The sequence below is a fragment of the Nuphar pumila genome, chromosome 6 (assembly GCF_984573655.1).
Source record: "Nuphar pumila chromosome 6, dmNupPumi1.hap1.1, whole genome shotgun sequence".
NCBI lineage: Eukaryota > Viridiplantae > Streptophyta > Magnoliopsida > Nymphaeales > Nymphaeaceae > Nuphar > Nuphar pumila.
This window is the reverse complement of record NC_143254.1, coordinates 36,783,847-36,855,935: the sequence shown is the minus strand read 5'-3', so window position 1 is coordinate 36,855,935 and position 72,089 is coordinate 36,783,847. Positions and strand designations below refer to the sequence as shown.

The 72,089-nt window shown below is 37.2% G+C and overlaps 1 protein-coding gene, 2 long non-coding RNA genes and 1 pseudogene across 4 annotated transcripts; all 4 read left to right on the top strand.

Annotated features, from left to right (window-relative positions):
* The first annotated feature begins 15,035 nt into the window (after positions 1-15,035).
* LOC149834647 (protein STRUBBELIG-RECEPTOR FAMILY 3-like) lies at positions 15,036-33,533 on the top strand. Its single transcript, XM_090010230.1, has 17 exons — positions 15,036-15,145; positions 15,300-15,447; positions 15,579-15,708; positions 15,793-15,864; positions 16,121-16,186; positions 16,292-16,363; positions 16,449-16,520; positions 16,924-16,995; positions 17,077-17,142; positions 17,293-17,361; positions 17,483-17,856; positions 17,948-18,309; positions 24,444-24,715; positions 24,885-25,023; positions 25,099-25,238; positions 27,820-27,976; positions 33,093-33,533. Exons 2-17 carry the CDS (start codon positions 15,333-15,335, stop codon positions 33,189-33,191), a joined length of 2,277 nt encoding a protein of 758 aa, XP_089866356.1. The 5' UTR covers positions 15,036-15,145; positions 15,300-15,332; the 3' UTR covers positions 33,192-33,533.
* A 9,683-nt stretch (positions 33,534-43,216) lies between these two features.
* LOC149834646 ((R,S)-reticuline 7-O-methyltransferase-like) lies at positions 43,217-47,652 on the top strand (annotated as a pseudogene). The gene is made up of 2 exons (XR_016432555.1): positions 43,217-46,058; positions 47,375-47,652. The product of XR_016432555.1 is annotated as a (R,S)-reticuline 7-O-methyltransferase-like (transcript).
* An 11,846-nt stretch (positions 47,653-59,498) lies between these two features.
* LOC149834645 (uncharacterized) lies at positions 59,499-60,044 on the top strand. Its single transcript, XR_016432701.1, has 3 exons — positions 59,499-59,618; positions 59,698-59,827; positions 59,912-60,044. It is a non-coding gene; the product is annotated as an uncharacterized LOC149834645 (long non-coding RNA).
* Positions 60,045-60,661: 617 nt separating this feature from the next.
* LOC149834644 (uncharacterized) lies at positions 60,662-61,894 on the top strand. Its single transcript, XR_016432554.1, has 2 exons — positions 60,662-60,877; positions 61,700-61,894. It is a non-coding gene; the product is annotated as an uncharacterized LOC149834644 (long non-coding RNA).
* Positions 61,895-72,089: the final 10,195 nt, after the last annotated feature.

Below are 72,089 nucleotides of genomic sequence, written 5' to 3'. Positions count from 1 at the left end.
ATCTTGGTGATGATTAGAGAATTGTGTTGAAGAAGTTCTATTTTTTTTTTTGAAATTGTAATTGTTAAATTGTAAATAATTAAACTTCTTATTTTTAAGGTGGAACGATTAATTGTTGTAGATTCCTTTTATATTAAATTTTATGTGTACTTTGTTTTTTATTTACAGGAAATATAAATTGTACATGAAATATAAATTGTATTATTCTCGATATTTAATTTTCAAATAAATTTTTTTATTTTTTTGTGTGTTTGCGACGGATTAGCGAGGGATTTTTCCGTCGCTATGCATATAAATCTAGCGATGGATATAAATTTGTCGCCAGTCCGAGGTCACCGTTTAGTACCGACGGATTGGCGAAGGAATACGTCGTTCGTTATTCTGTCGCAATTAGCGACGGAACTGGCGACAGATTTATTCTGTCGCCAGTTAGCGTCAAAAAATTCACGACGTAAGCTTTCCGTCGCCTCATCGTCGCTAATCCGTCGCTAAGCCGGTTAGCGACGGAATGTGGTCGTTGCTAATCCACTGCTTTGTTGTGGTGTAGAAACGAGAAATTGTCTTCCATTATTTCAAGTCTAGTGAGTTTTATTTACTACAAAGGGTGAAACAAACATATTTACGAGAAATATATAATTGGACTTTTATAATAAATCAAGTCATTTTTCCTGTGAAAATGGGTTCAGACCTCTCCTTAGGGAAATACTTTCCCTTCAAAGGAGTGTATCTATCCTTGGAAATCAGAAAACATGTTTATGAGGAATATATAGTGGGTGTAACTAACGCCCATAGAAAATAAATTTGTTGAAAAGAAAATGTAGCAAGAGCCATGTGGGCTGGTGGAAGCTAAGGTGGATCCTTAGAAATTAGAACTGTTTGGATTATGTTGTGTGGAAATGCCTTGGGGCATAGTGTCGCCAGATTTATGAAAATTTCGCGATAATGTCTGAAAGTTTAAAACAACAATTTCTGGTGAGATTTTCAAAATATTGCAAGATTTAAAAAAAAACATAAATACCTCAATTTAAACACAATATTTATGTTTTACAAAGCTATTTATCATGAAAAAACCATGTGTTCTTGTTTTTAAATAATTTTTATTAATATTTTCTTACAAAAATTAATTTTTATATTTTTTAATTTACTTTTTTATTGCCAAGATTTTGCCAAAAATGCGAGATTTACTAAAAAAATTCAAATTCTCACGAGTTTTTGAAAAATTATATTTTTGCCTTTTTTAACTTTTGTCACTATGCTTGGGACCTGTGCCATTTCTGTAGGATCCACTGTTGTTGTACCCACATTTCAACAAAGGTGAGGAAAGGGGCATTCCTTAGGTAATACATTGTCCAGAAATTCACCAGGTGAACTCCCCATTGAATGTGCTCTTTCATTCATATGCACTATTATGTAATAGTTTTTCACTTTTGAGAACCGTTTCAAATGCCAATATGGGTCTAGATATGATTTCCACTCTAAATAACCAAATAGTCTTGTTCTGACCCCGGCCGATCCACATGCCCTGTGGTTGTAAGTTGTAACACACCTGGGTGTGACCCGGATCCAAACATATCCACAAGCCACAATGGGTCAGCTAGCTTCTGACCTCCAAACCAGACTCCTGAAAGGTTCGGTCGGTCTTTTTTTTCGCATGTAAAATCATGCACGTGGGTCTTAGATTATACAAAAAAACTTCATATTTTTACAAATTTTCAAAGGTTAATTTGATTCAGGAATTATGAGGACTATTTGCAATTTAGACCTGTGCATCACCACCACATCAAACTCAAGTTTCAATCTAAATGTGGGTTCACATTGCAATTAACCAAGCCATTACTTTGTTGTACACCCTGTTTGATTGTGGGGGCCAAGTCATCTCCTGAGAAAAATTTATCTGAGGGAAAAAGTTTCAGGGGTATCCCACTACAAGAAAATAGGTTGTTAGCGACGAAATTTCGCGACAGAATACTTTTGTCGCTAGTTCGCGATGACTTAACGAGCGAAAAACATTTGTCGCTATAATCAATGAAATTTACGAAAATAGCAACGGAAGATATCCCATCGCAAAATTCGTCGCTACTTAGCGACGAATTTTGCGACGTAATATTTTGTCGTAACGGACGCAACATTTAGTGACGTCGTTTGCGACACAATATTTTTCGTCGCTAATTAGCGACGGAATTGGCGACGAAATATATTATGTCGCTATGTTCGTAAATTTGATTTATGGCGGCTTAGCGACGGAATTAATCTGTCGCTAAGCCGTCGCGAATTATCGCATAAACCTAATCCTAGACCTCTTTTCCTTTTCTTCTTTCGCTACTCCCGCTCCTGCCGTTCGTCGTTCATCGGCCCCACCATCCGCCATCCGCAGGCCCCACCAAACTTGGCAAAATATATCACTCTTTTTTCAAGAAAACAATGTTTATTTGCCGCTATGATTACAATATTCATCTCAATAAGATTGCCTTACCCAAAAGACAAAACGTAAGGATGGCACCAATTTTCATAAGAGAAGAAAGATCTCACCAGGTTGGAATAATCATTAATTATCGTTGAGGTTTTGTTTCAAAATTATTGGGTTAGAACCTAGCATAGCTTACTCTTCTCCCTTCTTTTACCTATGTTTGGGTTTTCATTTCTTTCTAAAAGTTTATTCCCACATTGAATAGTTGATAACTTTTCTTGAGTTTACATAAGATAGAGTTGCTCTTTTGGGCAAAGCCTCTTGGGGATTGTCAACTGAACTTCAAATTTTGTCTTTGAATTTGAATTTAGGTTTTGGTCTAGCTAGATTTAGCTTGGTTTGGTTTGGTTTGGTCTTAATTAATTTTTGGCCATTCTTTTTTGTGCTTAGGATGATTTTATACCCCATGACCTTTGATCGTACTTCTTATGGGTCCTGACTGATCGATTTTGACCTTGACTTAGTCAACCCTTCCATTGGAGTGCCCTTGACCTGGTCCAACGTCCTTGAATATAACCATTTATGGTCAAACAGTCTTACAACCACCCTCTTTAATCCCTGGTCGTTTGCCTCCCCCTTTGACTTTGATGGACACCTTGTTTTTTAGACTTTTTGTATCTAGTAGGGTTATTTTTGACCCATTGACTGCCCTTTTTATCCGTTGACCATGCCCACCTGTAACTCTTCCTTTATTAGCCATTTGGATGCACTTGATGACTTTTATGAGCCTTTATTGCTTGCCGTTTATACCTCTTTATGTTTTTATGTTTTTGTTGTGTATGTGGCTATATATACCCAAACTTACTATTATTTTCATCATCACTTAGAGTTCTCTTATCTTCTCTTCCTATCTCACACCTGCTTCCTCTCTCGTTCTCTCATTCTAATAAACTTAATCTCTCTTTTTCTTTTTTTACTGAGTTTAGGTTTTGACTTAGCCAAATTCTGCATATCTTAAGCCTAGGGTCTACTTAATTGAATCAAGAGGCTATTCAAGGTGGTTTATATTGAGTTGCTTGGTCTCACCTAGTGCAGGGCATATGTTAACCTGCACGATTTGGTGAAAGTTCGATTGCATCCTGAGAGCGAAGTTGTATAAGTACTCATTATACCAAGGACTAGTTCTTAAGTGGGGCAACCATTGCTTTAAAGATAATGCATCTAGCATGTGCCTCTATGCATACTTGATTTGAGCTCAATTGCCATGCATACCCATTATGATAATTTACCAACAACTAATACATATTCATTTACTTAATGACTTTCATACATGGGTTGCTTAAACCTAAATCTTGACCTAGTTTAATCAAATTGAAAGATGAATTAGTTAAAGGTTTATTGATCTGTCAAGGGCCAAAATATATAATTGGTGTTGAGTCTGGATCCGTATTCATTTGGTGCTAACTTGGTCAGACTCCTTAGACTTGATGAACTATGAGAAATACTTATTATTTTCACCAAGCATATAGTAACATGAGGTCAACCCCAGGAAGCTAATGACAAGCCCATAAATCACCAAAAGGCTTGATCTTTGATGGAAGAGTTGGACACGTGAAAAGTGGGGTTAGTAAACGGGTCGAACTAATTGAACATGAGGTATCCAAGCTTGGCTCCTTCTTGTGGCAAGTTAAGCTGAGCTCGTGCTAAAAGAGTAAAGTTTGAGTTGGATCATTTGAAACACAAAGAAAAAAATCAAAGCTGAAAGTAATAAGATTTGAACTCAATACCTACTAAGTGAAGCTTAGGTTAACTTGTCTATAAAAAAATGCATTCCCTCAATGTTGGAAGCAATTCAATCCAACACTTTGACTATTTATTTTGCACTATATTATATGATAATATATTTAAAATATATTTATTGCAACTTAATAAATCTATACTAAGCTGAAATACTTCTTATTCGCGGTTAGCTCGCTGCTATTTTGATAAGTTTGAACGAGCTCATTACAAGCCGAGCACAAACCGAACCACAAGCAGCTCATCTCATTTAAGGTGACCAAGGTAAAACTCAGAGATCAAACCTTAAGCATTTGATGATGTCAGCTATACAAAATTTAAACTACTTCCGAAAATAAAACATGAGGTTAAATTAAAAGAGGGGAAAAAAAAAGAGAGAGAACTTAATTTCATGTGATGACAGGAAACTTCAAGGCTTGCTTTTCAAACCAACCAATGGGTGACGGTCGCAATACTCAATATTTTTATGTTCTCATTTATTTTTAAAGGTTAACGTCACCACCAATACATAGGATAACTATGGATATGGGTTGGCTCAAGATTGCTTACAAATATCAAGACTTTGTTATGTTATTATCATTTGGTTGGGCAAACCTGACGTGTTTTTGTCCAAAACGGTTGTACAAAACCAATGCAAGTAATGTGTGACTTAAGAACTAGAACAAACAATACTTTTTATTATCCCATATATATCTGTTGGTATTTGTCCTATACTCAAAGAATTTCTAGGAATTTATTTTGTTTTCTTTTGCCAAAATGTAATGTAGAATTTTCCTTTTGTTGTTATCTTTAAAAGGACAGATCATAATCACGATTGATTTCTTCATATTAGGTGCAGTTGCTCAAATTTGGTGAAATTTATATATCATATACACAAGTGATTCAATAGACTTCATCTATGTTGTTTAGACAAATTCAAATTTTTTGGATGCGTATGTCAAGAGTTCCACTCACCAGCATGTTGCACCAAATTACTTGTTTGCTATATTTGATGTGATCCAAAGGCCAAGCATATTGAGCTAGCTAACCAGAAAAGTGATATCTCTCGTTGCATAAAATAAAATCATAGTAACAAATATTGACGATATTTTGAAAATATTGAAGCTATTTTCGGAACTCGATATAATTGTGAAAGAGTCATGGATATTTTTAGAATATCGTTTGTTTTGAAAATATCCTCATATTGTTGGATTAGCATCACAATATTAATTATTTTTAATATTTTCATCCTATTTTTTAATATTGCATTAGAATATAGTTTGTTTCATTCCCACCAATAAGAAAAGGTTTCATGGGAAAGGCACACCATAATTGGAAGGTCATTCCATATGTGAAAAATTGGATACGTAAATCCATTCACAGGGTGGTGGTATGTATGGATTTACATACTAAAAGCACGGTAAAGTAAAAAGAAGCCCATGATAACTGCAGGTCCCATGGAAAATGGAGTTGGCATGTTTTTTTGCATTATGAAAATGAAGTGTTTCATATGTAAACCTCCATTTTCTTGTGTAAATTGGGTGAAACAAACAACCCCTTACGGTGAAATCCAAAGAGTGGACTGGCTCTACACGGCTGCTTCATACCTATCACAAGCTTCATTCAAAAGGAATCTAATGCCTATGTGCGTTCCAATGCTTACATGGTGCGATCATTTTATAAAAGTTTTCTTTTTTTATTTACAGGGAGAAACCCAGAGCCTGGTAGCAAGTATCATAGATTGACCTCTCTGGAGAGAAACTCTCTAACTAGGACCCTCGCTTCGAGGGCCTATGTTGGGCCTCGGCTTGTGAAGGGGGTGATGCCTAGGGATGGCAGTGGACCGGGGTGGGGGTGGGGTGGGGGCGGGGGACAAGGTCTCCACCCTGCCCCGTTTCAAAATCCAAACCTCCATCCTGGCACACGGGGATGGATTTTAACCTCGACCCCCACCTCCATCCCCGGTCCAAACGGGGGTGAGGTGGGGCGGGCCCCCGTTTCTTCTTAGTTTATAGTAATCCCTTGAAGGATTGGGGATGGGGCTAGGCGGGGATTGGGATGGGGACGGGGCGGACGGGGAAAAGCGTAAGTCCATCCCTGCCTCCATCCCCGCACGGGGATAGATTTTAACCTTCATCCCCGCCTCCATCCCCGTTTCATGCCTTTCATCCCCTGTCCAAACGGGGCGAGGCTGGGTGGGGCCCCGTTGTCCCCCGGTCCACTGCCATCCCTAGTGATGCCCATATAAATTGAATCTTGCACCCCCCCCCCCCCCCCCCCCCACACACACACCCCACCACTACACACACACACCACAGCTTTTATAAAGCTTGAGAATTTTTCCCGATCAAAAAGATTTTTCCCTTTTCTTTTTTTAAATGTTTTGAATGGTTAAACTCGGCTGTCCCTGTTGAATTGGAATCCAATATCCATTAAGATGGTATGACTCTGACTTGGTCGTTATCATATTGATAAGGAGTGATACTTTTAGGACACAGAGATACCACGTGTGGGGGGGGGGGGGGGGGGGTTGGCACGAACAATTATCCACCCTTCCATGTTGAGAGAATGTCAGGTGTAGGGATCTAATAAAAATTTGTTAATTAACCAAAAGAATTATAAAATTTAGTCAAAGGCAAAGCAAATTTTTCATTTCAATATTGGTGGCAAAAGACAACCATTGTTTTCTCTTGAATTCCCAAAAGTAGAGGATAAAAGTAAACCTACATAATTATAATTCAAAATTACTACAATATAGGTGGTAAACTATAATGCTTGAGAGAGAGAGAGAGAGACCCATGAATACTTTTGATTTTTCTTATACAGTCATGTGAATTCACACACAGTTCACTTTATTGAAATTTTAAAATCCATATTAAACTAATTAATGGTAAATTTATTATGTGGAACCTACCAAGATCAAGTCTAATTGGCCCCACCATGTGGCGGTAAACCCCGCTAATCGGCTCCACAGTGTTGCTCCGTACTAGTGATTCAAACGGTTCGGATCAGGAACAGCTAAATACATAGAGATTCGGATCGAAATCAGATCCAGAGCAACAAAAAATATTAAAACCTTCATCCTGGATCTGACCCATTTGCATCCCTATTCGGCATCTATCACAGGTTTGATCAAGTAAAAAGCCAATCTCTATTACTTGATGTTGACCTTTGTGCAAATCTAAGAATACTCTCATAATTAACAAAACAAATAAGTTAACCTTTTTTTATATTTAGATAGAGAAACCGCCCCCCAGAAACAGAAAACTAGTCGCGCTAGCTCTGCCTGTCATACTTACGGTTACTATCCTGGCAACGTAAAACTCAGTGCAAAAGTTTAGTTAGATTATTGGTGACAAAGTAGGCTGTCAAGGCTTGTCTTTTTCATGCCTACAGCTAAGTAAAGAAATCATTCCTCCTTTGTATCCTACTAATGAACATGTCATGCTCAACTATATGGCATAGCTGAATGCATTTTTAAGTTGAATGAGTTCTTTCATATTGTCCAGTTGGTGGCAGCAAAGGATGCAGATAAGAATCCCCAAAATTTGTGGTTTTAGCAAATCGTTTGATATATGTGAAACGATTCAGGTGAGGATTTACTACTTCCACTTGTGCAGCAGCTGTTTGGAATCCATCTGAAAAGCTAAAATAAAGTTGGAAGGGCATTGGAAATGTCATCTAAGCAGTCACCAGTTTAGGAACTGGTGTAGTCCTTGGTAACTACCACTTCATCCAGGTAGGAAGTGAAAGGTGGAAATGGAGTCATCAAATACCACTCTAGTTCTATTATGTCCTGTAACTGCCATCTAGGGGTGGCAAAACCTGACACGACCCGCCAACCCGACTCTTAGGCGGGTTCGGGTTTGGAAAAAATGAACCTGTTTAATAAACGGGTCGACCCGCCTAACCCGTTTATTAAACGGGTCAGGCGGGTTGGCATACCCCTAACACGAACCCGACCTGTTTAATAAACGGGTTAGGCGGGTGGGTCAACCCGCCAACCTGAGAACCCGTTTACCCGACCCAACCCATTTATTAAATGGGTTGGTGGGTCGTGTCGGGTTACCCATTTATTAAACGGGCCGGGTTCGTGTTTGCCACAGCCGACCCGTTTAATAAACGGGTCGGGTTTGGGTTGAGGTATGCTGACCCGCCAACCCGTCGGGTCGACCCACCAACCCGACACGATTGCCACCCCTACTGCCATCCATCCCAAATGACTTTGGCGTTGAGTATTCCCCACTCTGGCTACTGAGATGGCTAGTTTTTCCAAACAGGGCCATAATCCCATGGATTTTCAATTCCATGAGAGCTTAATTAATGGCTAAAAATGTGGTAAATGTCACCTTCAAGTCTCACCAACTTTCTGGCAAATGAGTCAGGAGTATCTCATCTACCGGATCATTTACACATCCATCTTAGTTAGCGATTCCACGTACAAGTGGTCTACAATTAGAAAGTAATATTCCATGAAACTAGTTTCATCAAATCCAAACAAACCAACAAAATCTATGATATCTACAATTTTTATGATGTATTTAATTGCTTCCTCAATATTTCTATACCTATTTTTCTCTTTTGATTAAGAGAGGATCATAGGCATATGTAGATTTCAAATTGGATGGAGCTCTCACCGAGAAGACGTTTGTTTTGATACCTTTTCTTATAAAAAAAGAGGGTCATTTTCCTAAATAAGAAACGAACGTTTCTGTTAAAATATACGTGGTAAGAGCCAGATAATAAATGTAGAAAAGTCTCTTTCCTCAAAATGAGGTCAGACCTGTGAAAAGATCAGGTGCAATATGATTGCACAAATATTTGTGCATTAAGCACCTGATCACCTTCTATCTTGGGGACAGGGTCTGTCAGGTGTGGGACCCAAGACTTGATGGAGGGCGATTGGGTGCTTAATGTACAAATTTTTGTGCAATCATATTGCACCCGATCCGGACTCGTCAGACCTGCCCATGAGGAAACCCTTTCACCAAGGGCATCCCTTAATAGGAAAGTGGCAACGAATGCCTTTAGAAAAGGAGTTTTCAAGGGTTTTCAAATTCTTGAATTTAAACGGGTTGTTGGGTATATATATATTTTTACCTCTAATCTTGTGGTGCAAATGGACTGGATCCAATTAAACCACTGATCTAAACTTAAAAAAAAAAAAAAACTCTGGGATCTAAATTCAACAAAAATGAATGCTAAAATAAGATCTAAACTTGTACGCTGAGCCGATTCAAATTTATATGATTGGATTTTCTGAGTTTGTATCAGATTTATGTTTGGATCCAGATATAGTCGGATCTGATTGAGCTTTTTACATCTAAAACTCTTGCCTCCCACCTTTTCTCACCAGATTCAACATTGCCTTATAAATTTTGGATACCAATTCAACTTTATTAAGTTGGATCTAGTTCAGATAAAAAAATTCTTAGAATTTGTATTGGATTCAGATAATCCTTTGATTTCTTTACGAAAACCAAAAAAGATGAATAGTTGGCAGCAATGTTTTCCACTCAATTAGTACAAGAAACAAAAGTGAATATAATAAGCAAACACCTTTGTTCATCTTTTTTTTACTTGGAGAAAACGCCCCACTCCGCCGTGCTGGCTCAACCTGCCATACTAACGGCCTCTATCCATATCGGCATAAAACTCCAAGAGCTTACCCCACGACACCAGGGAGTCACCAAGCTTCACCTTATGAGGGGTGATACTCATGGGATTTGAACCTAGACTGCCCGTCAAACGGTCTAGGCCCCAAACCCCTTGGGTCTACCTTTGTGCATCTTTTGTGGCCTTTTCACAATATAGAATCCAAGATAATTTTTTTACAAAGTTTTGTAGCCTTTTCCACAATATAGGGTTTTATGCACCTGGCTAGATCAGTTGGCTTAAGGCATTTAAGTTGAAGGACGTCACGAGTTTAATCCCTGACTTGAAAGGTCAAATCTGATAAGAAACTATCCTGTAAATGGGAAAATCACTCTGTTTAAAGGTGGATAATGAAACATGTCCACGGTCACAGCTTTCAACCCATAATGGGATGTCTGAACCATAATGGTGGTTTCTCCTCATTAGAGAAAAAAAAATATTACAGTTTGCCATATTGTTACTAGAAGCGCCCATGGAAGGGGGGAGTGTGCTTCTTCCAAAACGGGAGGTGTCACTTCTCACTTGTGGGAAGCATATGTTTCCCTCTCACTTCTTCATTCTTTCTCACTCATTTTTCCTTCGCTTCTCACTCGCTTCCTACTTAATTTTTTTATGTTTTTCAATTTTTATTTATTTTTTTCGTTTGCCCCTACTTCTTCCTTGCTTCCCACTCATTTCTCCCTTGTTTCCTTTTTAACTTACAAGCTTCCAAAATGAATCCTGCTTCATGATTCATACTACTTTTTATCACTAGCTAGCTTGCTTCTACTTGACGTGTCACTTTCTCTGTCCATTTCACTTCCTAGTAACTATGTGTGGTTCACAATCATTAGTTGATATAGAAGCCATTTGGAACGTAACAAAGTTCATGAAATTCCATGTCTCTACTACCACTTAAATAGTTGGAGTTCTAAAACAAGGGCATGATTGGGAATTAAGTTTGCATGACCATGCAAGTTCACTAATTAACTTTAACTTTTGCTCCACTTGACTATATATATATATATATATATATATATATATATATATATATATATATATATATATATATATATATATATATATATATATATATATGCATTAAGTTTATGAATTGGGTAGTTTTTCAAGTGGTGCAATTCCACATGAGTTTTATGTTATACCGCAAGATAATGCTTTTCTAGTTAGGAATATAGGTAGCCTTTAGATCACGTTAAATATTCCATACAAGTAGTTTGGTGCAACGTATTGGCGATTGGGACACTTAACATACCCATCCAACAAATTTGAATTTGGATAACCTCATAGATTAAATTATTGAATCACTTGCATATATGGCATAGAGATTTCACCTAATTTTTACCTAATAACATGAGAATTGGACCTCAACCAATTTAGCATTGGTGATCTATCCTTTTAAAAATAACAACAAAAGGAAAATTCTTTAGGATGAGTACTTTTCTTAGAATAAAACAAATAAAATACCTAGAAATTCTTTCAATATAGGAGTAGACCAATGGATGGCATAACAAAAGGTATTGTTTGAAATGTTGTAGTTCTTAAGCCACACATTACTTGCATTGCTTTTATACAACCGTTTTGGACAAAAACATATTTTGCCCAACCAAATTGATAATAGCATAACAAAGTCATCACATTTGCAAGCAATCTTTGGCCGCAACGACATCCATAGTTATCCATGGTGACGTGCTTTTTGTTAATTTCAAAAGCACCTCTTGTTTTTTTTTATAACCTAAAGAAACTGCACCCGGTGCGAAGACCTGGTTGCGTTATCTCAGCCTGTCATACCTAACCCGCGACATACAACTTCAAAACTAGGGTCTCTGCCCCGGGGGGCCTATGTTTGTTGTGGCTTGCATAGAGGGGAGACACCCATCAAAATTGAACTTTGACCACCTGTCTAGCGGCCAAGGTCCCGCCCTACTACCTTTTGTTATGACATCAAACGACCTTTTATCTTACGGTTGCTTGAGGCCCTGATTGTGTACACTTGATAGCATCAAACGACGATTAGGGCTTGATCTAAGAGTTTTAGCTTGGTCACTTCATCACTGACTCCTAAAAAACAAGGATGCTCGGCTTGCAAAGAGCTAACTCGAACTTGTAAAATAGGCACAGCAAATCAAACACAAACAACAGGTGTTCGGCACAGCTCGTCCAGGCTTGTTAAGTTGCAATAAATGTTATATATATATATATATATATATATATATATATATATATATATATATATATATATATATATATATATATATATATATATATATATATATATATATATATAGCGTAAGATAAACAGTCAAAAGTATTTGGCTTACAAGCAACAGGTTTAAAGTTATAAAACTTGTTGCTTCCAGCATTGAAACAATGTAAAAAAAATTTTTTGGTAAACAAGTTAACTTGAGCTTTTTGGCTCAAGGGAAATAAAGTTGTTCAACATTAAAATAATGTATTCTTTTTATAAACAAGTCAGCTCGAACTTATCATGAGCCCGAGCTCAGTAAAATGAGCTAAGCTTGAGTACCAACTAGACTTCAATCAAAGGCTCAAGCTTATCAGTGACTCGTATATTTTCTTTTCTCTTTTGAATAAAAGAGGATGATGGGTATATTTAGATTTTAATTTGGATGGAGCTCTCACTAAGAAGGCATTTGCTTCATGTTCGCTCTTATGACAGAGGGTCTCTTTGGTGAATAAGATAAAACAAATATTTCCATTAAAAATACATGATAAGCTCATATAATAAATGGAAAAAATCCTCTTTCCTCAAAAATGGGGTCAGACCTCGCCACATGTGGAAACACTTTCCCCCCTGAACATTTTTTTTATGGGAAAGTGGTTTCTCTTCAGTGGCGGCCCTCAAAAAAGGGCTTTTCAAGCATTTTTCAAATTCTTGGTTTTAAACCTGTTCATGGGTATATTTTCTTTATTTTTGTTTTTTTTAACCTCTAATTTGGATGTGCAAATGAACTGGATTCAATTAGACCTCTGGTCTAAATTCAAAAAAATGATTTGGTCATTTTTTGAGGTATTTGTGAAACTGGATTCCAATTCCACGGAATCTCTTGAATCCAAACATATCCTATCACCGTCAATCCCTTGAGTCCAAACACACCGTAAGACTTCTTTTAATGTAAAAGTAAACTATTTCTTTGGTCCCATTACATTATCTTAGCAATGTCAACGGTCAGATGTAACTGACATCTGACCTAAATCCAAATCCAATTAGTCAGATTTTTTTTTTTTTTGAAAGGCTAGGCAGACCCAATTTTTTTTTTTTTTTTGGAAGGCAAGCTGGGCTTAGGCAGATATATCTTAAGCCCCATGTGGCAGGGGGATTCGAACCTGGGCTTTCAGCTTGGCACAGGACCCTGCTTACCACATGGGATACCATTTCACTGCAATTAGTCAGATTTGGTAACCAAATTTGGATTCGGGTTTGTTCCTGAATTTTGTATTCAAACCTGAATCCGAATCGGACTAAAACAGAAAAAACTGATTAAGTGTAAATATCATATTTTAAGCTAGCCAAATCTGGATTCAGTTTTATTTGATTTCATCCAACTCTGAATTCGAATCTAAATCCAATTAGGTCATATCTGATTAGGTAAGGTACGATAATGCTTAGATCGGACCCAAGTCTGACCAAGGTAAACGGATGAGGGAAGTTGATCTCGTTCCTTTCCAAGGGTTGACCAATCCAACCTTGGATTGCATGTTTCAACAAAAGCAACATGACTTTCAACCAACAAATTTTTGGCATTTTTAAAACCATTGGTTTATGGATTGCCTGAAAATATTGTTCAAATATGGGGATTCAAATGCCAAATATATATGGGCTAAATAAATAAACTATGGTGATCACACTTATATGGAGTCCGATTTGATAAAAACAACTTGCACCAATGAGATGGGATGATAGGGGAGTCCCGATCGAGTGAAATCACATGACACAAAATTTGTGCATTAAGCACCTGATCGCCCTCCATCAGGCTTTGGGGCTGACCTTTGGAGGATGATGAGGTGCTTAATTCATAAATATTTATGCAATAATATTGCACCTGATCTTTTCTTGGCGACAGGAATGACATAAAGGATGAGTGGAACTGAATCCCCACATTAATCTAGAAAGAAGAAAAAAAAAAGATTTCAATTTTCACGATTTCAGTGGGTTACTAAACAATAAGAGCAAACGAAGATCTGGATAGTCGATTGAAAAGAAAACAGAAATGAAGAAAAATGATTATAAAAAAAAAATAGATAAATAAAGGTTGTCGACACGTAAGCAGCGCCGACCCTCTTTTTGGTTTTGTTTCAGAAAGGGCAACAAAAGGAATTCCTTTTCTCCACGAAAGTGTAGTGGAAAAAACAGGGACCGTGAAATCACCAAAATACCCCTAATATTCACCTAAACTCACAAAACTGCCGTTACTTTCAACCGCACTAATTTTTCCACCCCTCGAGACCGTATAAATAACAATACTGGGAACGCCTTACCCCACGGGGATTAGCCCTCCGGTTGCGTGAGGTAAATGAAGCCGCGCTCGGACCGAGAGCCAATATTTTAATAATTTTTAAAACGAGGGGCGATTTGGTAGTTGGGTCAAAATTTTTGCGCGAAATGGCAATAAACTGTAGAAACGGAAAATTTCGGGAATTTCTAAATTCTGAAATTTGAAAGTATAAAAGGCGCCCCACCTCCCTGTACTGATCCCCGTTCCACTTGGAATCGTCTGATGAGTGAGCACTATTTGGAGACGAAGACCGTCTTCTCTTCTTCTTCTTCCTCAAATAAGTTAGGATTAGGTTTTTTCGTTTCTTTCCTTGCTGGTTGTGTGTTTTCTTTCTTTCTTGCTTCGTTTTTCTTGTTGGTGTTTCTTCCAGGCTAAGGAATCTTTTGTTTTCGTGGGAATTCGTGTGGTTTGGACGAGAAAACTGCGTTTCTCGGCGTGGTTTCGTCGAATTTCTAGGATTTTAGCTCAATGCTGGTCTGCGATGAAGTTCGGGAGTCGAGATGTTCAGTTTCGGCTTTTCTCTTGCTTTTATGTGAGGTTTTGATGGAAGAGTAGTGGTTTTCTTTAGGGTTTGAATGGAGGAAGATCTTGCGTTTGTAGACTTTTGTGGTTTTCTTGGTCTAGTTTGAGTTCGAAACGACGGATGTTGATGTGCTTGTTAAATCTTTACGAAGGGCGGTGTTTCGCGTTTTGATCGCCATGGTTAAACTTCAATTTTGGTTTGTGATGTTTTTTGGAAGAATAGGGATGGTTTGAAGGGTTCGTGAGGTTTTTTATCAGAATATTATAATTTGTGAGTTTATCTTTTGATTTTTTGCTTGAAACATTTTACGACCGTGAGAATTTGCGGTATAATCACTGGTAGCTGTGTTGTTTGTCACCGTTGTATTTATTTGTATTGTTTCTTGATTTTTAGTTCGTTACTTATGCTGGTTTTTTTTATTCAGAAATCTCTGGAAATCTGCGAGTCTGATCTGAGAATGGTGCGTTGGTTGGTGGAGAATGCTTACTTGAAAGCGTTTTGGCCGGTATTTGTCGTCTTGTCGTTTTCTTTGGTGGTACCCATTTCAAGTGGCATCACTGATGCACAGGATGGTGAGTATCAAAGAAAAGAGCTATTCAACGTTCACCATTCAATTTGTCGAGATACTGTTTGCAGCGAACGTTTCCCAAGGTGTTTATTAACAATCTGAACTTTTCTGTTGTTTTGATGTTTCCGTGCTCAGTTTTTGCCATCAATAGTCTACATGTGGCGCTAGGCTCACCTCCGCTTCCTGGATGGGTTCCTTCTGGTGGAGACCCCTGTGGTGAGAATTGGCAGGGCGTTCAATGTGCTGGTCCCAACATGACTGCAATGTATGGTGGACTAGGATGCTTTTCTATCATTCTATGGAATGCAACGTTTAATTGGTGTCTAACTTAAATATTTAAACTTGATAGAATTCTTAATGGTGCGAATTTGGGAGGGCAGCTTGGTGATGCATTAGTGAATTTTACAACATTAATAACAATGTAAGTGTTCCTGCCAATTCTAGATGTTGTTCTTATGATGTTAAATTTTGTTGGTTTGTGTTATAATTTATTTAATTCTTGATTAGGTGCGTGGGCTTCAGTTAGCATTTTGGTTTTTTTTTTCTCTGTTATACTGGAGGAATTGAACCTGATGTTTTGTTGTTGTGATCGTTGTATGTATGAATCACGTAGGTCCTTTTTTGTTTTTCCCATGTGTCCTTTCTGATGATTGCAAAATGGTATGATTATGAGGCAGGGACCTGAGCAACAACCGTATTGGGGGGAGCATTCCAGAGAATCTGCCTCCTCATTTGCAGCGCCTGTATGTTGTGATCACTCTTGAGTTGTTTCTCAATCCCATGGTGTTACCTTTTTGTTATTGATATCACTTGGATTTGCCTGACCTTACGCTTTTCTGTTATTGTAGCTTTCTTTCTGCAAATCTGTTTACTGGAAGCATCCCTGGTACTTTAGGAGAACTAAGCCTTCTAACTGACATGTATGTGGACAGCTAGTTCTCCTTAATTGATGAGTTCTATATCTTAAATATGTTTGAAACTGTTTGCTGTCTTTTTTTACTAAAGGTCACTCAACAACAATCTCCTAACAGGGCAGATACCTGATGCCTTTCAGACCCTTGTTGGTCTAATAAACTTGTGAGTTTATTCTGTCCTCCTAGAGCATAACATGCACAAAAATACATGCAAGCATGCACATGCCCACATATGCACGCTTCTGCCATGTTTCATGGTGAACTGAGTGATGCTAGACCATCCAAATGTGATCTCGCTTTGGATGCCACGTTTTAGGGCCATACAAACTCCAAAGAGATTATCCAGTCAGTTCTGATGTTGCTTTATGATGAAATCTGGGAATCTGGCAAGGAGTGTAAATGGACGCCCCCCCTGATATCAGCATTGTCAATAAAGAATCCCCCTGAAAGAAGGGGGTTGTCAACTATTTTAGAATGCACAAAAGGTTGTGACGTGCAACACCTAGTCCCTTGCACCACACATGCATGCGACATGCACACTTGCTGATACTTGTTATCAATTGCAGGGATCTATCATTCAATAATTTGAGTGGTCAGTTACCAGCCTCTTTTGGGAACTCGTTAGCTTTGACTACACTGTGAGCATACTTTTAGTCATTTGAATCTCATGTACCCACAAACTCAGGAACTTTTCACTAAGTAAATTACTTGGTTTGCAGGCATTTGCAAAATAATCAGTTAACTGGAACCCTCAATGTCTTAGAAGATCTCAAACTGCAAGATTTGTATGTTCGTCTTGACTCCATCTGGATTTCTTGAGTAACTTCTGTCTCCTTTATTGTGGAATCGTAGTTACCCCCACCAAGATATTGCTCCTATAGTAATCCTGAAGAAGTATTCGATATCATGATTGAAAGGTCCTTCTGTTACAACAGGAACATAGAGAACAACCTATTCTCTGGACCTGTGCCTCCACAGATGCTGAGTAATATTCCGAATTTCAGGTTTGCTGCTCCTTTCTTGATCTCTTCAAAATATTACTTCCTGCTTTTTTCAAGTGGCTGGAGCAGGTATATCCTACTCTTGCCTGTGCCATTTTTCTCACCTACTAATATCATCACACAGGAGAGATGGAAACCCATTCAACGTGACTTCTATGGCATCACCACCAGGTCCATCACCCTCTTCCTCTGTACCACCAACATCTCAAATTAGTCCAGGGAATGCAACAAAAGGGCCATCACATAATGTCAACTCCGACAGTTCAAGATCTAGAAAATTCTTCACCACTCGTAGGGCTATTGGCCTGGCTTTTGCAGTACTTTTGGCCATCAGTATAGTAATCTTGGGTATTTGTATGTGTGCCTCATGGTTCAAAGATAGACAAAAAGTGGTAAATACAGTTGATAAAAGAAATGAGGTGGGTGCTTATGGAGTACCTGAAAAGAGACATGAGAAGAATAAGACTATGATACGACCAAGCGGTGATATTGTGAAAGGTAGCCATTGATTTTGTAATTCATGTATGCTGCTTCACAACCCCTTTGGTTTTTGGATCATTTATAATGTTCATATTGACTGTCATGACAGTTTCAAATGAAGCAGTTGCAATGACAAAGATGAACCATGAAATTGATATGGCTGGGGTAGATGTGAATTTAGAGCCTCCTGTTGATGAAGTTGTAGCCCATAGTCTTGGAACAGCAAAACCTCCATGGAGTTCTGAATCAGAAAAACAATTTTTTCCTGTTTCTGCTGTTACTTCTTGCACTGATTTGTGCCCTGCACAACCTATGAAGCCAAAACCACAGAAACCACATCGTCTGGTTCCAGATGTTGCATCTTATACAATTTCAGACCTTCAACAATTTACAAACAGTTTTGGGCTGGAAAATTTAATTGGTGAAGGCTATTTGGGAAGTGTTTATTTGGCAGAGCTCCCTGATGGAAAGGTATGGACCATTTTTTTCTCCTAAATGTCTTTTCTAGTGTGCCTTTTTTTATCTTTTTTCTTTTATGGCGTATTAATATGTAGCTGCCCGGTTGGGTGCATCCCCAGGTACTCCGTGCACTTGGGAGACCCAGTTTCTGGCTTTTTTAGTTGGATGAATCCTTTTCCAGTGGGAGTTTTTTAGGGTCATCTATTTATAAATTGTAAAAATAGATCTCACCAGTTTGGGCTTATCTCTGCAAAGATCTTCTGTTCTATGAATTGAAAACAATGTCAAATTGCTTTTCATTAGGAGTGCACACGTGAAACAGATTTTGTTTTTATGCTCGGAAGTTTTATTCGTTGATTTTTTTATAGTCATTTACACAACAAAACTATTCATAACTCTAGAATAATATATTGATGAATGGAAGCTTGGTAGAAGTTAGAAATTCACCTGAATACAAGATATATGAAATAACAAAAAATTGCTATGGACATGACCACCTAACGGTTCTTCTTTATTCTCTTTCTTTTTATTGGAGGTATAAATCTTGCATTTGTTTGACTTGATGAGGAAGTCTGTATCTAATTTTTTAAGAAAGATAAACAGAAAGAATCTGCAGATGAATCTTCTAATGGCGGTTTGATTATTTGAATAGATATTAGGACGATTTGGTTTCATGCTTATGTCATCACTATAAAATAGAACTGCTTTTTATAGTGCTCTAGATATATACAGATAGATGCTGGATGGTGAACACTCGTTCTTGCATTGAATTTGATTCTCCAAACCGAGCATGAGAGATCATACATGATTTTCATAGCCTGGTAGACTCTAGAGCAATTTAATAGTGTATGACTTCTCATTAAAATGTGAGAGACCATAGTTGTCATGGGTTCTGTTTTTTCTTCCATATTTTTATATAAGGAAATGAAAATTATAAATATGTTAAAGAAATTGAAAGGGAAAATTGTACATTAAGAGGGAGCAAGTTAGACTAAACAACTTGCAAGCTATGTAACACGGACTCTTCTAATAGAGCACCCCACCCGCGTCACACCTGCACCCATGCAGATGCGACACCTGGACAAGGCTTTCTTTGTGTCAGGTGAAGTTTCAAACACACTGAGGTCAATTTCTGTCCAAAAGTAGATTCAATTAACCCTAATCAAGTCCAGTTTTATGTATATTATATATAAATACATAAATGCACACACATATATATATATATATATATATATATATATATATATATATATATATATATATATATATATATTCGCACCTCCGCACCAGTCTGATGCTATTTTTTATTGATGAAGAATAGCAATTGTAGATTGTTAATTTGATTTATTGCATGAATTTATACATGATGAATTGATGATATGATAATTGTTTTTATTTCATTAGTGTTAACTTAAAACTGTTAATATATATACCCTCCCCGCACCCCCGCACCCAAATTTTTTTAAAGTCCTGCATCGCCGCGTACGGGGCATCCGCAACCATACGCACCTATGTGACATAGTTTGCAAGTTGTCACCTACTCATGCATGCAGTTTAATTTGGAGAAGTGGCGATTTGTCAGCATGCAGGTATCTATCAAGTGGAAGCTTTAGCATAAATTGCAGTCACCCTATCTGCGTCCATGAATCAACCAAAAGGCAAATGTTATGTAGAATGCCTCTTGAGAGCCATTAATATCCCAGCCATTTATCAACTTTCATCATATCAACCATGCTGTGAAAAGGTTCTAACTACTAAATTTAGTTTGGTATTTCCCTTGACTTATAGTGGAGATAGGACATGTATCAAGCAATTGTTGTAGCTGATGGAGCCAAGTAGCAGAGCCGGACCTGTCAAGAGGCCAATGAGACTTGGGCCTTAGGGCCCCTGGGCCAAAAAAAAATTTAGGGGCCCATTTTTAATAGGGATTCTATTTTCAATAGGGGCCCCAAAAAATTGGAGGCGCTGCCCTGGAACTCCTACTATTAATAGGGGGCTCAAAAAATTCCGAGGCGCTGCCCCCGAACTCCTACTATTAATAGGGGGCCTATTTTTAGGGAGCCCATTTTTAATAGGGGCTCAAAAAATTTCGAGGCCCTGCCCCCAAACTCCTACTATTAATAGGGGGCCCATTTTTTCCCTCCGCCTCAGGCCCCATAAAACACATGTACAGCCCTGCTAAGTAGGCCTGTATAATAATGAGTAACCACTGGTGTATTGTGAGTTCCATCCATTGTAGAAGCAAGGACATAGAGAATCTTGATTTTTGAGGACAGTAATCTCACATAATTCTGTTGTCATTATTACATGAAATTGTTAGGTTGTTGACTGTTTACAAATGCAGTAATGCTCCTGATGCCACATTTACTGCAAAATATTAAATGATCAATTGCTAAACTAGCCCCTGTATCTGGCCAAAATGTCTCAATTTTCTCCAAATAAGTAAATGTATCATGTCTTGCATAAAAAAAGAGCACATTGATTTTGATCACCGATTCATGTGATACAATATAAAGGAAAAGGACATCCAAACACGAATTGAAGATACCAAGAACCGAGTTGGGCAGATACACAAGAAAGATCCCTATGAGCGGAAGATATTATTCTTTGGCAGAAATGTTGTAGATTTTCCAACATGATGTATTAGGGGGATATTGTGATCAGATTCATAGTAATAAGAAAGTGCTTGTTTCTTGCAAAAGCAATAGGTTATTGTACCCATGCTCAAGAGAAGTGAGGTATTGTATACATTATGTTTCACCAGACCTCCCATGCGTATAGTAGTTTGAGCCACAATTTCTGTTTTCCCATGTTCTGAGAAATAAGAAGGTTACTAAATCATTAGATAACTTCTATAAGTGGGATGCAAGGACTTGTAGTTTATATCACACATGACAAACAATTGTTTTAGTGCTTTCATATAAGATCCATCAGATGCATGCCTGTATTGGGTTTAACTCATAAGCATGTTATCTAGCGAGTAAAAAATCACTTCCATGCATTTAATATTCTTAAACTTCTTTTAGAGGTTTCCTTAAAAAAAGGTTCTTTTAGAAGCCTCCATCATTTGATTCCAATACCTTATTGCATGATTTTAGAATTGTTGATTGTTTGCTATTTACCTAGGCAGAGTACCCCAATAAGCCAAGACCATGACAAACTATTTTAAACACCAGAATTCTGCTTGTCATATCAAAGAATTAATCTCACTCCTTATTTCAATTGAACAATTTGGAACCAATTTCCATTTACAAACCATGTAAACTATGTCGCATGGACACTTCCCATTTACAAGCCTGTGAATTATGTCACATGGACACTTCACTTCACATGTGTATCCTGTGTCGATATGACACAACACTCGAACACTTCATTGATACAATATGACACTTCATGGACAGTCTCAACATTGTGTCATTAACTTTGTCTATCCTTTTTATGATCTTATTTACTTATTTCATATTCACTTTCCTTTTTCTTTTGAAATTTGTCATTTTACATTACATTTCAATTTCAACTTAGTTTCATTATTTGATGGTCCTAATTATAGTAGCTTAGAATTGTTATTTTACACACACACACACACATCTATATGTGTGTACAGTTGTGTCTTCGTGTCCTAATTTTGTCCTAATTTTTGAAATGTTCAAATCATAACCTGCTCCCGCATCTGTATCCATGTGACATAGCTTGTGAAAGGTGAGTTTTGATGGCTTAACATAATGGGGATTTTCTCATCAATGTAGCATTTTCTCTTTTCTAATCTTATTGCTCTATAAAATCTTTGGATATCTTTTTTGGCCGTCTTTTGTCAGGTTGTGGTTTCATCCAAAATTACAATCATGAAGATACAGTTAGTCTCAGAAGTTAGTGAGACATGTACATTGAGGATGTGTTTGATGGTGCATCCAAAATTGGACAGAACAATAGAACATAATAGACAAAACGCATGTTTTGTCTATTCTGTAATAATTGTACTACGTCCAGTGTTTGTTTCAACTTGACAAGAAGTGTTCCTTATGTCTAGCATTTGATTTTTACGTTGTGCGGACAGCTTGGACCAGAGTTACCGGAAGCGCCTAGGTAAAAGGGGAAGCGTGCTTCTGAAGCGCGAAACATCGCGCTTCCAAAGCGTGAGGGGAAGCGTCCCCCTTTTATGGGAAGCGCGCTTCCCCCACGTTTCCCCGTGCTTCCCCCACGCTTCCCCCCTCGCTTCCCCCATTTTTTCATTTTTTTTTCGCTTCCCCCTCGCTTCCGGTTCGCTTCCTAGGTCGTTTCCGGTTCGCTTCTGAGACGGTTCAGAATTTTCTTCTAAGTGGTCCCACGCTTCCCCGCTTCCTAAATTTTTGAAAGTGCCTCGCTTCCTGCTCCCGCTTCCCGTATCGCTTCCCGCTTCCTCGAGTGGTAACTCTGGCTTGGACACATAGATAATGGGTCACATAACTTCGTTTTGGATTGTACGATTCGATTCGCCCAACCATATGAGTGTTTTAATATGTTTATTATGGATCTCAAATTGGATGTAAAAACTAAAAAATGTTTAAAATTTAGGTATTTTGAGAAAAAATAAAAATTGATATTTTTTATATATTTGCTTTAATTAGTGTTATATTAGATCTAATTATGAAAATTTATAAAAAAAATTATGAATTTTAGCCCCAAATATGGATCACAAACTGGATCCAAGTATGAAAAAAATGTTTAAAGTTTGGGTAATTTGAGAAAAAAATAATTCATATTTTCTATATACAAATGCGAAAACCATAAATAAATCATAAAACCCTGAAATGCAAGAAAAAAAATCATAAATAAACCAAAAAAACCCCAAAACTACAAGAAAAAACCATAAACAAACTGTAAAATTAAATATAAAAAGTCCTAATTCAAACCCTAATGAAAGAAAATAAAAAAACAAACCTAATCAAATACAAGAAAAGCCCTAATCAAATTAAGTATAAGAAGCCCTAATTAAAGAAATTTGATTCAAAACCCTAATAAAAAAAATAACAATGAAAAAAAGCTCTAATCAAATTAAATATCTAAAACCCTAATTAAAGATATTTGATTCGAAACCATAATCAAAGAAAATTGAAGAAAAAAACCCTAATCAAATCAAAGAAAAGCACTGGCAAAATTAAATAACAAAAACCTTAATTGAAGATATTTGATTCAAAGCTCTAATCAATGAAAATCAAAGAAAAAAAACCTAATCGATGAAAATCAAAGGAAAAACCCTAATCAATAAAGAAAAAAACCTAATCAATGAAAATCAAAGAAAAAAATCCTAATCAATAAAAATCAAAGAAAAAACCCCTAATCAATGAAAATCATAAAAAGTAATCAATGAAAATAAAAAACCCCTATGTAGAGAGAGAGAGAGAGAGAGAGAGAGAGAGAGGAATGAAGAAGGGGAAGAAAAAAGAAAACTGAGAGAGAGAGAGACAAATGAAGAAGGGGAAGAAAGAAGAAATCGGGGAGAGAGAGAGAGACCCCTCCACCCCATTTTTTTTTAATTGTGTTCCTCCCATCCTGTTCTCAGCTTAACAGGGGGGAGGGTGAAACGGTTTTCACCGTTCCATGGATGTGGTGGACATGCGCTCGCCTTGAGAGCACATTTGCAAGCACCCTCTTGAGAATCATTCTCTTAGGTTTTTGAGAGAATGAATGTTGCAAAGGTTGCAAACTTGATGAATTGGAGCCTGCAAATCCATCTCTCACTTGAGAAAATAGAGACCGTTCTCCCTTAGAAAGGAAGTCACAAATCTGACCTTGTGACTCCCTTTCTCAAGGAGAATGATTCTCAACCACCTAATCTTTATGATGTAATATATTATAGATATAATATATGTATAATAGATCTCTTGCCATCTTTGCAAGCAAAAGAAAGTGAATTACATGCTTGTAATTTGATTCACTGCCCACCTTTGCAAGCATGAGAAAAAGAATCATACAATTCACAGCTTGAAGAACACAACATTCTCAAGTGATTGCAATAGTGTTCCAAGTTTGATTTCTTGTGCTTAAGTATGGCTCATGAAAGAGTGATTGTTATGTTAGTGATTGCAGTTTCCAACCTAGTTCTTTCATCATTTTGTGCTATTCTTTGCAAGCTAGCTTTCATTACATGTTAATTTTTTGTTCTCTAGCTGTTAGCTGTTAAGAAGTTAGACACTTCAAATCCCTTGTTGAATATGGATGAAGAATTTCTAAAGCTGGTTTCAAGTGTCTCTAAATTGCGTCATGCAAATATCACAAAGCTTATTGGATACTCTGTTGAGCACGGCCAACGAATTCTAGTTTATGAGTACTGTAGTAATGGGACCCTATATGATGCCATCCATTCAACAGACACTGACAATAAAATACTGTCATGGATTTCTCGTATAAAGTTGGCTCTCGGTGCTGCACAAGCTCTAGAGTAAGTACCAAAATACCTCTCTGTCTCTCTCTCATACACACACATGGCTGCAAATTATGTCTATCAGTTTATGTTACTTGCTAGCTCTACAGTTGAGAGTTTGTTTGTTTCGTAATAAGTCGCATTTTGTTCCTAGTTATGAATGGCCTTGCTGTTTTTTGTGATGAAGGTATCTTCATGAAGTTTGTCAGCCACAGGTGGTGCATCGGAATTTCAAATCTGCTAATGTTCTTCTTGATGATGATTTTTCTGCATGCCTTTCTGATTGTGGGTTGGATTCCCTATTTTCTTCTACTTGTGCAAGCCAGGTAACAAACTTCACAATATGTGATGTGTCTGATGATGATTTCTGGCAGGAAGCTCAGGTTCTTCATTTGTTACAGGTTTCATCCCACGTGGTAGGATCATTTAGTTATGGAGCACCAGAATACACCATGTCTGGTGCCTATAATGTTCATAGCGATGTTTACAGTTTTGGAGTGGTTATGTTGGAACTCCTCACTGGTCGGAAGCCCTTGGACAGGTTAGTGTTACTGTGCCATATATATGGTGCTATTGAAGGCACGGAACTACTGAGTATAAATTACCTCCTTTCATATGTTTTCTACTTTTTCTGTAGTTTGGACCTTATGGACATGATCTGCAAGGTGTGTGTGTGTGTGTGTGTGTGTGTGTGTATATATATATATATAGTATTTTACGTTAGATGGATTCAACCTTACTAAAATGACTAAAATACCCTTAATGACATTTTTGAAAATGTATGGCTACTTTTTTATGTCAAAAAATAACTTTGATAGATTCATGAAGTTACTTTTTTAGAAATGGTGTGACTTTTCATTTCCCTCCAAGTTCAAAAGACCTATAATGCCCAAAACATGCATTTCCAAAAATGTCATTCCTTTAAGGGTATTTTAGTCATTTTAATACGGTTGAATGTAGCTAATGTTAGACACAACTAGTTTAATGATATATATATATATATAGGTTAATATTTAGCGAGTATAAATCACCTCATTTTCATATGTTTTCGACTTTTTTTGTAGTTTGGACCTTATGGATGTGTTATACAAGGTTTGTTTAGTAGAAAATGAGTTTTGAATCATGTGATTGTGACATATAAGTAGGTTTTTTAAGGGCTTCAAAAATCAACAGCCCACAATACACTAAAATTTGATGGCTCAAAAAATCATATTTTTAAAACTAAATAAAACAAACCAAGGTTTGACCCTTAGCAAACAAAGTATGTTCAACACATCTATGTGGTCAGATTGAATCGATAAATCTTGAACCTATGATTTCTTGCTCAATAGTTTTGTGCCTTCAATAACAACAAATATATATATATATATATATATATATATATATATATATATATATATATATATATATATATATAAAGTAGGTGGTAGCTGCATACCGTGAGCGAATACAAATTTTTTGTTTGTTTTTCGCAAATCTGACCCTGCAGATGTGTTAAGCATGATCAATTTGCTAGGGAACAACACTTGTATCATGTTTTTTAGATAAAACACATAATTCCTTAAGCCTTGAATATTTATGAAAATTTTAGACCAGCGATTTTTAAATATTATAAAAACCTATCTTCGTGTCGGAATCAGGCAATCCAAGAGTCGATTCCTATAAATCATGTAGAACCAGTCACATATATCAGAGATATTTTCAAAATATCGCGATATTATCACTGTAAATTCAGCAAATGATAATATAGGTAAAATATCGTATTATTTGGAAAACATCACCAATTTGATAATATTGCGATATTATCATGAGATTCTTGTGATATTATCAATTAGTTTTACTGTTTTTATTTATTTTTATATTTTAAATATGTTTTTCTTCTTTCTTTTACATTTTTACTTATTTTTTAATTTTTATTATTTATATATTTTGTGTCTAAACATAATATTTTCTTACTTATTTTTGTTATTTTTATATTTTTTAAGCCCCAAAATTTATCACCAAGCCTATAATATCGCGAGAAATAGCCTCGTCGAGATTTGGCTGATACTGATATTTGTGGCCGTGTAGAACACATCTGTATGGTCTTATTTAAGGAAAAACATGAAAACCCCCTTAAAAATCTGATAGGCTATATATATATATATATATATATATATATATATATATATATATATATATATATATATAAGAACTGAGCATATTAGGCCCTCGTTTCTCGTTCTGCCCCGTTAGGCCCCGTAGTTTGAAGTGTTTTATGCTATGTCACATGGGTGCGGGTGCGGGGGTGCGGCACTTTCAAAAAACTTGGGTGAGGGGGTGCAGCAAACATATACAAAATTATATATATATATATATATATATATATATATATATATATATATATATATATATATAAACTCCAAAAGTTGGACATAAATGACTCTGGGTGCATTGACTGCACCCAGGGTCAGGTTGACCACATCGGGTGCGTGCAGCAGCTAGATGGAGAGTCCCTGGGACATAGGTTTTATGATAGATCTGAACCGTTAGATATGTTTATCATGCTCGAATTAGTGGGAATCAACTCTTGGATCATGTTTTTTTCGACAAAAAAATATATGTTTATGAGCTGAGAAAAAATGATGCCTTCATAGCCATTGATTTTGGATAATTGGAAAAACCTGTATACAGTCAGATTCCAGTTATCCAAAAGCTGGTTCCCACTAAACAAAACCTATAGATCACATCTACGGTGTTAGATGTGAGAAAAAATACAAAAAACTACATTTTCTGAAGTGGCCTAACGAGGTAAAACCAGAAAACGGGGGCAGAACGAGCGCATTACTAATATATATGAGAACTGAACATATTAGGCCCTCTTTTCTTGTTCTCCCCAATTAGGCCCCATAGTTTGAAGTGTTTTATGATAGATCTGTACCGTTAGATGTGTTTTGCATGCTCTATTTAGTGGGAATCGACTCTTGGATCATGTGTGCATTACTTTATATATATATATATATATATATATATATATATATATATATATATATATATATATATATATATATATATATATATATGGCATGTAGCAATTCTCATGTGGACTTCTCACTGATTTTTAGCTTTTTTATGATAACTAGGGCACGTCCTCGAGCAGAACAATCTTTGGTAAGATGGGCGATTCCTCAGCTTCATGACATTGATGCACTGTCAAGAATGGTTGATCCTGTTCTGGAAGGAGTTTATTCAGTCAAGTCATTGTCACGGTTTGCAGACATTATCTCATTATGTCTTCAGGTGAGCACCAATTTCTGCAACAAACTATTCCCAGTTTCCAAGCTATTTTCCTTCTTTTCCATAACGATTCAGAATAGGTTAAAAACTTAAGCCCGGCTTGGATGACATTTTTGAAAGAAAAATGTAACTTTAATAATTTTATTTTTGAAAGCATTATTTAAAAGCTATTATTTCAAAATCAAATTTGGAACTGCATACTTGGAACGGATAACAAATTTATGCTGCAATGGCTTAAGTAAAAAAAATATAGTTTCCTTTTATCATCATTTTCATTCACCATCATGATCTTCACCCAGTTCTTTTTATCATCTTGATTGTTCATTGTTTATCTACTTGTGTAATATTTCATTTTTAATTTGTCATTGATTACATTACAAAACTCCGCCTGTGTATAACTGTTTAGTTATACACTGCCGGTCCCAAGCCCGGATAAAGGAGGAGGGTTGCGGTAGGCCTGTGACAGCCAGCATAAAAACTTAGTCATACCCTATGAAAATGAACCAATATGAGAATTTCGTTGGGGCGTTCCCTACTGAGCGACACGCTGTACTCTCTAGGCCCGGATGCAGTGATAAATGGGCAAGGGTTGCTAGGTCGTCGCCCAGAAGCGACGCGTCACACCGGCGCCCGGGTGTGGTGTCAAATAGGCAAGGGTTCCCTCACTTTGTTGGACGGGTGGGGGTAAAGAAGTTAGTCCAAGACCATAAAATTAGGTTAGCCACTTGGAACATAGGGTCTTTAACTGGTAAGTTGGTAGAGTTAGTAGATGTTATGTGTAGGAGAAAGATTGATATTTTATGTCTACAAGAGACCAAATGGGTAGGTGAGAAAGCAAAAGTGATAGAACCTTGGGGATATAAGATTTGATATACAGGAATAAATAGGAATAGGAATGGAGTAGGGATTGTTATGAGTCGTCAGTTTATAGATAATGTAGTTGAGGTCCGTAGGAAGGGTGATAGAATTTTACTTATTAAATTAGTATTAGGTACGGATATTATTAATATTATTAGTGTTTATGCACCTCAAGTAGGTTTAGATGATTCCATTAAGCATCAATTTTGGGAAGATTTAGATGGAGTAGTACAAGGGATATCTTATGGAGAAAAGCTTTTCATCGGCGGTGACCTTAATGGACATGTAGGCATTAGTAGGGATGGATTTGAGAGTATACATGGAGGCTATGGTATAGGAGAAAGAAATGAAAGTGGAGAAAGGATTTTAGATTTTTGTTTGTCCTATGATATGATCTTAGCAAACACTTGGTTTAGGAAGAGGGAGTCTCACCTAGTAACATTTAAAAGTGGGGTTAATATGAGTCAGATAGATTTTTTCCTACTTAGAAAGAGAGATAGGGGTTGTTGCATCGATTGTAAGGTTATACCGGGAGAAAGTGTAGCTACACAACATAGAGTCTTAATTTTAGATCTTAGAATTAGACAATGTCGCAAAAGGGATAGACATAGGATAGATCCTAGAATTAAGTGGTGGGCACTGAAAGGAGCTAAACAAGGAATGTTTGTAGAGCAGGTAGTTAAGGAAGTTGATTGGTGTCGCGAGGAGAATTCAGAATCAATGTGGAATAAGATAGCGGGTGGCATGAAAAAAGTGGCTAAGGAGGTATTGGGTGAGTCTAAAGGCGGTGCACCACTAGGTAAGGATACATCATGGTGGAACGAGGATGTCAAATTAGCTATTAAGGTTAAAAGAGAGTGCTATAGAAATCTAAGAGTCGTGATAATGAGAATTTGGAGAAGTATATGATAGCAAAGAAGGAAGCTAAAAAAGTAGTTCGAAACGCGAGGGCTAAGGTATATAAGGAGGTTTATGACAAGTTGGATACCAAAGAAGGCGAGAAGGATATTTATAGGCTTGCAAAGATGAGAGATAGGAAATCAAGGGATTTGGGTATTGTTAGATGTATCAAAGATGAAACACAAAGGGTTTTAGTCAAAGATGAGGAGATTAAAGAGAGATTGAAAGATTATTTTGATAAGCTATTTAATGATAGTCATGCTCAAGATCTTGGAGACTTCTCCATTCCTTTTCATGAGATAAATCATGACTTCATGCGCAAGATTCAAAAGAAAGAAATTGCAGAGGCTTTAAAGAAAATGAAATCAAGAAGGGCAGTTGGCCCAGATGGTATACCTATCGAGGCTTGAAAATGCTTGGGAGAGAAAGGTTTAGAATGGTTGACAAATCTTTTTAACTTGATTTGGCGAACAAATAAGATGCCTAATGAGTGGAGGAGGAGTACTTTGGTGCCTTTATATAAGAATAAGGGTGATATACAAGATTGCACAAACTATCGTGGTATAAAACTCATGAGTCATACTATGAAACTTTGGGAGAGGGTGATTGAGTCTAGGTTGAGGAAGGTTGTCATGATATCGGAGAATCAATTTGGTTTTATGCCTGGAAGATCAACTATGGAAGCTATACATCTTCTTAGACAACTTATTGAAAGATATAGAGAAAGGAACAAAGATTTGCATATGGTTTTTATTGATTTAGAGAAGGCATACGATAGAGTACCTAGGGACGTTCTCTGGTGGACAATGATGAAGAAAGGTGTTTCTCTCAAGTACATTAGTATAATTAGAGATATGTATGAAGGAGTAGTAACCAATGTCTGCATTTGTGGAGGGGTGACAACCAATTTTCCGATAACGGTTGGGTTACATCAAGGATTTGCTTTAAGCCCTTTCTTATTTGCGATAGTGATGGATGAGCTTACGAGATCAATTCAAGAAAATGTACCGTGGTGTATGTTGTTTGCTGATGATATTGTTTTGATTGATGAGTCTAGAGCTGGGGTTAATGCTAAGTTAGAATTATGGAGACAGACATTGGAAGCTAGAGGTTTTAAGTTGAGTAAGAGTAAGACTGAATATATGGAATGTTGGTTTAGTAAGCAACAAAGTAGTGATGGGAGTGTAGTGAAGCTTGGTGAGCAAGAAATACCGGTGAATGATTATTTCAAATTATTTGGGATCCATCATTCAAAAGTATGGAGAAATTGATGGAGATATAAATCATAGGATAAAGGTTGGGTGGATGAAATGGAAAAGTGCAACTGGAGTGTTGTGCGATCGTAGAATGTCATTGCGGTTGAAGGGAAAGTTTTATAGGACGACTATTAGACCCGCTTTACTATATGGTACGGAATGTTGGGCTGCCAAGAGACATCATATTCAAAAACTGAGTGTAGCTGAGATGCGGATGCTTAGATGGATGTGTGGAAATACAATAAAAGATAAGATTCGGAACGAGGAGATACGTAAGAAGGTAGGTGTTGCACCCATTGAAAATAAGATGCGAGAGAATCGTTTACGGTGGTTTGGACATATTCGGCGAAGGCCTAATGATGCTCCAGTTAGAAGGTTGGAGAAATGAGAAAATATTTTAGTTAAAAGAGGTCGGGGTAGGCCTAGGAAGACTTGGATGGAGATGATAGGAAAGGATATGAATGCTTTGAACCTCACCGAGGACATGGCATTGGATAAAAATGATTGGAGGAAAAGGATTCATGTGGAAGACCCAAAATGAATTTCTTTTTTGGTTCATATCATTGACCCCAATTGTTTTGGGATGAAGGAGTAGTTGTTGTTGTTGTTGTTGTTGTATTGATTACATTACAAGATTGATTTCCAGCTTAGGTTTACTATATTTTGATCATAATGATTTAGGAATGTTATTCAAGAATTTTCTTTAATATAGTATATTCATGCCTTGTTGCTTTATGTGCATAAAAGATACAGTTGCATCCGAGTCCTAGTTTTGCACAACTCTCGTGCTATACCAAGTGTGCCATGTCATATTTTGTACTTGAGTTCGTGCCCTGTCGACATAGAATGGGAAATGGAGGGAGGGATGTGATTGGAAGAGAGACAGTCCTGATAAAACGGCTTATAAAAATGTTTTATTAAAAAAGGTCTCCTTTCAAACATCAATGTCTGCCTCACAGCTAGGGGTGTCAATGGGGCGGGTTTACCCGGACCAAACCCTATAAGGTCCGGGTATGGTGATAAATAAAAAGACCTGATTAGGACCCGGGTCCAGATCTGAAGGTCCGATTAATATATGGATCCGGGTATAGTTTGTGAAATTTTATACCAGACTCAGGCTCGACCTGAGTTCCGATTAAGACCTGCAATTTTTCAATGTAAAAATGATAAAAATTTATTATTTTGCCAGGTATGGTCTGGGTCTGGTTCATGTAGTTCTTATTGGGTCCAGGTATGGTTTCTCTTATAGTGGACCCGATTAGACCTGGCTTTGGACCCAATATCATACCCAAAAATCAGGTCCAAGTCTGGTTCCACCTGGGTCCCAACCAAACCCGACCCGTTGACACCCTCCTCACAGCATCATTTTCAAAAGAGAAATTTACTTACAGGTACTTAACTTTTAAAAAAAATATGTTTACCCACCTACTATTTAAAACTTTTCAGATAGTGGCTATCTTTTCAACAAATTACTCATGACTGCCTTAAGTTACTTTTTCTGTGACTTCACTGTAGTTAACTCTTTATACTGACATTTTTTTCTTTAGATGATTGAATGTCACTTTTTGCAGCCATGGTACAGTTAAGACCAAATAAGTAACTTTAGCTTGAAAAAGTGACTATTATTTGAGCAATTTCTTTAAAAGATAGGCGTCTATCTTAAAAGTTTTAAAACATAGGCTGTTAAAACTTGATTTCGCCATAAGTTAGGTGCCTATATGTAAATTTCCCTTTTCAAAACAATACTTTTGTAGAATTCACAGAAACGCTTAACAACCGTAGCATTGTTTTCAAAATTAGGAAAAATGCATTTGTTGGCATCATCCAAGCATCCTCTTGGATTATTGTTGGTCTGTATCTCTTATAGTATGTATTGTGATTCTCTTAGCGGATCTGAAAATCACTGAAGAGACTGCACCTTTTTCTCTGGCATGGACACATTTGTTCTTACGTGGACAAATAAATAATGATTTTATTTTTTCAATCCTAGAAAAATGCCATCGTTAACTTCTTGGGTTAAGCTTATTGTTTATATTATAGATCTCCTTCAAGCTGCTACTGCAGCGAATGTCCCCAGTTTTGATCAGATGAATTTGGTTTTGCAGCCAGAGCCAGAGTTCAGGCCACCAATGTCTGAGATTGTTCAGTCCCTTTTAAGCATGGTGCAGAGGGTGCCTGCCCCTAGAAAGGCGTTCATACGGTGACTCTGACACTGGTCTTCCTGGCTCAACGCAGATATGAATGAAGAAGCTTCAGCCTATTTTACTCTATTATTTATTCCGGACACCATTGAGCAGCAGAGCGGCTGACAAGTTCATTCGTTGCAGCCAACCAACTGTACAGCCCCTGTGTGGAACCAACATAGGGTGATTAATGTGTATTTTTTAGAACCGATTGATTTCGTGATTTGGAATTTTCTAATTATCATTGTTATATTGTAATATTTTTTTACAGTGGTTTGTGCATTTTGGCTATTGATAAATGGTTTTATAGTTAATCTCTGTTGGTTTATCTTCACCAACTGTGCTGATTTTTGAGACTTGTTAATAAAGTCGGCTTTAGAAAATTGATTCTCAGTTTTCTCTTTTGAGAGGTGCACACCTTTCTCTTGTTCCTCTATCTGGCACTCTGCCTTGGAGGTTCTCAAGCTGAATTGGTGCAGGATGTTTGTACCTCACGCCTTGTCAGACAACTCATGCCTTGTCAGACAATTAAGAATGAGATAAACTTGCAGATAAAAAACAAGCACTACTTAATATTTCTCGATCATTTGACCAAGAATTAAATGGTTGGTGGGAAAGAATGGAGGTGCCTCCCAAGTATCAGTGTGATCTCCATGAACCGAGGCTAGATCAAGGTGCACCTCTACAAAGATGACTTGAAGGAGCCAGTCTCTTAAAGTAGGAAGAGTTGGCGAAGGCTTTGAAAGCAGCTAAAGGAAGAGGATGGGGAACTGGCAGTGGAGGAAGGAGAAAGTTATGAGAATTGATGCAGTCTGTGTAAGTTAACTGTCTTTTTTATGAAGACGGGTCGTGTGGAAGTTGTGGTTGTGAGTTGAAAAGTCATGGTAAGATGAAAGAGTCGTACGTTAGTGCGTTAAAAATACCAGTGTGAGTGTGTAACCATGCAATAAAATGTTAGTGGTGTTAGTGGTTTATACATGGGTGGTTTCCATGATGTTTGTATTAGAAAAGTTTTAAAATTGGTGATTTTGTTCCTACCAAAAGTGCTTTAATAAGTTTAGTTACATATTTAAGAGAAATAAGTTTTTTGAGTGGTTTAAATAGAGGGCTTGTTCTTTATTCTTTACTTTGGTAATCCATGTGTCTTGGGGTGGCTTGCGGACATTGTTGCGCATCGTGTAGGAACGGATGCGTTGTTCGTGCACACACGCGCGTGCAAGGGTGCTTGTGGCGCAATGTGGGGTTTTGATGACACACTTTGTACTTCGCACGCAGCGGTGCGAGGTGCGCATGAGGTGCAAAGACATGTTTTGACCTTTCGGTTTTCGGATTGTCTGGCCTTTTAAAAGGTTTTAATATGCTTTTATGGTGCATTGTGACTGTTGGACGGTTTTGAAGGCCTTTGAGCACAGTCAAAGGTGGGTGACTGTTTAGGACCTTTTTCATCCTTATTTCAAACCGTCAGATTTATGGCCATTAATCTCATTTATTGTAAAACGTTTTGATCTTTCTAAGAAATCTATAAATCTCTTCCTTCTTCCGTCTTTTGGAGATACGAATTTTTGACTCTCCAGTTTTCTCCTTTATCTTTTTCTGATTTTGGCTTGCAGAGTTCTGGTGTGAGAAAGGCTATCTGTTCTTGCAAAGCAGTGACTATTTTGAGGTTCAAGCCTAGTTGTATCCTGGGAACTTAGTCGAAACCAACCCCTTTTTCGCATCTTCGGAATTCTCGGAGTGGGACGATTGAAGTTCTAAAGATAGTGATCTTAAGAATGTGTCTCTAGGCTTGAGATCTCTTTTCTTAAATCCATTTTATCGCAAGGTTGGAATAACAGTTTGTGTGCCCTATATAAACATGTATTAGACGTGAGTGTGGTGTGTGTGTGTTCTGTCTTGTTATTTCTCTGTTCTCTTTTGATAATGCATTAAGTATGTGTGGTAGAATTCCTTTTCTTCTCTTTCTTTCAACACTTTTGGTATCAAATCCTTGCTACGTGAAGCTAAGCGCAACACTGTGGTAGTGAAGATCGTAGCTAAAACACTCAACCTCTCACAATCTCTGGTTCTTATATTTAAAAGAAAAAATTATGAATTTTGAAATATAAAGATACAAACATTCTTCATCTCACAATATCTTTAGGATCTAGTAGAAACTGGTTCTGCAAGAACAGAGGGTTCTAAAAAAAACCATCAAATGTAAAGGATATTAAAAAAAAAACTCCAAAGCTTTAATCGTGTTATAACAAATAGTTACGAATTCTATTTTTCTTCGAATTGCAAATGCCACAAAAGCAAAAGAAGTATGAGACATATTAAGGCAAAAATTCAATGTTGACAAGAAGGTAACCACAATTAAACTCCAAACTAAAAAGTTAATTATTCGAAGAAATATTATTTTTGATGAAAATAGTTGTTGGGAATGAAAAAAAGAATAAGGTCAACATTTAATATTTTTTGAGGATGAACTTAAGATGACTCCATCAAATAAGAATATGTCATCCCATGGGTCTTTATCTCCTTCCTCTTCAACTCGAAGTACATCATCTAATAACCCAAACAACAATACTCTTCCACAGAATGTACGATCTTTTTATAAAATTTATAAATTATGCAATTTTGCTCTTATAGTTGCACAACCTACATGTTATGAAGAGGCATGTGAAAAAAAGAGTAGGAAGAATCTATGACAAAAGAGATGCCACCTGAAAAAGAAGAGTAGGAAGAATAACACGTGGAAACTTGTAGACTTGCAGATGATGCATGAAATGCATATCACTTTCATACATTACTCATGTATTTTTAAGGTTTAGAACTCATGTATTGATGTATTTAAGTACAAAGAGGCCACGATTTGAATTTCACTCGAATCAGAGTTAAAACAAGGAAAGTAGAGTATTTTCAGGGTTTTAGGTCGGTTTTCAAGGCAGAACAGATCCATATCTGACCCAAGAGATCAAATTTGGAGCTTGAATTGGATCAAAACCTTTCATATCCTCCAACCCATGTGATCCAAAGTGTTTTTAAATAATATTTTCCGAAAACCCCCTCTTTCTAATGCATTTTGGTAGCTAATTGTAAATAACAAGTAGTTTAAACATTGAACTAAAATTAACTTTTTAATTAGGTAGCTTTTAGAATTAGGACATAATATAGAATATAAATAAAATTTTTTTTTTAGGGTTCAGCGTTTTTGGGTCTTGAAAAAATTGCCCCTCTCTCTCCTCTCTCCTCTCTCCTCTCTCTTTCTCTCTCATTCGCACGGCCTCATTGGCGTGTTTTTCTTCTCCCTTCTTTCCTTTTGTTTGTGTTTTCTTTGATTGGTCATTGTGCTTCATTTGCAGGTGTTGCAAATTAGAAAAGGAGCTTCTCCTCGGAGGTGTGTTGTCTACATCATCGCGGAGTGACCGTGCTCTTCCCCCATCGCGGCCTTTTTCATCTCTTCTCCAACTTTCTCTTAATCGGCTTCCGGATGAGTGCAATAAAGTAAAGGAGTGTGGCAGACCTTTAAAGATGTGTTGGGCGTGCCTTCCAACCCCACTAACCACTCTTCCTCTCCCCTCCATCATCGGACAACCCTAGAGGTTGACAAGATTCTACAGGTTAAAGGGTTACTCATATCGAGAACGTGAATGCCAAATTTAAGAAAAATGACAAAAATGCCCTTACAAACTTGAAGGAGTGTTTGATCAGCCTAGTTTAGACTTTTTCTTAGTATTTTTTTATTAGTGTGCAACTTAATTATAGTTATTCTAATTCATTGTAAATGTTTGTGATATTAATAAATTAAATTTTTTATAGATAATTACGAATATTATCACGTTCCCTGAGGATTTGACCCGTACTCGTCATGAAAGTGGAAAGTCAATTTTTATATTTTTGGTTGACGATTTTCCAAAGTTTTTATTGAAAAATATGTTTTAAAAATACCATTGCAAAAAGTACAACCAAATTTTGGCATCGTGGCCGGGGAACAACGATTAATATTCTATTATTTCTAATATTTCAGTTTATTAATATTCATTTATTGTTCTTTCTTATTTATTTTTTAGTTAGTAGGATTAGTAAGTGAATATAGGTTTTCACTTAGTTAGTATATATAGGATTCACGTACTATTTTTCTAGGATTCACTTAATTACATGGCTAAAAGAGCGAATAGACAGATGGGTTTTAGAGAACATAGTTTGTGATTTCCTGTATTTGCTAATTTTATGATTTAGAGTAGACTTTGTTATTATAATTTTGTAGAATAATTAAATTGTTTTGACTTGCTTAGATTAGTTTTACTATTATTTTCTTTGTGTTCTTGTGATTTTATTTTGTATTTAGTTTAGTTTAAATAGACTAGGTTTGTATCTATATATATGATCTTAGTACCAGTGTATGCAGGGGCGAAGAGCTTTAGGTGTCCATTTGCATCCTTTTGTCGATGGCCCAGAGAGAATTCTACATTCTTCTCGAAGTTCAAGAGAAATGGGTGACATGGATCCTCCAGCTCCAGCTCATACACGTGCATTGAGGGAGTACTTCATTCTTATAGAGTACATCCAGGCATTCTGCATTCGGAGACCCAATGTACGGGTGCCCCATTACGAGATTAAGGTGAATGTCATTCAGATGCTTCCATCGTTCTATGGCCTTAGTCATGAGGATCCCTATAGGCACCTGGACAAGTTCCTCAAAATCTGTTCTACAGTAAAGATTCAGAATTTTGAGGATGATGCTTTGAAGTTGACCATTTTCTCATTTTCATTGAAGGACAAGGCCAAGTATTTTCTGAAGTCCTTTAATTCTATAGAAATAGGGTCCTGGAATCATATGCACAAGGAGTTTCTAAAGAAGTACTTTCCCATAGGTAGAACAAACCAGTTTAGGTGAGTCATCACTAGCTTCTCAGAGCTAGATGGTGAGCAATTCCATGAGATCTGAAAAAGGATGAAGGATCTCCTTAGGAAGTGTCCCCATCACTAGGTGCCGAGATGATAATTCGTGCAGTGCTTCTACGATGGTCTATCTGAACAAAATCGTCATATGATCGACTCTTCATGCGGAGGCATATTCATGTTGAACAACGAAAATGAGGCATGACAATTGTTTGATATATTGAGCAAAAACTTTCTACATCATGCCTCTAGCTCTCGTACTAAGAGACTCACACTCAACATTCCCAAGAAAGGTGGTGTTTTAGAGATTGGTCCAACTGGTGAGTTGCAAAACAAAGTGAATATGCTTTCTTAGAAGCTGGATCAACTTCTTACGGGCCCATTCTCCATTCATCAAGTGTGTGCTCTTTGTGCCAGTTTGGCACATCTTGTCACTCAGTGTCCTTCGGTAGCTCAATACCCTAAATTTTTTCATGAACAAGTTCAGGCTGCTCAGGGGTTCACCAATCTCTTGAATGACCCATTTTCATCTACGTACAATCCGAGTTGGCAAAATCACCCTAATTTTTCATGAAAAAACCAACAAGCCCTAGTCTCTGCCCCTCCGTCTCACCAGGTTAGGCCTAGTACTTTCACTCAGTCATATCAAAAGCCCAATTACCCTCAACTCTCTCCTACCTTTCTCATGGTTACCCCTCAAGAGACAACTTCACAATTATCTTTTGAGGAGAAGATTCTTCAAGCATTGCAGGAGGTGAAAACCTCCAGTCATAATGCTATGGAGAACTGTAACCAAATGCTTAACTCTCATACCCATTCTATTGCCAAGCTTGAAACACAGATGGGTCAGTTAGTAGATGCATTGACGAGGAAAATCGAGGGTAGTCGGTCGAGCCAGCCTATGATGAATCCCAAAGGCATGGAACTAATGGCTTCCGAGCTGAAGATGCCAAAACTCTATTGAAGAACATGATAGAATCTGAGCAGAGATAGTGTATCATATGTACATAGTAGGAATAGGATTTTATTTATTTTGATTTTATTTTGACTGAGATTTCTTTTTGTGATGCAGGTATGCGTATTATTTGATACTTCAGTGTATGAGTTGCAGGTTACCAGACACAGGACATGGCTTCAGGAGCATACCATTGGCCAGATCAGCAGAAAACTATGCATTTGTATATACATAGTGTTGGTGCGAAGTCAAAGCAATTATTAGCTCAAGCAGCCCTGCACATAATCAGGTTGTATCTTTCTTTTCTCCTATATTTATTTTATTGTTCTGTAGTGTGCATCTGCATTTGCATGTTGCATTTTTGTATGTCATTAGAGACAGTGTCATTCAAGCATGGGGGATGGTATAGGTGCACACTCAAAAAATTTTCTGTTCAGGTAGCTAAAACTCATAAAATTAGGTTTTTAAGAAACAAGTTTTTAGCAGATATGAATGTTTTTGACATAATCTGACAATTTAAAAATTTTTAAGCCCCATGTAAAAAAAAAATTCTGAACTAATCTAAAAAAAGTGGTTATTTATATAAATTTCAAAGAAAAGATAGTATTTGAATGTTAGAAATATTTTGAATCACTAAAGTATAAGTATGCACAGTATGTTTTTGAAAAACTAAGCAAATGAAAAATATAAAGAAACATGAGCTTAAAAGAAAAAGAGCTTATGTTTAGTCGTTGATGTCTTTGTATTCCTCAGTAGCTGAGCTTAGACACAAGTTGAAGTGTTTGAGTCTCATGACAAAAATGATAACAAAGGAGATCACCTTCTTGTCTAGTCAATATCTATGGTCTATTTGGTTCAAGCAAGTAGAACCTGAAGGGTGTTTTACAACTGGTGCCCTAAAGCCATCTGGTTTGTGAGTCATCGGCTTAAAAGCTCATTACATGAACTTCATAGAAAGCCTAATAGATATAGACATTGTACATGACAAAAAAGAAGACTATACGTAAACTATAAAAATAAAAGGTGTAGTGACTCAAACAATTAAGTCCAAGGAATACTCTATATCTGGTGCTTTAAGGTTGTTTGGCCTAAGAGTCACTGATCCAAAGCTTGCTACACGGGTCACAAAAACTGGATATTCAAAATAGTGCTCAAGAAAATATTGAAAAATGTGAAAATTAAAAATCAAAAGAAAAAATATGAGAGCTTAATAAAAAAAATCATTGCTTAGGAGTGATTAAGAAGAAAAAAAATTATGCAAAAAATATACAAGTGATGATAAATGAGAAACATGATAATACTTGATTTTTTGAAGAAATTCATAGATAATTGCAAATTTTAGAAAAGTGAAAGGAAAAAGGTTTTACTGTGGAGGCATAAAAAATCTAAATGTGTTATGAGAATGTAATTACATGAAATATTTGCTTAAACTAATTTTTTAATTGCCTAATACTTTTTGAAAAAGAATTTTTATTCATGCGTGACATAGATGTTTGTGGGTAGCCTCACTATAAACCCTCACGAGACCTTATTCGTCCACTGGGGTAACCCAGGGGTTTAAAGGGATTGTTGCATAAGCTAAATACAACCATGATTCTTATGAAAGTGAGTTAAGAATTTTATTTTACTTGTTCATTATATGCATTGCTTATTTTTAGTTCTTAGCATATTAATTTTCTTTAATAGTTTGTTAAGAGATTAACAAACATTCAATCATGGGGGTATTTGATGATACATCAAATGCATATCATTTTCATGCATTTTTCATGTGTTTTCAAGGTTTAGAACCCATATATTGATGTATTTAGGTACAAAGATGTCATAATTCAAATTTCACTCGAATCGAAGTTAAAATGAGAGAAATAGAGCATTTTCAAGGTTTTGTATCACTTTTTGAGGCAAAACGGATCTAGATCTGACCCAAGAGCTCAAATTTGGATCTTGGACTGGATCCAAACCTTACATATCTCCAAACCCACGTGATACAAAGTGTTTTTTAAAAATATTTTCTGAAAACCCCCTCTTTCTAATGCATTTTGATAACTAATTGTAAATAACAAGTAGTTTAAGCATTTAACTAAAATTAACTTTTTAATTACATGGCTTTTAGAATTAGGACATAATATAGAATATAAGAAAAATTGCCCCTCTCTCCTATCTCCTATCTCCTATCTCCTCTCTCCCTCTCTCTTTCTTTCTCTCATTCACACGGCCCCATTGGCATGTTTTTTTTCTCCCTTCTTTCTTTTTGTTTGTGTTTTCTTTGATTGGCTGTTGTGCTCCATTTTCAAGTGTTTTAGATCGGAAAAGAAGGTTCTCTTCGGTGGTGTGTCGTCTACATCATTGCGGAGTGGCCGTGTTGTTCCCCCATCGCGTTCTTCTTTATCTCTTCTCCAACCTTCTCTTAATCGGCTTCTGGACGAGTGCAGCAGCGTAAAGGAGTGTGGCAGACCTTTAAAGATGTGTTGGGCATGACTTCCAACCTCACTAACTGCTCTTCCTCCCCCCTCCATCATCGAACAACCCTAGAGGTTGACAAGATTCTACATGTTAAAGGGTTACTCATATCGAGAACGTGAATGCCAAATTCAAAGAAATGATGAAAATGCCCTTGCAAACTTGAAGGAGTGTTTGATCAGCCTAGTTTAGACTTTTTTCTTATTAATTTTTTTATTAGTGTGCAACTTAATTGTAGCTATTCTAATTCATTGTAAACGTTTGTGATATTAATCAATTAAAATTTTTAGAGATAATTATGAATATTATCACGTTCCCTAAGGATTCAACCTGTACTCATCACGAAAGTGGAAAGTCGGTTTTTATATTTTTGGTTGATGATTTTCCAAAGTTTTTATTAAAAAATATGTTTTAAAAATATCATTGCAAAAAGTACAACCACTTGCCACCTGAAAAAGATGCAACAATTGTGAAGTGGGTCTACAAGGTGAAATGCAACTCCGATAAAAGTGTGAACAAATACAAAGCAATGTCAGTTGTAAAGAAGTATGCACAAAAACCTAGAATAAATTTTTTTGAAACTTTCTTTCTTGTTGACGAATTGAATCCATTAGACTTGTATTGACATTTGGAAAGTTTTTCAATTTGATGAGAAGTTGGTTTTTTTAAATGAGTTTTTAGAAGAAGACGTGTATATTGAGCAACCACATGGATTTCTTGTTGATGGAAAAGAGAAAAAGTTTACAAGTTGAAGAAAGTTTTTTATGGTCTTAGGCAGAACCCAAAAGCGTTGTATAAGAGGCTTGATTCATGTTTTTAACAAAATAATTTTTGTCAAAGTGAAAATGAGCCTACGTTATATGTCAAAGTGGAAGGTAGTGATGTTCTCATTGTTTGTGTTCATGTGGATAATATTATATATATTAGTTCTTCAAATATTTTTATTGAGAAATTCAAGAATAGTATGATGCAAAACTTTGACATGATTGATTTGGGGTTCTTGCATTACTTCTTTGGACTTCAAATTCATCAAATAGTTGATGGTATTTTTATCTCTCAAGAGAAATGTACACTCTATCTTTTTAAAAGGCACAATATGTTAAGAAGAGTTCTACTCCAATAAACACGAATGATAAGTTGTCATCACATGTATCTTGGGCTCGGTTGTTAATTTAATGAAGATGAGTAAATGGTGAGAAATTGGAAAGAATTATGAAGAATCCATCATGTTTGGTAACACCTTCATTTCTTTCAAGGAATCAAGTTACACTATTGTTTTTATTTTCTATATTATTTGGCGACATTTTTTTGTTAACATACAATGAGATGAAGAATAGAGATATGTATAACAAATAAAATAAATAGCAATATTTACCATCCTTATTTGTACAACGGAGACATGGCAGCACCTGGTGGGCCATCTGGCATATAAATGATAAGACAATATAAACCACTTGTGATATAATATAAAGACTACGTATTCTTCTCTCTAAACCCTTGCCTTTGTTGCATTGGTTAACATCAACAGAGAGAGAGAGAGAGAGAGAGAGAGAGAGAGAGAGAGAGAGAGAGAGAGAGAGAGAGAGAGAGAGACGAAAGAAACATCAACATTACTAAGGCAGGGGATCAACAAAAAGTTGAGCCCGCAAAAACAAAAAAGCAACAACAGACCCAAAACAAAGGGCCAAAAGCACGAAAGCAAAACATAAAAATAGGAGAATATAGAAATCAGCCAGGGTCTTGAGGAAGAGAAGGCGGTTGAAGGGGGTGGATAACATGGGAGGAGAGGCGTAGAATTGCGTACACATCAGTCAAGATGCAATAGATGAGCTTACTAAAAGCAACCAAAATTTGAAAAAAGATCGCATTGTTGTGAGTCATCCACACAACCCACCAAGAAGTAAGAAGCCAAGTTCTCTAGATCAACTGCCACTGTTTGCAACTGTGAACCCGCGATGGACCCCACAGAAGGTCGAGCGTGAAGGATTCTTGTCTCATGATTACTTCAGGTTGATTCCATGTACTTTTAAAGAGATCCACAAAGATTGGGCAGACCCAAAACAGATGGTAGATTGATTCTTTTGTCGCTTGGCAAAGGACACACCTACTTGGATACTGAAAACCCACCTTCTTAAGGAAGTTGTTCGTCTGTACCCTATCATGTAAAATTAACCAGGCTAAGAACCGAGAGCGGGGGTTGGCCCATTCGCCCATAAAAGATGCTCAGAAAGCCAATCAACCCCAGGAGGAAGAAGAGACCGATACAGAGTTTTGGTGCACAAAACCCCGCTAGGCGCAATTGCCCATTGCAAAATTTGTGTGTCAGGACCGGGATCACCATCTTGCATAAGAACAAAAGACATGGCCTTAAGCCACATGTGATGCAAGTGAGAGATATGAAACCTACGGGGATGACAAATATAATGAATTGACTCAAGGAAACCGTAAAGCATGGAGCAGAGGAGCACACAGATTGCCTGGACGATGTGCCATCCAGCGTTGCTTCACAACAAGAGTAATACTCCTTAGTCTGGGAGCGAAGATCCCTAGACCAACCATACGCTTTTGTAACACCAACGAGTTCCATCCAACCAGGTGGCGCTTAGTCTGAAGGTGGCAACCAAATCAAAGAAAATCCGCCATCAAACTGGAGAACTTCTTCTCTACACCCTTAGGCATCAGAAACATGGATATAAAAAATTTTAGGATAGAGGACAAGACGTGCCTAATAAGGGTAAGCTGACCAGCGATGGAAAGGTAGGAAGTATGCCAGGAAGAAATTTTGGTCTGAACTTTTTGGATAGTGGCAGTCCAAGTGGCTGAGGGGATGCGCTTTATTTGTAAAGGAAGATGCAGATAGAAAATTGGTAAATCCAAAGTTGCGTAGCTAAAAATCTGATGTTTTGCGGCCAACAAGAAAGATGAGGCATTGAACATGGATAGATAGCATTTACTGTCATTAAGGGATAAACCCGAAAGAGAGAAAAATTGAAGGATGAGCTTGAATCTCAACATCTATTGCATGGAAGTGTGGCCGAAAATGATCATGTTGTTGGCATAGGTGAGAATATAATGGGGAAATTCCTGGATGCCGATGTGATCGATTATGCCTTTATCCGCTGCCCTCTTGAACAACACCACGAGACCCTTGGCGATGGCGTTAAATAACAAAGGAGAGAGGGGGCAGCCTTGCCAAATATCGCACCCAAGCTTGAACTGCCTACCTCTTGCTCTGTTAAGCTTAATCAAAGTGTGAGCATTTGATATCAGCTCATGCACCCATCGAGAGTAACGACGATCGATACCGAAGTTGGTAAGCATGTGGAATAAGAAAGGCCAATGGACCGAGTCGAAGGCTTTATGGAAGTCGAGCTTGAGAGATAAGAAAGGTTGGCCACTGATGTGCATAGAGTGAAGAACTTCTGATGCCAAGATGAATGAGTGTTGAATCCGCCTGTGGGGGATAAAAGCGAACTGGGAGTCCAAGAAGATTTAAGCAGTGACGGCTCTGATCCTATTGGCCAAAACCTTAGTAATAATGTGGTAGAGCGCACTCATAACTGAAATCGGGCGGAACCTCGAGATATCAGATGCTGCTACGTCCTTCGGGTTGAGAGAGACAATGGCTAAGTGTGTGTGAACCGGCAGCCGACAGTTGCGATGAAATTCAACGAAGACATTGATAACGTCATGTTGAATGCAAGACCAAAAGATACAGAAGAAATCCACAAGAAAGCTGTCATAGCCAGGACCTTTCCATCCTGAAAGACCGTTGATAGCCGAAATGATTTCAGCATCAGTGAACTTAGATTGCATAGCTCTGACTTGAGATTGATCAATAGCCCGTATGAGCTCGGTGTCACGGATAGAGATATGGCATCACCTCTTCGTCTTTGCCAACTCGATGGCTCTCAAGTGCACCGTCGAGCTCGGTGTCGCGGACATCATCCACAAGAATGGTGGCCCTATGACTCTGCACCAAATAGCAGCCCAGCTTCCCACTCCCTCCCCGGACCTGGCCTGTCTCTTCCGCATCATGAAACTCCTAGTGAGGAAACACGTCTTCACGCAGCAACAGCCCTCTGGTGATGACAATTGCACAAGTGGGGAGCCGAGTTTTGGAATTACTGCAGCCACTAGGTGGTTGGTCAAGGATGGTGAGCTCAGCCTGGCTCCCATTGTCCTCATGCAGAACCACCCTGTTGGTTTGGCTCCATGGCACTGCTTCACCAGGTCTGTGCAGGAAGGAGGTGTGACCTTCGAGAAGGCGCATGGGGTGGATGCTTTGGAGTATTGTGCTAGAAACCCTGAGTTCAATGAGATATTCAATTCAGCCATGGCTTGCACAGCCAAACTGGTGACAATGCCAATCATAGACAACTATGGGAATGGGTTCAAGCAACTTGGCTCGCTCATGGACGTTGGTGGGGGGACAGGAACAGCCATTGGGGAGATTGTCAAGGCCTACCCATACATCAAAGGGATCAACCTAGACCTCCCCCATGTTGTGGCCACTGCACCAAAGTATGAAGGTGTGACTCGTGAGTGGTGACATGTTTGTTGAGATTCCCAAGGCTGATGCTGTCTTCATGAAGGTGGGTCTTGGTTCACTTGGTTCCGACTCATCCCCTTTCTCATACCCCATCTGGGATCTCATTGATGCAAGTTGTTTTGATAAAATATGACCTCAGAAGGATTCAACGTGGTAAATTTGATAGGAATCAACCCCTTATTGCATTTTTTACAAAAAATATGTTTTTAAAATCAATGAATTTTGATGATTTTATGGCCATTGATGTTTTAATAGCCAGAAAATACTACGTGCAAGTTGGATTCCTGCAATTCAAATGTCAATATTCAATAGATGGACAATGTAAATCACACCTCTGGGGATCAGATTTGAGCAAAACAACTCGCATGCATACTAATTACGAATATCAGCGATATTGACAAATATGTGATATTTTGATCGTTGTTTTATATAAACGAAGATTTTAACGCAATAATTATGTTTTTATACAATCTTTCTTGGAAAAACATTTTATTTATATGTTAATATGCATTTTTTTCTTTTTTTGTTTGTTATTTTTTAAAATTTATTTGTTTTTTGCTGATATTTGCTGATAAAAAATCAAACAAACAAAAAATTTCTCAATAGTGAACACCGTTATTTTCAAGATTTACACTTTCGTTACCATGTGGATACTATTGATTGAGAAATTCATTTGGATAAGATCCCATGGCTTTTACACCAATTTATAAGGCAGATTGATTTCTTTCCCTTTCTGTCAAAAAAATAAGGTGGATTATTAAATTTTTACTGCCAAAAATATTCTTTACTTTCTTGTCTCTATCTATAATAACTTTTTGGAAACGATGTCTCCTTAATCCAACTTGGGATCCAGGGATATCTCTTAAATGATTCCTTATATGCCACAGCCAATCTCATGACAGCATTTTGAGTGGGGCCTGTATTCTGTTGCTATGGTGCCCGTGTAATGCTGTCTTGTGATAGGCTGGCGGCACAAAAAAGAGCAATTAAGAGATAGATCCCTCGACCTAAAGGTTGGAGAAAACAAGTCCTCACTTTGGGGCTTGGGCAGTCACCTTATCGCCACCCATTATCAGTCACTGATCTTGTACATTGTTAATTCTCGGTGAGCGAAAATTTGGTGATATTTTGGAACATCATATAAAAATATTAAAATAGTTAAATAAAAAAAATACTACATAAACTGTTTTTATCACCTTAATGACGCATTCAAACGGAGCAATATCTTGAAAATATCATGTTTTCATCATTTATCGGACTTTCACGATAAAATCTCGACGTTTTCAAAAATATGGGCAAAATATTTGTGAGAAGAATATTTACCATAGTTGGGATGTGGGTGTTTTCTGTGCAATGCAGTGGATAATGCATGATTGGGACGATGAAGACTGCGTGAGGATTCTGAAACTAAGTCGGAAAGCAATACCAAAAGAGAAGCTGATAATTGTGGACGATGTGCTGCGGGCTGAGGAGAAAGGGGCATGGGGAGACAACAGAATGGTGTTCGACTTGGTGATGCTCGCGCATACCTCTGTTCATGAATGTGGAAGAAGCTGCTCATGGATGGAGGATTCAATCGTTACAACATCATATCCCTTCCATCTGTTCCTTCGCTGGTTGAAGCATTTCCCAATTGAATAATGCTAAACATACTATGAAATCAAACCTATCATGCTGACTTGTAGCTCAGAATAGTTAAGTGGTTCTAGAGGTTGGAGTGTGTGGATTCAATCGTTACAACATCATATCCCTTCCATCTGTTCCTTCGCTGGTTGAAGCATTTCCCAATTGAATAATGATTAACATACTATGAAATCAAACCTATCATGCTGACTTAAAGCTCAGAATAGTTAAGTGGTTCTAGAGGTTGGAGTGTGTGTGTATGCAGACGCCCGCATGCTTCTGCATTTTGAATAAGAAAGTAATATTGCTTTGAATTTCAATTGAGTCCAAATTAAGCCGACATAAACTCTTCCAATAATTCAATCACGGGTAGCTCAAGTTGCCCGCTGGATGTTGGTTCTTCTACATTTTTCAGTTTCTTTGTTTTTCTTTTGTAAAGTTCAACCCTGATTCGGTGGTTCTTGAGGAGTCTTGAGGGGAAGTCATTGTCTTGGTTATCTACCTAGATATTCATTACAGTTCTAGACTCTTATAAACTTATTCATCGAGAGATTTTGGTTTATAATAGATGTTGTACCAATGATCAGCGCAGAAGAATGATGCCGACACCCAAAACTTTATAAACATGTGAAGATCAATATACCATCGCATGTAGGGTCCTATTCGGTAGTCCCATGCTATCATTCTCATTATGAAAAACTTCAATCAACTTCTCAAGAGCCTCTTGACTACTCAGAAGTGTGAGACCTTCGTGGACCAAATTAATATGACTACTTAGATGTTAGAAACTTTAAAAGAAGCATGCATGATAGGATGTTGGTTAATACTAGGCATGAAGATGGTAGGTAAAATAAGAAAGAATCACCTAAGAGCTAGGTTAGCGTAGCTGCTCTTCGAAGAGCAAAGAAAAAGTCTATACCTTCACTCGATGCCTCCATCTACTATTTTCTCTCAGCCTCCATCCCATAATATTATTTACCAGTTGTTTATGTTTATCTCTTAGTTTTGAGGTAGAGCCCACATCTATCATACATTCTTCCAAGTCTTGCACTGATCTAAGTTGGCTCTCCCACTTGTCTAGGAGATGAAATTTAGCCTTGCATCTTTTTCTATTCCATTAAATGAGTTGTTTTTTATTAAAAATAAGCTTAGAGTGCAACCTTTGTGCCACCCACTTATCTATAGAGGTTGTGAGTTCCACCACTCACCTAGTGGATTTTTATGCTCATCATCTCTAAGCCACCACAATTCCATCTTGAAAGTGCTACGTGGAGCGGTCCGTCTTCCCCCTCAAGTCATGGTAACGAAGGCATAGTCTAAAACCCCAACATGTTCAGCTACGGCTCAAGTGTCATGCAACCTCTGAAGCATAGCTGAGGATACAAAGAATCTATCGAGCTTTTGCATGGTTGGAGGGGTTAGCATGTTTGACAAAGTGAATCACACACCCTACATAGGTAGCTCAAAGAGGTCCCCTCTATCAATGAAATCTACAAACCTTCTCATATTGTGTGAGTACAACTGAGTGTTGTTTGTTTTCCAACCTTAAAATCAAGTTAAAATCTCCCCAGTGCTGACACTATAACTCTCTTAATCATGACCAATTCTGCTTAAAAAGCTTTCTTCCTGACACTAGTATTTGGCCCATATATTGTTGTGAGCATAAATGGGTGCTTATGGTCAGACAAGTGAACATGACTGTTATAGAAAATTCACCTGTAATGAGACTGCCCCAATAATATTTTCCTTCCATATGCAACAAGGATCCCCCTGCCGCACCCATGATCGACAACCAAGTGAACTTGCTTTTACTCCATAAAGAGTCCATTAGATTCACTTCTAAAGATTGCAATTTGGTTTCTTGAATGCTCACAATGTCAAAGTTCCTCTGTTGAATAATGCAACTGAGAAAATTTTGTTTGTCACGGCTATATAGGCCATAGAGATTTTATATAACTTTCATGATGTATGAATTTTCCTTGACCTTACTCCTGGATGCCCCAAAGTTAGCAGGATGCAACCCCCTACAAAACTGATCTCTCTTAGCCTTCACATCACGAAGAATGGTTGTGGATGAAGAGGACAACTTGAGTTTGATGGCCTCCAAAATCTCCTTGAGGGTGAGCTCAACCTCAAAAGGTTCAACAACACCCCTTATGTTCGGTGTGCTTGGGACCTCTAGCATAGCATGTTCCTCCTATTGAGTTGGTTGAAACTTGAAGCACTTGGCTCTTTCCCAGGTCGATCCAAATATCTGAAATGCGTATGGGGTTGGGAAGTTCAATGGGATCCGCGATGATTCAAAATGGGTATGGGGTTGGGAAGTGGAACCGTGTGCTCATAGTGATAGTTATCTCCCTCAAAAGGTTGAATAGATGGTGTAATCACCCATTTCCATTCTTAGCAATCATGATAAGATCATGACCTCTTTCCCTACTGACATTCCCCATTTCCAAATCTAGATGAAAAGAAGCGGTTGTTAGGTTGTGATTTGTAAAAGGAAGGTGCTTAGCTGTCTCTCCCACTTCCCCAGGTGTAGTGTTAGCTTGATTTTCAAGCATCGTAGGTGTCGCTCCCTAGCCAAGGAGGTTTTATTGGTTTAGGCACCAGTGCAATACCCAAAGCATGCAGTGCAATTGATTCCACCTTTCGAAAAACAAGGCCTGGCTGGTCCGTCATCTTCTTTGACCATTCTAACAACTGAAATGCTCCCATGGTCATTAAGGCTCTGCCCATGCTGTCTTGTTGTTTTGTCATCTTCTCTGGTCATTGTGATAACTGAAAACCTTTCATGATCGTGCAGCTGGGTGTTCTGGTGTATGTACATGGTCGAGTCATGCAAGTCTTAAGTAGACATGCCGAGGGATCCCCAAAGGCTGGGCCTCTGTAAGGGATTCTTCCGTGATCCGGCATTGGAACCTACCAAAGAAGATGTTCTTTCATTCCTCTCGCCTGATGCCTGAGTCGGCATTCTCTTCAACTGAAATGCACTTCTTGTTGTTCCCGAAAGTCTCATAACACTCCTGTCCCTGCAACTAGGGGAAGATATAAGGTTCTTGGGTCTACCACAAATTTTATACCAAGCCCTACATCCGCAGGGGCAGTATGTGCATGTAGAAGAGACCCAGTCCTTGTGGAAGATATGATCTTTAGACACTCCACCTTTCCTGCTTTAAAGTTATCTTAGTTAAGGAAATAGAAGATTGCTTGAAGTTTGATTACAGCCTCCTTTAGGAGGGGTTGGCGCACTCACTGTATTTTTTTATTTTCTGTGTCTCAGTGAATAACCCTCTCTATCTTAAATGGAGAGTTTTCGCTGGAATCATGCGCCCCCTTGGGTAGCCAATAACTCAGCGTAAAAATAGGACAGTTTCTTGACATGAGCTTATCCAGAGATGAAGTGCTTCATCTCTTGATAAGGTCCTCAACGGGACAGTTTCACCCGTTAATAAGAGAGTGGGCCCTCCTCTCACTTTAATTGATGAGATCCTTTATGAAACACGGTCACGGTGATCTCAATCGGATCAACATCTCCTACTTGGCTATGTGAAACAAAAAAACAGATGCAGGATTTAGTCTTTCACTATTGGAGTATTTTTCTTGCATCAACATTCCTGAAATGAGTTGTAATTTATGTTTCTCATTGAGACATATGTCTTTATTAGACAACATTAATTCCATACAGGATACATGTTTTGAGAATATTTCTTCTGATATGCCCTTTGTTAAAGGATCAACAATCATATCAGATGTAGGTAAGTAGCTGATTTTGATCTCATTTCTTTCAATCGTATCATGAATGTAATGGCACTTTACCATTATATATTTACTTTTTGAATTATCAGCTTCACTCTTCATAAGAGAGATGGCAAGCCTGATTATCACAATAAATCTGGATTGGCCCGTTGGCTATTTTCTATTTTAAATCATTAATGAAGCAGCTTATCCAAACAACAAACATTACAGTTGCATTGCATGCAATATATTCAGCTTCTTGAGTATGTTGTGCTACATAGCCTTGTTTCTTACAAGACTAGAAAATTGCTCCTCCTCATAGGAGAAAAACATATCCAGAGGTGCATTTGCTATCATCTCTACTGCCAGCAAAGTCAGCATCAAAATATCTTGTTAATTATAAAGAATCAGCTTGAAAACATAGTTTCAAGTTTATAGTCTCTTTTAAATATTAAAATGTTTTTTTTACTTGTTTCCAGTGTGGCCAACCAGGATTACTCTGGTAGCGACTAACGAGGCCAACAACAAAGCTGATATCCAACCTAATACATAGCATAACATACATCAAGCTTCTGATATCTTGAGCATAAGAGACATTTAGTTTTTCCTTTCCATCACCTGGACTATCATTTTTACACAATTTGACATCTTTAACCATAGGTGTTTTAACTGGCTTACAATCACTCATTTTAAATTTCTTGAATATATGATTTAAATATCTTTCTTGACTCAAGTTTAACAGTTTGGAGCTTCTATCTTGAGTGATTTTAATTCCAAGAACATAGGATGTTTCTCCCATGTATTTCAGTTCAAACTGAGAATTTAACCATGACTTGGTTTTGACAATCATATCATTATCGTTTTTAATCAAAAGAATACCATCCACATATAGTGAGAGAATAGCAAATTTACTCTCACTTTTTTAGACATAAACACAATATTCAAACTTTTTTACCACAAACTCTAATGTCGTAATAGCCTTATGAAACTTCAAGTACCACTAACATGGTAATTGCTTGAGTCCATATAGGAATTTTTTCAATGTATATACTTTATCTTTTTTATCTTTTATTATATAACCTTTAGTTTGCTTCATAAAAATAGTTTTCTTAAGCTCATCATTAAGAAAAACTGTTTTAACATCCATTTGATGTAGATCTAGGTCGTAGTGAGCTACTATTGTAAGAATTATCCTTATCAAGGTGAATTTTATAATAAGTGAATATGTGTCAATATAATCTAATCCTTCTTTCTGAGAAAAACCCTTAGCAACTAATCTTGCTTTAAATTTATCAATGCTATCATTGGACTTGAATTTTTTCTTTAATATCCATTTACATCCAATGGTTTTTTTTTTGTCAGGTAAATCAGTTAATTCCCAAACCTGATTTTTCTTAATAGACTCAATTTTCTCGTCTATGGCTTTTAGCCAGTCTGTTGACTCATGTGAGTTTATTGCATCACCATATGACAGGTTATCTTCCATATCATTCATATCTAAAGCATAACGCAGTTTCTCTGATAGATAGACATAATAGTCATCTAAATAAGACGGAGAAGCTCTAGACCTTTTGTGTCCAACCTGAAACTGTTCAAAAGAAGAAGAAGAATGAGTGATTTCAGAAGGTTCGCCGTTACTTATAAGTTCTTGCATGCCATCAGAATCATATTATAGATCAAAAGGATCATCTCCATTTATTTATAGAATAGCTTTCTTCATGTTTTGATCTTCCAAGAAGATAACATCTCTACTTTAGATTAAACCCTTATTTGGGTGATAGATTCTATAGCTTTTAGATCCTTTGGGATATCTAATAAAAATACACCTTATAAATCTAGTATCCAGTTTATTCCTTGATCGTTCTATAACTTTAATATAAGCTACAAACACTACAAGAAAATTGTTAATTAGCGACGGAAATTAGCGACGGATTTTTCCCGTCGCTACTTAGCGACAGATTAGCTAGAGATAGAATCTGTCGCTAATTTGCGACGGATTAGCGAGGAAACGACTTTTATCGCTAATCTATCGCTACTTAGCGACGGATTAGCGACTGCATGTTTTTGTCGCTACTTTTGATTACAAGAACACCATTTTAGCGACGGATTTAGAGAGGGAACTCTGTCGTCGCTACTCCGTCGCTAATTAGCGATGGAGTAGCGACAGAATATATTCTGTCGCTTTTTTGGTATTTGGGTTTCGCGACGGCTTCGCGACGGAATTTTTCCGTCGCTAAGCCGTCGCTAAATGTCGCGTAAATCCCTAATCCCATCCCTCTTTCTCTTTTCCCTGTTTCGCTGTACTGCACCCTCCCGCCGCCCGTCGGCCCTCGCCACCGTCCGGCCACCGCCGCTCGCCAGCCGCCGCTCCCCGTCCACCGCTCGCCAGCCGGCGCTCGCCAGCTGCCGCTCCCCGTCAACCTCCCGCCACCGTCCGGCGAAGCGCAGGTTCTTCTTCTTCTTCTTCTTCTTCTTCTTCTTCTTCTTCTTCTTCTTCTTCTTCTTCTTCTTCTTCTTCTTCTAAACGCAGGGGGTACGCCCCTTCCCTGCCGGAAACGGAGGGGGTTTAACCCCCTGCCGTGCTTTCCGGCAGGGGGGGTCGACCCCCTGCGTTTCCGGCAAGGGGGGTCGACCCCCTGTCGGAAAGGCATGGGGGGTCGACCCCCTGCCGGAAACGCATGGGGGGTCGACCCCCCTGCCGTAAAGGCACGGCAGGGGGTCAACCCCCCATGCCGGAACTGCCTTTCCGGCAGGGTGTTTAACCCCCTTCCCTGTTTTGAAAAGAATTTTTGTCGGCTGGGCCGGCTGGGCCGGCTATGGCCCTGTCATAGGCTCGCCTAGCACCCAGCCGACTGGGTGCTGGGCCTGGCGCACCTGCCAGCATGCTGGCAGTCAGCCGAGTGCTACTCGGCTGGCTGCCAGCCAGCCAACAGCCACCAACGTGAATAAAAAGATTTTTTTTTTTGAAATAAAGGGATCATACCCAGCCGATCACTCGGCTGGGCCAACAACGAGGGTTCACGGCTTGACTTCGGCTGGTCTGTCAGCCGACACCCATACCACATCGATCGTGCCATGGATTTCTTTTTGAAAAAAAAAATGAAAAACAAGGAAAAATATCAATATAACATAGTGGATTCGTAGATCCACTGATTCGCCATGGATTTCCATCAAAACATCCATGGAAATCCTACCTCTACCCGATTTCTCAAACGTTTCACATAAGAAAATGCCCGTACCTTGAGAGAAATACCCGATTTTTTTAGTTAGTGTTTCATCTTGTTTCATGATTAGTTAGTTTGTTACTTAATTTGTTTTGTTTTTGTGCAGATTTTTCAACGGAACCAACTCGTGCTCGGCCACCTGTGGTAAGTAAATGACAAAAACAATGCAAATCGGGTAAATACCCGTGGTGAGTAAGTGATGCAAACGTATCACATGTTATTTAATTTATTGAATGCAGCACTTTATTGTTCACACACTCACTTAGTTGTTGATATCTAGGACTGCTTTGTTGGAGTTCGGAGATCATGCTGAGCATGATTTTAATGTAGAAATATGGAAGTGTTCTTATTTTTGGAGTACGGAGTCCATGCTAAGCATGGTAGTAGTTAGTGAGATATTGAAGTGTGTTTGCTGCAGGTACATGTTTGCCATTTATTTGATATGAATGATTATGATGTATTGCAATGTTTGATGTAATTGTATCCATGCTTGCATGTAGTTACTTTCAATTTGATTTTGACTTCCATGTGAAATTTTATAATAAAAGCATGCTTCAAATGATTGTATCATGTCATTAATAGTTTGCACATGAAAATATTAAGTTATCAATGCATGCATCAAAATTCTTGTTATTGTTTGACATAGTATATTGCATGATAAATTTGATATTTTCTTCATCGTCGCATTCTGATTGTTTTTTTCTTAATTCGTTAGGATACTATTCGTAACATCATACGACAGAATGACTGCAAACCGTGAATGGATGTACCGTAGGATAGTGGACAATGAGTTATCGCATGAATATATGGATGGTGTCGATAGTTTTATTGAATTTGCAACGGCGAGTGTCAGTACGGTAGATCCCACAGGTCGGATTAGGTGTCCCTGCAAGATTTGTAAGAATAATCGATTTGTAGAACCTCATGGCGTTAGACATCACCTATACAGGAAGGGTTTTGTGAGTGATTATCAGAACTGGGCGTTTCATGGAGAAGAATTTAGAAACGATTTTGATGCACGGGTGAATGTGGTGTACGATAATCCATATACGAATTTGATATTTGATGCTGCAGGAACAGAACTGGGTTCTGCTATGAGTTCTAGTGATGTAAGAACTGTCGTAGATGAAGAATCACCAAACGATGCAGCTAGTAGATTTTATGATTTACTTAAAGATGCTGATGAGCCACTTTGGAACGGTTGTGAGAGTCACACTATCTTGTCTGCAGTTCTTCAACTAATGAATTTGAAGTCCGAGTATAATTTGAGTCAATCATGTTTTGACCGTTTGTGCATGATTGTGAAGAGTATGTTGCCTAAAGATGAGAAATTGCCACAAAATTTCTATCGTGCGAAAGTTATGGTCAACGCTCTAGGTATGGGTTACAAAAAGATTGATGCTTGTCCAAATCACTGCATGTTGTATTTCAAGGAGCAGGAAAACGACATATCATGCCCGTCATGTGGGCATCCTCGGTTCAAGCCAAAGACAAGAGGCAATGGTAGCACGAGATCAAAGGAAGTTTCATACAAGTCGCTCCGCTACTTTCCTATCACTCCTAGATTGCAGCGATTGTATATGTCTTCAAAGACAGCTAAACACATGAGATGGCATGCAAATAAAGTTCGACACGATGAAAACAAGATCACGCATCCTGTTGACGCTGAAGCTTGGAAGCACTTTGATCGTACTCATCAGAACTTCGCAATGGAAGTGCGAAATGTTAGACTCGGTCTATGTACAGATGGATTTAATCCATTTGGGGGTAGATCAACTCCATACTCATGCTGGCCAGTATTTGTAACTCCATACAACCTTCCACCAAGCTTGTGTATGAAACGTCCAAATCTTTTCTTGTCTCTGTTGATCCCTGGTCCGACCTCACCTGGCCAAAATCTTGATGTATATCTAAGGCCATTGATTGATGAATTAAAAGTACTGTGGGATGACGGTGTTACCACGTATGATGCCCACAAAAAACAAAATTTCAACATGAAGGCCGCTGTTCTATGGACAATCAGTGACTTCCCTGCATATGGTATGTTATCTGGTTGGAGCACACATGGGAGGTTGGCTTGTCCGTACTGCATGGAGGATTCCAAAGCTTTTAGATTGAGGCATGGAAGGAAGCCTTGCTGGTTTGATTGCCATCGTCGATTTCTACCCAGCGATCATCCGTTCCGACGTCAAAAGAATGCATTTACAGCAGGCACAACTGAAATGGAAGGTCCATCCTCAAGATTGTCTGGCATAGAGATTTTAAGAAGATTGCGATACTTTCCAAATGTATTAACAGATGCCCGCAGTCCTACACCCTTCCGTGGATTTGGGAAGGAACACAATTGGACGAAAAAATCTATTTTTTGGGAACTACCGTATTGGCCGACCCTATTGATACGACATAATTTGGATGTGATGCATATAGAGAAAAATGTGTTTGATAATGTGTTCAATACAGTAATGAATATTAAAGGAAAAACGAAGGATAATCCGAAGGCCCGTATGGATTTAAAATTAATATGTAAAAGACCAGAATTGGAACTCAAAGAGTATAATGGCAAAGTACTGAAACCAAAGGCGAAGTACGTGCTCGGACCTGATCAAATAAAACATGTATGTCAATGGTTGAGACAACTGAGATTTCCAGATGGATATGTCTCTAACATTGCTCGGGCTATGAAGATTGACGATGGACAGTTATATGGGTTGAAGAGCCATGATTGTCATATCTTTATGCAACGATTGATACCCCTAGCATTCCATGATATGTTAGACAAACCTATATGGGGGGTATTGTCTGAGTTGAGCGGATTTTTCAAAACATTGTGCGCATCGGAGGTCATTGTATCAGATGTAAAGAATCTCGAGGACTCTGTCATCACCACTGTTTGTCTGTTAGAAAAGATATTTACGCCAGCATTTTTCGATGTTATGGAACATTTGATCATACATCTGCCATATGAACTAAGGGTTGGTGGCCCTGTGCAATATCGATGGATGTACCCATTTGAAAGGTATATGTTTTTTTATATTTGTCTCTTTAATGACAGATATTTAAAATTTGAAATGTATATTCTTGTCAGATGCATGTTCGACCTAAAAAAAAAGGTTCGTAATAAAGCAAGAGTAGAAGGCTCTATTTGTGAGGCGTACACTTTAGAAGAGATTTCAAATTTCTCATCTATGTACTTCGAACCTCATATTTCAACACGTTACACATGCCCGCCCCGTAACGATGATGGAGAACAAGTAACTGTAGCTGACAAGCTGTCGATATTTCAACGACTTGGGCATGCATTTGGTAGTTGCCGATCAAGGCTATTGACAGATCGAGAGCAAGATGCAGCACACATCTATATTCTTTTTAATTGTTCAGCGATCGACCCATACATCGAGTAAGTATATGTATATGCAACTCAATTATAAATCCTTTTATGTTCTATATGTGGATACATGGCTCGGTAATATAAGTATTTGTGGTTTGCAGACGATTTGATCTGGAGTTGCAAAGCAAAGTTTCACATCTCACTAATGCAGAAGTACAAAAAGAACGTGAAACTAAGTTTGTGGAGTGGTTGAAACAGTTGGTAAAGAAGCTAACATAAATTTTGTACTTATAAACAACACTAAGTTACTTAATTGATCGTGATCACAATAATTGTTTATGTCTGTGCGTAGGTTCGCCATGGTGATGTTAAAGATCAAGGAATATGTGATTTAGAAAATGGTCCGACCAAAGTTGTGCAATGCTACAACGGGTATATCGTAAATGGTTATCGATTCCATACAAAAGACTACGGTATAAACAAATCAACGATAAATAGTGGCGTGTGTGTCAAGGGTAGCAGCTACGGTGAAAATGAACATGATTACTACGGTGTTATAGAGGAAATAATGGAGTTGACTTACTTAGGCATGAATAACAGGGTTACGGTATTCAAGTGTCATTGGTTTGATCCAACTGCAACAAGACTCGACAAAGCTTCAGGCATTGTGGAGGTGAATCATAAATCCAGGTTTGGAACATATGAACCATTCATATTAGCCTCGCAAGCTCAATAAGTTTATTATACTTCATATCCGAGTATAAAAAAGTCAGATAGAAATGAATGGTGGGCAGTTTGCAAGGTGAAATCCAAACTATACCCCGAGTATGATCAGTTACAAGAAGATGAGTTAGCTGAAGACAGTGATTACTATCAATCAGATGATGTCTGTGACTTCGCTTATGGTCACGATGTTGCGCATGATATGCATGTCATATCTCCATTGGCTGATGAAACATTCATAGAGGAATGTGATCCAAATGATGTACCAAGTGGATGGGCAAACAATGAAGAAGAAGAAGAAGAAGAAGAAGAAGAAGAAGAAAGTCAAACTAGTGACGAGGAAGAATTCTCAAGCTAGTGAAAAAAATCTTATACTACAAACCTCTATTTAAATGCATTGTAATACTTGATGTGAGTTGTATTGCAATACTTGGTGTGAATGATTAAAAATTTTATTTCAATGTATTGTAATACTTGATACGAATGATTCGAATGCATTGTAATTTATCTGAATGTATTATAATTTATGCAATTAACGAATGATTTGAATTAGTGCAATACTTGATGTCAATGATTTGAATTATTTGAATGCATTGCAATGCTTGATGTGAATGACTTGAATGCATTGTAATACTTGATGTGAATTATTTGAATGTATTGTATGACATATGTTATTTGTTAGAATATGGTTCGTGGAGGTTATAGTGGTCGCTCATCCAGTAGTAGCCAGGCTCAACCTTCATCTTCACGGGCTCCTGTGATAGGTATATCATATAACTAATTAGATGCTTGATTAGTTCAAATGCACATTCTGAGAACTTGGTGTGTATTTTTTTACAGATGATGTTGCGCCTGTATACGACCCACCTACACCAGTTGATCGCACAAGTCAACAGCCAACACAGGAAACAGGGTCTTCACAGGCTGGCACAAGAAGACTCATTCGAATAGTGTATATCGATAATCGACCGTAAGTATTTTGTTTTCAATTATTGCATATCTTTTAAATATTTTATATTGATATTTACTGTGTAACAATTCATGTGCAGCACGAGGTTTGAGCCACAAGAAGTAGTACGGGAGATTAGGAATTCACTTCTTCAACATCTACCAGGACCAGTTGCTCAATGGAAAGAGTACCCAAAGGAGGTATTAGACAGATTGTGGTCCTCATTCATGGTATACAGTTGTTCCTCATAGTTAATGTGTTTCATATTTAATTTATTTAAGCAATGTCTACTAACTTTCTGAAAATATTTGTAGGCTTCGAATCGCTTTGCAACTACGGTGGAAGAAAATGATGCAAGGAAGGTGTGGCAGAAGGTGGCTGCCAATCGATTTGCAGACATGCTGCACACTATGAAGACTGCAGCAAAAAAAGCATCTGGCGTAGTAGATGATCCATTACTGTGGAAGGGCCATGGTCCTATTACTATCAGGAGAGATTACTGGGATGAAATGTGTGATATGTGGGCGGGAGATGCATTTAAAAATCGCTCTGCGAAGGCTTCACAAAATCGATCGAAGATGCCCGAAGCCCATCTACACACAGGTGGATCTAAGACATTTGGGAGCCACCTAAAGAAAATGGTAACTCATCAATATATAATATTAATTTTATAAGTATAGTTGCAAATTTGTGTACTAAATCTTTTGTCATTTAACTTCGCAGGAAGCAGAAAAAGGAGGCAGTGTACCATATAAGGATGTGTTTGTAGAAACACATAAACGGAAGACCACGGGAGTCTTCGTATCAGAGAAGGCGAGAACGACAACGGTATGTATTAATTCTATTAATAATCATTGCAATATATATGCAAGTCATCATAATGTTATCATTAATTATTAATGAATACTTTAAACATTATTTTGTAGGAGGCATATGAGCAACAAATGGTAGAGCGATATGGTGAAGACGCTACTCAGCATCCATCATTTGATCCTACAGCATGGGTGACTGCAGCAGGTGAACCCAAAAAAGGTCGCGTGTTCGGGTTTGGGAGTAATATGAACACTTCACCAGTTATTGGTTCTTCCAGTTACGGCTCACCAACTTCTTGCGCCGACATAAGCTCCAAGCAGCCGACTATTCTTTCCGGTGATGATGTACGCGAGATCATTAATGAATCACTGAATAACTACTTCCAATACACCGTCGCCCCCTTTCTCCGAAATGAGATCAAGGCCGCTGTTCAGGATAGGGGATCTTCGATTCCAGGTCCCTCTCAGGTATAATCACATATATAGTTTTTTTGACTATCTTAAAGCACATCTGAGCATGGTAGAATCACATATAGAGTTTTTCTAGATGCCTTAGAACACATATGAACATGCTATAATCACATATTCAATTTTTTTACTGCCTTAGCACACATATGAGCATGATAGAATCACATATATATATATTTAACTTTTTGTCTGTCTTAGAGCACATATGAGCATGATAGAATCACATATAAAGTTTTTTTGATTGCATTAGAATACATAAGCATGCTATAATCACATATTCAGTTTTTTTACTGCCTAAGAACACATATGAGCATATTATAATCACATATTCTGTTTTTTGACTACCTTAGCACACATATGAACATGCTATAATAACATATAGAGTTTTTTAACTGCCTTAGAACACATATGAACATGTTATATATCATTTATGATAGAATCACATATAAAATTTTTGGCTTTGCCTGCCTTAGAGCACATATGAGCATGCTATATTCACATATTCAATTTTTTTACTGCCTTAGCACACATACGAGCATGATCGAATCACATATATAGTTTTTTGCTTGCCTTAAAGCACATCTGAGCATGGTAGAATCACATATAGAGTTTTTTTATATGCCTTAGAACACATATGAACATGCTATAATCACATATTCAATTTTTTGACTGCCTTAGCACACATATGAGCATGATAGAATCACATATAGAGTTTTTTTATTGCCTTAGATCACACATGAGCACATGATAGAATCACATATAGTGTGTAATTTATTTCATTATATTTTGTTTATCAATACTGACTGTTCTTTTCTTGTGTAGGCTGCTAGCGATAATCAGGGTAGTGGAGCTGAAGGGACAGATAAAGACAATGAACAAGAAGACGCACAAAATCTTGGCGATGATTAGAGGACTGTGTTGAAGAAGTTCTATTTTTTTTATTTTTCCTAATTGTAATTGTTGAATTGTAAATAATTAAACTTCTTAGTTTTAAGGTGGAACGATTAATTATTATAGATACTTGTTATATGAATTTTTTTGTGTGGTTTGTTTTTTATTTACAGGAAATATAAATTGTACAGGAAATATAAATTGTACAGTTCTCCGTAATTAATTTTTAAATAAATTTTTTTTGATTTTTTTCGTTTTTGCGACGGATTAGCGACGGATGATTCCGTCGCTATTCATATTAATCTAGCGACGGCTTAGCGACGGAATTAAATCCGTCGCCACGCCGTGGTCGCCGTTTAGTACCGGCGGATTGGCGACGGAATATAGCGCTCGTTATTCCGTCGCAATTAGCGACGGACTTGGCGACGGAATAATTCCGTCGCCAGTTAGCGTCGAAATATTCGCGACGTAAGCATACTGTCGCCGCGTTGTCGCTAATCCGTCGCTAACACGGATTAGCGACGGATTAGCGACGAAAGGTGGTCGTCGCTAATCTACTGCTCTGTTGTAGTGAAAACTCCATCTACGAAGGTGACTTAAACTAGGTTTTCTTCCTTTCCATGACTCATAAGAGCTTGAGATCATAACTTTACATGGAACCCTGTTTAAAACATAAGTTCTCGTATGTATTGCTTCTCATAAAAATACTTTGGGTAATAAAGTGTTAGATAATATATATCTAACCATATTAAGAAGAGTCCTATTAAATCTTTCAGCGACACCATTTTGTTGAGTTCTGCCAGCAGTAGTAGTTTGCGGCCTGATTTTATTAACTTTGCAATATTTAAAAAATTCATTTGAGGTATATTCTCCTTTCCAATCATACTGTAAAACTTTAATCTTCCTACCAAGTTGATTTTCGACTTTTTGAAGATATTACTTAAATTTATCTAATGCTTTATACTTATAACTTAAAAGATACACATAACTGCATCTAGAAAAATTGTCAATAAATTATATAAAATACTACATTCCTTTATGAGTTGGAGTCCTGAAGAGACCACAAATGTTTGTGTATATGATTTCTAATATTTATGATGCTCTAGTAACATTTTGTGGGAATGGTTTCTTTATCATTTTTTCATAAATATAAGGTTCACATCTATGAAATGACGATTCATTAAAGTCAGGTATTAATTTTATTTCAGCAAGTTTTTTTATCTTTTTTAAGTTAATATGTCTAAGTCTTTAGTGCTAAACATTTATATCCACATTAAACACAATATCAATATAAGCAGAAGTCAAAAAAAAAATTATTCATGTCTAAGTCATAAATTTTGAACAATCTCTGATTTTGATCAAGGACCCCATCAAACAGGACTCGACCATGTTTTTCTATAGTGACTTTCTTTGGTAAAAAACAAACTTCAAAACCCTTGGCAACCAAGGTCGGGACAGACACGAGATTACATCTCATGGACAGTACAAGCCGAACATTTGACAATAAAACATTATTTTTAGATGTTTTAATCCAATAAGCCACAACACCCATAACATCAGAGTAGGTGTTGTTGCCCAAGTACACTTGATGTTCACCAGGTTTATAGTCGTTCAAGTCCATCATCCCTTTCTTGGTCATAACAATATGTTGTGTTGCCCCAGAGTCTACCCACCAACGGGAAAGCGCTTGGTTTGCATAAGAGCATTCCGATATCACTAAGACTATATCTCGCCTCTCCTTTTGCTGGCTATTTCTGTTATTCCTGCCAATGTTGTTGTTTGATCGGCTTCTACAATCTCTCTTGAAGTGTCTAGGCTTTTCACACTTGAAGCACTTCACATGTGAGGCGGATGAATGTGGCTTGTGTAATGTTAGATCGTTCTTCTTATCAAATTTGCTATTTTCTTTAAAATATTTCTTCTTAAACTGTGGGCATCTAGAAGAGCAATAGCCTCGAGAAGGATCATCTTTAGCGAAGTGTAATTAGCTTTTTCAATCTTGCTGCATATGTTGTTGCTCAATTTTTAGTTGAGCAGGAAGTTCTTTCAAGGTTAGGTTTTTAAAATTCAACCTAAGTATTGTTTGTACCATCTTCTAAGAGGATGATAAACTATGTAGAATTGTAATACCCATAGATTTTATCAGATAAAGAAAGTTGAAACTTACGTACTTAAGCTGAAACAGAGATATTTTTGTTATTTTATTTGTTTATTTATATTCGAATCTTGGATATTTTGTTGGGATCTTCAATATCAGATCCATAATATCCTGTTTGAATCTTCGAGATTCCATTTGGATCTTAGATATCGGGTTATTAAATTGATATTTAATAATAGATTGCGGTCAAATGGGATCTCAGATATTGGATCCTCAATATCATGATCAAATTTGATATTGGATCTAGGATGAATGGAGTGGATCCATGAAGTTTAAATCAGATTCTTAATAAGAAATTTTTTATATCGGACTTATAACACCTTATGGGGATTCGTAATAGTTTATGCAATGTTCGAATCCACAATATTGCATTTGGATCCTCGACGTCGGAGATTTAAATATAGTATGAACCCAATTAAAATTTTAATGTTTGGATCCATAATAATTTGTTGGAATCCATGATAGAGTCTTTTGGATCCATGAATATTAATGTGGATCCATAGTTCCAATTCATAGTAGAAAGAAAACCTTGGATCCTTAGATTCAAATCTCTAATAGGGATTTATAAATAAATCGGATCCTGGATCCATCATAGTTACGTGAAATTCAGGATAACGTAATTTGGATCCATAATAATTCAAGTTGGATCCTTCTTCAGAATTTTAAATATTTGTATTTTTTAAATGAAAAAGAAGAAGATTTGGATCCATGAATGGATTAGGATAGGCCCAGACATAGACCTAATGAAAGGTGGGTCGTGGGTCACGGGTTTGGTCGAACCAAACCCGCACCTGTTGGTGCACTAAAATCAAATAACAAAAAAAAAAGGGACGTGAGTTAAAAAGGGGTTTCCTTTAGTAAACCCTAAGGGTTTTAAAAAAAATGAAAGAGGGGGGTTGCGGTTTCAAGCAGTCGCTGGAGAGTTGGGGTAACCGACCCCCACTCCCCCATGATCTCCTCCCAAATTCTCTCTCTCACTGACCCTCACACATCACTTAAAACCCCCTCCACCCTATCTATTTTGTTATCGCCCACTCGTTACTCCTTCCTTTCTTGCATTGACTGGTAAAGAGACGCATGGCTGCACCAAAGACATGCAGTGAACAGTGGAAAGAGAAAGAGGCTTCATTCAGGTAGGGTTTAATATGATTTTTCGGTGTATGTGTTTCAAGGATGCCATTCATGGGGGTTAAATTGTGCGAGGGTGGAATCCCAAATCCGTGAACATGTTAAACCCGATTAATGGGTTCTCATGTATCGGATTTGGAAAATCTCATCTTGAACTTCATGTTTACTATGTTTAATTAAACAAGCTTTCTTAGGTCTTTGTTGTATTCCATGTATAGGGTTGGTAATTTGGGTGTTTTAATCAGTCGATGTTAGGTGTAAGCATGTTTCTATTAAAGAAAATCTGAAAATCCCTATACTGTCAGTGAATGAGAGCCTTATTTTTATTTTGGGATGATCTAATTTTGCTTTGCATTTTCTAAAAATACAACTTGCATATTTACCTGGATATCTTTCAAAAATATATATATATAGGTCCCTGAGTAGGAGAAAGTCCCCTAATTTAAGTAATGTGCATATGATTGGGTGTTGTGCTCGTCTAATCCTGTTCAGGATTCAAGTTCTTTAGATTTAATATTGCTAATTAGACTTTCTATTGTTTTTTTTATATATCATAACTTGAGTTTACAAGTTTGGTATCTCTGTCGGCCAAGTTATTGTTTGAAAAAAATTGAAACCTTAGTTGTCGAGTTTCATGTAGGGGTTTATTATAATTTTCGAAGTGTACCGGTTCCAAGGATGTGAGACAAGGCAGCACCACCCATTTGCACGTAGTTTAAAAATGTGTGTATGCATGCTTGTTTATGTATGTGATATTTAAGTGCAAGTGTCTAAGATATATCGAAGCCAAAAGTTAGTCTACTTTTAAACCTTAAATTTGAAGTAGATATTTTGATTTTGTTATTGGTATACAGTGATGTAATTGCAATTTTTTCTTCAGTGTCAATTTTGTCATGTTCTTTGGCATAGATTAGCTTGGAGGAAAAAAAATGGTATTCATAATAAGTGTTGATAGGAGTTTAATAGAGATGGATCAGTATCTATGCAAGTGCAGAGCCTTCTCGTTATACCTTTAATGAATAGCAATTGATAGTGAAGTGATATTCTCTGAATTAACCCATCTACTTAAATTAATGACCAGATAATACATATAGATGTTCAACCCTTAGAAAGTTGCATATTCTGTTTGGCATCAAGTGCATTCGTTAACCAACCTATGTCGCCTTAGTTAATTTTTTGTTGAGTCGACTTGCAACTTAGTCCTTGTTTCATGTGTTCGACTTCTAGCTGACATTGTTCAACCTTCCCTTTGATAAAAATGATGGTCAATTCACTGGTCCTTTGTTTTCCCATGCCATACTGGATTTGTAAATATTGCCGGTTCTTTGTTATTATCAATATAAAAACGGTGCTGCAAAATCTGTCTTGGAGTCCAAAACAGGCTTATCATCTTTATCCCTTATATTTCTGCACTAATCACTTCATAGTGTCACAGTGGACTTTTAATATTCAATTGAGTTTTCAATGGTTTTACTGTCTAGCTTTTGCATGTGAATACTCACCATCATGTGATTAATCTTCTTGTAGTTAGATAGACTAATCAATGATGAATTTAATTTATGCAGGCCTTTAATTGCAAAAGACCATCATCATAGTGACCTAACCTTGTACTTTCATTCTTCTTCGTTACATATACTTGAATGTAGGATCTTGTTTTCTTCCTCAATATGATGCATATTATTTGTCCTGGTAGCCTTGAGATATTGTGATGTTCACACAATTGTAATTCTTTTCTCGTTATAAGGAAAGGTTTGAGGAATGATCAACAATGACTAGTTAACTACATTTTAAGTTGATGTTAACTTTCATTTGAAGCTGCATATTAATCAGCTGCTCCATGCTTATTTAGTTGCATATTAAGTTTATATTCAATTTAGTATTTAGCTACATATTCAATCGATGTTCAAATGCATAGTTAGTTGCATGTTAAGATGATGCTTGAATGCTCATTTAACGGTATATTTTAATTGATGTTCAAAAGCACATAAGGTTGCGCAATTCCTGAGATGTTCAAATGCTCATTTAATTGTATATCATCTGGAACGATTGAAAGCAAAGGTGATTGAGAAAAGATGTATATAAGTGTACTACAACATCTTTCAGATTACAAAGCGTGATCTCTAAATGTACCAAACTAGGGATTCATTTGTTGGCAGGAGCTATTAGTATGTGTCACCATGTGTTGGGACATTGCAAGCTCAAACCCTAATTGTATGAAATATATATATATAAAATCTCTTAACCGAGCCTATGGGTCAGTTTACTGTAGGCACATAAGTGTCAAGCCAGTGTATTGACGTCCATGCATTTGCCCTCAAAATTATGAGGTGAATTCATATGTAAATTGGAAATAATCATATTTTGGACTGACTAGTTTAAAGGTATTAGGGCACTCGTGCTTGATGGTTTAAAGGTACTGAAGCACTCTGAGTGGATCTGCATAATTAAATGGATAATGTTTTTGGTTAATATACCTTTTGAAGGTATGAATGGTTGGGGTCCTACTACTCCGGTAGTAGGAATCAAATTTTGAGGAACTCCAGTGTCTTTGAGCGACTAGGTTCAGCACAGAGAATACCCGGACACATCAGGAAATATAAATTAATAAGAAGAACAACCCACTCAGATTCAGGCTTACCTTGTAGAGGGTAAGTTGTACACAACTCTGGGGGCATGTGTTTCTTGTTTCGAGCGGCAATAGCTTGTTGGTCCCTAGTTCTTGGAGTTAGAGAACCCAGACTACCAATTTTGTTCTAGGTGGTAGCTCTAAGTTCTTCTGCAGAAGTTAGGGATGCATCATGTTTGTTAGTGGCCTTTGAGAGGTTCTCTTGATTATTCAACCACTCCTTTAGGATTTTAGTTTCAGTTAGAACATTCGAGTTAATAAAACACCAATACGTAATAAACCCCCAAATGTTTTCTTTTGTTATGGTTGCCTTGACCCATGTATACCCGCAGGATAATTCAAGAGAAACATTAAATTGAGTATCTTGTGTATATCAGTTAGATGAAGGATTATAAGCCTTGCACTTTAACATGTCATTAGTTGTTTACAACATGCGATTAGTTAATTGAGCATGAGATAAATTGTTTAAACATGTGATTATTGATTTGATCATGTTATTGTTCATGTATGCAAGTTGGAGACCTATAATTGTGAGATGCATTAAATTAGATTCATGTTATTTATTTCCTTATGACATGTTTAATATCATGCTTTACTGCCTATATTTAATCAACACATTACATACTTCTTATATAGTATATCTGCAAAATCATTGTATTCCCTACGAGACTGGTTGTAGTCTGATACAAATCATCTTATATTTTTCAAGAGAAGAGTAAAAGTCCAAGAGCGATTGTGGGATGGTGTGTGGACCAAGATATATGATCTATTATGTTTCTGAGATGTCAAAAGTTAATTTGGCTATTATTAAATATGTCAATCAGTCATTCAGAAACTCTGACCTTATGTTTAAACTTTTTATTTGAAATGAAATGAATGGTAATTAAATTGAGGATTTCTGTAACGCGCCTGAAATGCTTAGCTTGTTTAAATTTGAATATTTTTGCTGCCTTAAAAAAAATCTCAAAAATTTGGGTTAAATTTTTGGGGTGTTACAGTTATGGTATCAAAGCTTGGGAACAATAAATCATAAATCATGGTCGTACAACAACCCGACAAATGATCTGTGAGTATATTTTATTTTATTTGGTTATGTTACTTGCATATTCTTTTAAACTTTATATGTATGGTGTATGTGTATATGTACTTATAATAATTATAAGAATACTACAATTCATAGATTGTAAATATATGTGTAAACGATATATCAGTCACGTAAATATTATTAGACGTGAAGGAGTTACTGTTGACCTGACCCTACTCAATATCACTAAGTATGAGGACATATTGGATGTGGATGGGTTATTTGCATATCACGCCAACGTTATATACCGTCAATGTTAGATGTTAATATTATGGTACCAACGAAACCACATAGGAACCAGAGGTCAGTATGCGAGAAAAGTATCCTAATCTTTTTTATTAATCCTTGTACAAGAATTTTGAGAACAAAATTCTTTTTAGGAGAAAAGGATGTAATACCCGCAAATTTTATCAGATAAAGAAACTTGAAATTTATGTACTTAAGCTAGAACAGGGATATTTTTGTTGTTTTATTTGTTTATTCATACTCAAATCTCATATATTTTTTTGGGATCTTCAATATCGGATCCATAATATCCTGTTTGGATCTTTGATATTCTATTTGGATGTTAGATACTGGGTCATTAAATTGATATTTAATAATAGATTATGGTCAAATAGGATCTCTGATATTGGATCCTCAATATCATGATCAAATTTGATATTGGATCCAGGATGAATGGAGTGGATCTGCGAAGTTTAAATCAGATTCTTAATAAGAAAATTTTTATATCAGACTTATAACACCTTATGGGGATTCGTAATAGTTTATGCAACGTTCGGATCCACAATATTGCATTTGAATCCTGGACGTCAGAGATTTAAATATAATATGGATCTAATTAAAATTTTAATGTTTGGATCCATAATAATTTGTTGGAATCTATGATAGAGTCTTTTGGATCCATGAATATTAATGTGGATCCATAGTTCCAATTCATAGTAGAAAGAAAACCTTGGATCCTTAGATTTGAATATCTTATATGGATTTATAAATAAATTGGATCCTGGATCCATCATAGTTACGTGAAATTTAGGATAACGTAATTTGGATCCATAATAATTCAAGTTGGATCCTTCTTCAGAATTTTAAATATTTGTATTTTTTAAATGAAAAAGAAGAAGATTTGGATTCATGAATGGATCCGAATAGGCCCAGGCATGGACCTAACGAAAGGTGGGTCGTGGGTCACGGGTTTGGTCGAACCAAACCCACACTCGTCGGTGCGTTAAAATGAAAAAACAAAAAAAAAAGGGACGTGAGTTAAAAAGGGGTTTCCTTAAGTAAACCCTAAGGGTTTTAAAAAAAATGAAAGAGGGGGGTTGCAGTTTCAAGCAGCCGCTGGAGAGTTGGGGTAACCGACACCCACTCCCCCATGATCTCCTCCCAGATTCTCTCTCTCACTGACCCTCACGCATCACTTAAAACCCCCTCCACCCTCTCTATTTTGTTATCTCACACTCGTTACTCCTTCCTTTCTCGCACAGACTGGTGAAGAGGCGCGCGACTGCACCAAAGACACGCAACGAATAGTGGAAAGAGAAAGAGGCTTCATTCAGGTAGGGTTTAATATGATTTTGGGTGTATGTGTTTCAAGGATGTCATGTCATGGGGGTTAAATCATGCGAGGGTGGAATCTCAAATCCGTGAACATGTTAAACCCAATTAATGGATTCTCATGTTTCGGATTTGGAAAATCTCATCTTGAACTTCATGTTTACTATGTTTAATTAAACAAGCTTTCTTAGGTCTTCATTGTATTCCATGTATAGGGTTGGTAATTTGGGTGTTTTAATCAGTCGATGTTAGGTGTAAGCATGTTTCTATTAAAGAAAATTTGAAAATCCCTATACTGACAGTTTTTATTTATTCTATGTGTCTAATGTCGTGAATGAGAGCCTTATTTTTATTTTGGGATGATCTGATTTTGCTTTGCATTTTCTAGAAATACAACCTGCATATTTACCTGGATGTCTTTCAAATATATATATATATATAGGTCCCTGAGTAGGAGAAAGTTCCCTAATTTAAGTAATGTGCATATGATTGGGTGTTGTGCTTGTCTAATCCTGTTCACGATTCAAGTTCTTTAGAATTAATATTGCTAATTAGACTTGGTACTGTTTTTTTATATATCATAACTTGAGTTTACAAGTCTGGTATCTCTGTCGGCCATGTTATTGTTTGAAGAAAATTGAAACCTTAGTTGTCGAGTTTCATGTAGGGGTTTATTGTAATTTTTGTAGTGTAACGGTTCCAAGAACGTGAGACAGGGCAGCACCATCCATTTGCACGTAGTTTAAAAATGTGTGTATGCATGCTTGTCTATGTATGTGATATTTAAGTGCAAGTGTTTAAGATATATCGAAGCCAAAAGTTAGTCTGCTTTTAAACCTTAAATTTGAAGTAGGTATTTTGATTTTGTTATTGGGATACAGTGATGTAATTGCAAATTTTTCTTCAGTGTCAATTTTTTCATGTTCTTTGGCATAGATTAGCTTGGAGGGTAAAAAATGGTATTCATAATAAGTGTCGATAGGAGTTTAATAGAGATGGATCAATATCTATGCAAGTGCAGAGCCTTCTCGTTATACCTTTAATGAATAGCAATTGATAGTGCACTGATATTCTCTGAATTAACCCATCTACATAAATTAATGACCAGACAATACATATAGATGTTCAACCCTTATTAAGCTGCATATTCTATTTGGCATCTAGTGCATTCATTAACCAACCTATGCTGCCTTAGTTAATTTCTTGTTGAGTCGATTTGCAACTTGGTCCTTGTTTCATGTGTTCAACTTCTAGCTGATATTGTTCAACCTTCCCTTTGATAAAAATGATGGTCAATTCACTTGTCCTTTGTTTTCCCATGCCATACTGGATTTGTAAATATTGTTGGTCCTTTGTTATTATTAATATAAAAACGGTGCTGCAAAATCTGTCTTGGAGTCCAAAACAGGCTTATCATCTTTATCCCTTATATTTCTGCACTAATCACTTCATAGTGTCACAGTGGACTTTTAATATTCAATCGAGTTTTCTATGGTTTTACTGTCTAGCTTTTGCCTGTGAATACTCACCATCATGTGATTAATCTTCTTGTGGTTAGATAGACTAATCAATGTCAGAGAAAGAATGAGTCACCTATGGATTTAATTTATGCAGGCCTTTAATTGCAAAAGATCATCAACATAGTGACCTAACCTTGTACTTTCATTCTTCTTTGTTACATATACTTGAATGTAGGATCTTGTTTTCTTCCTCAATATGTTGCATATTATTTGTCCTGGTAGCCTTGAGATATTGCGATGTTCACACT

Bases quoted from the DNA above. Each gene is read 5' to 3' on its own strand.
- LOC149834647 (XM_090010230.1), top strand. From the start codon at position 15,333: ATGGTGCGTTGGTTGGTGGAGAATGCTTACTTGAAAGCGTTTTGGCCG. The intron at 16,996-17,076 runs GTGAGCATACTT...CTTGGTTTGCAG, and splicing joins TCGTTAGCTTTGACTACACT to GCATTTGCAAAATAATCAGT. The intron at 25,024-25,098 runs GTAACAAACTTC...CATTTGTTACAG, and splicing joins CTTCTACTTGTGCAAGCCAG to GTTTCATCCCACGTGGTAGG.